The sequence below is a fragment of the Cupressus sempervirens genome, chromosome 2 (genome assembly GCF_028749045.1).
Source record: "Cupressus sempervirens isolate cs-2001-9-10 chromosome 2, ASM2874904v1, whole genome shotgun sequence".
NCBI classification, from domain to species: domain Eukaryota; kingdom Viridiplantae; phylum Streptophyta; class Pinopsida; order Cupressales; family Cupressaceae; genus Cupressus; species Cupressus sempervirens.
In genome coordinates this window covers 726,527,319-726,599,407 of record NC_143119.1, presented here as the reverse complement: position 1 = coordinate 726,599,407, position 72,089 = coordinate 726,527,319, and positions in this window count along the sequence as shown.

Here is a 72,089-nt window from a genome sequence, read left to right as displayed (position 1 = left end):
TCTGGCCAATGTCATACTATACTCTTATTTAATTGAATAAATTAAATCCTACGATGATTTAATAAATTCAAACTCATTTGCATTATGTGATTATACCCGTGAGCGTGTTTGTGCATTTAGAGCTTTGCATTTTTCATGAAAGTTGTTAAGGAATTCTATGGTTTTTAGTTTAAAGGAATTTTGGGCTTTATCTTGTTTTATTTAATTCTCGGCAGCTTGCCATAGTTGAATTCCAATTACTTGGAATAATATGTTTTTGGTTGGGTTGTTTTAGGGTTTAACTAGCTGACTTGGTTAATTACCCTAGTCCTTTATTCACTCAAAAAGTGAATATATATCCAAAATGGAATTTTATTCCTCACTTCTTACTTTTGGAAAAAGAAATTTGAGAGCAAATTTCCAAATCCTCTTATGTAGGATTGCATTTTGTTCATTGTAGGAGCTACAAGTGTCAGATCATGGCGAGATTGGTTTTATTGGATCTAGCTTGGGGAGATCTTGGATTGTCATGATTTTTGGCAACTTCTGCAGAATTTTTATTTTATTGTTTAGATTCTCATTTTGCCCTTATGGTTGTCAAGTAGGGATCTCTTGTTTTGTTGTTTCAGCATTGTTTTTGCTTCCATTTTTGGTAGTTGTATATTAGGAGGTTGAGAACTAGTGTTCCCCTCCATTTCTAATTGTTGGCTCTACCCAGTTGGGAAAGTATGAGCATTTCCCTATTTTTTGGGATGGGAATTAGGGGTTTTGCCCTGTTATGCTGGTTGCTTTTGCATACGGTGTTTGAATCCAATTTTTATGGGTTTTTTTTTTTTTTTGGTTGTTCAACCTTGAATAGGTTTTATTTTTGTTGATTTTTGTCAACGTTGGGTTTTTTAGGTTTTTTCCTTGATTTGTGTGCCACCCAATTTTCTTGGCATGGTGTTGGTCATGGATTTGGATTATGTGTAAGATTTCAATCTAACCATTGTTGCACTTTTATGTTGCATTGGGATGTGTTTCACATCTGTACACCTGAGCTCATATTCAATTAAGTGTTACTTTTCTTGTGTTCTCATCTAGCCCTTATTTTTATGATATTCATGTAGTTGGTGTTCCCACACACGAGCATGTGTGTGTGCATTTGTTGGGTTCTTTCCAGGCCTAATCTCTTCATTGTTGTCGATGAAATTATTTTCATTTAGGGTTGGGTCGAGAATATGCATTTCCTATGGGCACTCATCATGTGATGAGCATGGGTATGTAGGGTAGCATCGTGGAGGGACTTCTCTGATAACCTTAGTGACTATTTCCCAGGTTGGCTTGAAGAAGTTTCTAAATAAGGGACAGCTAAATAAATTGTTGGGTAATAAATCTAAGATAATTAAAATAGCGAGCATGTGGAGTTGGTCTAAGGACACTTAAAAATGTGAGCACCTAGAGTTTATTTGAGGACATGGTGTGTGCACCTCCCTAGGGAGTTGATGTCACATGATACTTAGCTTGGGCTCCTTGATGCCAAGTGACTTACTCTCCACTGAGTCCCTATATAGTTGACCCATAGAGTGTCTAACCAAGACCTATTATACTTGCATTGTCTCATGATCTTGGTTTCAGTCCTTCTTACTAGCTCATGTGAGTGTTAACCATTGACATTTTTTTATGTGTATTTTTGGTTGAATCATTATCATCATTAGCACAGTAGGAGTGGGCCTATGGGTTCCATGTGGTTGGGAGCAATAGCTAACTATACCATTACTGGGGACTAGTGTACAAAGACGTTCTATTTCCAATTGAGGTCAATGCTTGATGTTTCATTTGGTATATTCAGGTTTCCAGAGTATGTTTCCTAGTGATTTATGCTTTAATTGGAATGCTTGGATATCATGTTTAGATTATGTTAGTTTCATTGATGTATTATTTTATTATTATTTTTTAGCATATGGTTAGATGATGTCATTCACTACTAGTTGGAGTATCTATGCTTTGATGGACTAGCATTTTAGATCTTCTTGTTCTTATGATATTAGTTACTTTTGTAGTGGTAACACCCTCATAAGATAGCTCTGACTATCTAGTTGGTAGTTTGGGATGTTACGCTCGGACGATGGCTAGGGTCCTTGAGGTCTCTTGATATTATTATGGTTGGGAGGATCCAAGCATGAGTTTTAGTTGTGTTGGTGCTTAGATTTCTATGCTTACCTTCATATGATGTTTGGTTTATGAACAATGTATGTACATTGTGATCTTGTTTTCTGCATGTTCTTTTGCATGTTGTTATGGATTAGATTGATAGATGTTTTATCATTCTTGTTGCTAGTTGTCTTGTCTCTTATGCTCTCAAGTGATCATTCCATGATTTATGTGGATCTAATACTCCCCAGAGTGGAGGTTTCATGCTTTTATGATTTTTCCTTTAATTTTGTTCATGTTGTCAGTTATTTTCTCAAATGGGAAGGACAGTTTCTCATGTAAGAATGTACTTCCTTGTGCTAGCATGTACTTCCTTGCATAGTGGAACGAAGTCTCATGCAGCATGAGGACTTCCTCAACAGTATGTGCACTTCCTCACACACACCTATGTAGTTCCTCATGTGACGTGATGCAAATCCTCATGTGGAGCAATGCAGTTTCTGTTGGAAATATTTTTAACTAGGCTAAGTTACTAAGAGGAGAGGGGTGAATTAGTAACTTCTAAAACTTCTACAATTTCAACTCTTAATCCAACAGTCCAATTAGCATTTAATCCATCACATATAATCTCATCTAATTGTATGCATAAGAAACTAAAAACATGAAAGCATTCATAATATTGTGACACAAAGATTTGGTGACCTAGAAACCTTCCAAATTTAAAGTCAAACTGGGGTGGGGATGATACCCACAAGCTTTAGTACTGCAGTATAAAGTTGGATTGTTAAGGCTTACATTGATCACTTCTAATGATCTATCATGTTAGGAGCAATAAGGACTGCTAGGTCCACCTTGCAAAAGGATTTACAAACATACAATGAAGTATGCACTCAGTAAAGAGATTTACAAAAGACTTTTAGGTCTACCTTGTTAAAGGATTTTATTGATCCACCTATTAGGATGAAACATTAGCTGATCTCTAATCTGCAACTTGGTTTGTTGATTAGGATTCCTTTATATATTGATCACCTTGCTATGATAGATATGTCTTTGTTGCTCCTTATATTGTTGTAGCCTTTGTACATCGCACTTTTTTCTCTTCTCTAATTATATTCAATTACATTGCATTTTCATTCACACACTTGGATATGATACAATTTATTACATATATACCAATCCAATTATACAATTACAAAGTTAGTCACTATACAAGTTTACACAAATATTACAAAGTCGGTTCAAGTGTAGACACTCGGGCTCTAAAGACTGACTTGGTGAAGTTATGATACTCGACATCCATTGTCAATGCTCAGCATCTTCATGCACTTGGTAGATGTAGAAGCTCGACCCATACTGATCACTTTCAGGTAGTCTTGAACTCGGTCTACATTGATGACTCGGTAGATATTGTAAAACTCATCATATAAATTGAATCATTTGTTTACCACTACATAGCTTGGTAAACACTATCACCTCAAGCTCAGTATAAATTGAGTCACTTGGTTAACACTGAGTAGCTTAGTTAACACTGGACTCACATCACATAAACTAAAAATTTGCTAAACATTGCACAGCTTGGTTTGCACTGGTAAACTTAGTATACACTGACATGTACGATTTACACTGCTAATCTTCACTGTAACTGTAACTGCTTAGTAAACACTTGGATTTTTCCAAAGGACTCATTAGCAACTATAGAACTCAATGACAACTAAAATGCTTGGCAAACACTATTAACTATACAATAAGCTTGGTAGCTATTTACAATCTGAATAAGTGTATGTCACTAATAACAAACTTGACTAATATTTCAACAATCTCCCACTTTGGCCAAAGTGACAAAAACACTTATTAGACAAAACTAAATTCAAAAGGTTTCCTGAATACCTTTCATTCATCACCTTGTGGTACTAGCTCAGTAGAGTATATTATTTTTGAGATTTTTCAAAATTGATTTTGTAAGATATATATTTGTACATGGTAAGGTTCTTTCATACAGTATACTACACATCTTCTTGCTATATACAACATATCTTTCTCCCCCATTTTTTTTACAACTTATTACATTTTCTCCCCCATAACTTATATCTTTCTCCCCCTTTTTGACATTAATGCCAAAGATTTATTCTATTTATTTGGATAGTAACACCAAAATGAGATAAAAATTATGAGTGTACCTTTAATATGATAGCCAAAATTTTATCTCAATTGTCTTGTAGGACCTTACATGTGTGAAGTGCAATCTACACTTCTGCTAACAACTCTATCATTTGGTTTGCTATGGAGAAGTTGTTGTCATGGATGAGAGTTTTAGAATATGCAATATGCTATTGCAGTGCATCCATGTTGGGAAGAATCATGTTCTATATATCTACCAATGTAGATATTGTTAGAGTAAATAATTATTTATTAATTATTTATTATTTACTTAAGTTTACTTAGGGTTAATGCATTTAGTTAATAGTTGTAGTTGATGAGCTCTTGACAACACAGGAGTTTGTTCCTATCTAAGTCATACTTATCTACTCACCTTAATCAAGGATATCTCACCTTTTGTAGATGTATTCTTAGTTGTCAAGCTTATCTTCTAGCAATTTCCAGCTTGTTCTACAAGCTTCCTTGAGGCCTTTATATCTGGGCTCTCTTATTGTATTTCACAACTCATTTTTCAAGGCATATTGTATAGCAATACATCTTTCTTTATTTGCAATGTCTTCTCTCTCAGTCTATTTAGTTTTTCCAAGCTCCACCTCTTCCTTCTTTGGTTTCCCTTCGACAGGTTATCTGCATGCAAGTGATCTTGGTGAGCTATGAAGTTGGCTTTCATCAACTTCTACATAGTATTAGAGCCTTCCTACTACTTCCAAGCTGAAGGATTTTTGAAGCCATGATTTGGAGACACAAACCCTAGTTTGTTTATGATTTTTTCTTCAATCCGAGGGAAGAGAATTTTTTTAGAGCACTTTGGGCCTAAACAAAAGCTACCATTGAGTTCAGAAGGCCCATTATAGTTAGGATTCACATAAAATTTTCCATTTTTGACTTCTATAGCATTTAGAAAAAAAATTTAGCCCACTGGGAGGACTACACGGATGATTTTTCAAAAATATATATTTTTTGGCAGTACTGCCTAGTGGCCAGCATACCACTGCCATCGACAGCAGTATCGTAGAGCTATCATGGCACCACACACCTATGATCGTAGCTCCATGGCCACCACTGCACTACTTCAGTACACCTACCACCGAATGCACGACCTCTGCACCTCCACCCCACCTAGGTAGCACCACCTCCACCAGGGCTCCTTTTCTTGTCTACTGCCCACCTATAGTCCCACCAACACCCAAAATAGTTGACTTATTTCAAATAGCTGGCACATTTTTTGGCTACTACGTGGCATGGATGCCACATTAGCATCTGCCATGTGGCCCCTCTCATGTTAGCCTGACAACTCTACATTTTTCCACATGGTTGATACGTGGCAATACCATGTGGCCTTTTTTTGTTGCGACAGTTGTGAATCTATCAATTTTAACCCAATAGAATATTGATGTCAACATGATGTCACCCTACATCAGCACCCCTACAAGCTCTTTAGGGTCCTTTTTGACCTACTTGTGGATTTTTGGTCATATCTTGAGCATACGAAGGTATTTTTCCAATCCAAAAGAAGTGTCGAAAAGCTGGTTTCAAGACAAAGACATTAGTGTAGGTATTTTTTGGTTTTAATGTAGTTTTATGGGTCATTTTTGGAGTACAAGTTTGAAATTCTATTTTTCACTCTGACAAGCATATCTTTTGCATCCCATCTCCATTTTTTGAAAACATTATATTTTTGGAAAGTTGGTTCTGTCATCTTTTCAAAATTGTTTTCATTTCCTTCAGATTCTACCCCATGCTCTTTCTATCATGTTTTTGGCATTTTTTCTGTATGGTGGATATCTTGGGTGTTCTAGGTTTGAGGATCATTTTCATGGCATGGGATCTTTTATTTTGGGTTGTACTATCTTTTATATCATCTTTTTTCCTTTTATGATCATTATCAATATCATTTGTAAGCATCTTTATCTCAACACACTGAGATAAAGTGCCACTTTCATTTTAGGTTTAGGAACGTTGTTTTGAGATAATGGTACTTGCACTATTTTATAAAGCACCCTAGGGAGAATAGTTGTTGTCATTTTTGTGCCCTCTTCCTTTGTCAAGTGAGTGTCCCTTCCATGACATTAGCCCCATACAAAGTCAGTGACCATGTCTTTATAGGTATTTGTACCTCTTTAACTCTCTCATCATTATTGGTTCTTTTTGCAAAAAAATTTGGCCCACTTCCTCAGTTGCCTATCATCTCACCCTGTCTGCATTAAGGGGAGTTATTCTATTGTTCTAATGATTCCTTAGTTCAATGGTTCGATAGTGTGAACTATGTATTCAGTATTTGATCCTATATACTAGGCGATTGCAGTGGTTGGCTAACTATGCATTTCGATGAGATGGATCATCTACCATATAGACATGCTCAATTCATGCCTTCTTCCATGGAGGTTCTTCATATTAGTAGTTTCTTTTTTATGATAGAATTTGCAATTTTTTCATGCCTCGGTCATGCTCTTAATGATCTTCTCTTGTTCCTATTTATTGAGACATTCCTCTAGTTGAAGGCGTCTTCAGTCCTTCACTAGGTTTTCTTACCTCTTTTTGGGGGAGGGTTTTCCCATGTGGTCTTCTCTCTTTCCCCATTTTTAGAGGTTGCATTTCTTTGCATTTGTACATGGGTACCTAACATGGCCTTTTTCTTGAGACCCATTATGCATTTCATCTTAGTTTATGTGAGCTTAAGGCATTCCCCTAAGTTGCACTTAAGGGGGGTGTTAGAGTAAATAATTATTTATTAATTATTTATTCTTTTACTTAAGTCTACTTAGGGTTAATAAATTTAGTTAATAGTTTTAGTTGATGAGTTGTTGACAACATGGGAGTTTGTTCCTCTCTAAGTCATACTTATCTCCTCACCTTGATTGAGGATATCCCACCTTTTGTGGATGTATGCTTAGTTGTCAACCTTATCTTCTAGCACTTTCCAGCTTGTTCTACAAGCTTCCTTGAGGCCTTTATATTTAGGTTCTCTCATTGTATTTCATAACTCATTTTTCAAGGCATATTGTATAGCAATACATCTTTCTTTATTTGTAATATCTTCTCTCTCAGTCCATTTAGTTTCTACAAGCTCCACCTCTTCCTTCTTTGGTTTCCCTTCAATGAGTTATTTGCATGCAAGTGATCTTGGTGAGCTATGAAGTTGGCTTTCATCAACTTCTATAGATATGATCATTGCTTCTTCTCTAAGCAATTTTTCTTGCATATATGTCAAAAATCTTATCTTCTTGAAGTGTGCAGAACTCGAACTAGGGTCAAGTTGCAACTGCTAAGCACTAGCCTTAAGATCTTCATCTATTTTGGACAATTTGTCATTTATTTCCTTGTTAAAATCAAAAAAATTACATAGCTTACCAAAAAGTGATGATATATTTGTACAAGATGCTTCAATAGAATACAAAATTGTAGAAAGTTCTACTTGATAGATAGCTATTTGTTGAGCAATATGCTCCAACACTTTATTCCCAAACTTCTTTTGTGCCTTCTGCACTAGCTTATCCTACCCATCAGTATCTTCATTGAAATTTTGAGCTGCCTCCGCCAAAATATTCTTTGCATCCTCAATAATTTTAAATTCCTTATCACATTCCTCTCTTTATCTTTGTTGTTTGGCTTTCTTCTAGAGGAGTTCACAAAATGTCTACATTTGTTCTAGATTAAGCTTGGAAATGTCCCCATTTTAGAATTCAATTTCCTCATCTAGGTCTATTTCTTCCTCCATCTCTTTTCCTGTACCCAAAAATTTTGTGCTTGGTTGAGCCTTGGTCTCAACTATCCTTTCACTTATTGCATGTGTGCCTAGAATAGAAATAATTGTAGACATACTAGGACTAGCTGTAAAAATTGATACTGCACTAATTGAAGGAATACTAATAGAAATACCTGAAGAATCCAAAATTGATGTAGCAATCATAGATGTGTCCAAAACTATTATGCTCAAAACTGATATAGCCAACTTGGTAGAAGAGGGAAGAGTCTACAACTCGGTAGATGAAGTGGAGGTCACATCACTCAATAATGTGCTGAGTTGAATTGGAGGAAAGAGTGATTTGGATGTTTGAGTTGTCACTAATGGTCACAATCAATCTTGTTGGGGTTGTTTCCATGCTTGATGTTGTCACTAGTTTTCTTGGAGAGTGAGGAAGTGAGGCAATGACTATTTCAACTATCTTAATTGGATCAATTTCCTTATCATCTTGTTTTTTTTCCTCAGTAGCCTCTTGCCCTTGTTCCTCTTCATCATCAATGTTGTCAAAATGACTTGCTTCTTCAACACTTTCTTCTTCATCTTTTTCCTCTTTATCATCATTATCATCATCATCATCTTTTACATCAACAGGAAAATCACTTAGTTTATGTAAAAGATAGATATTTTTCCAAGTGTTAGTTTCATTCCTTACAAGTTGTTCAATATCTTTCATCAAAATCAGGCAAGTGTTGAATTTTAGAGTCAATTTTTCTTCATTTTTCTTTAGTGACTCTTTTACCTTTGCATCTGATATGCCTGGCATAAGTTCCCTCAGAGTTTGCCCATAGATTTCTTTGACAATTTGCATGGAAAATTCCCATCTTGGCTTTCTTTTCTCCAACAAATCATTAGGAATATGAGAAGCAAGCTGGTCTGGTGAGTATTTCTATTTACCCATTTTGTCTATCACCAGATCTTCTATTTGCTTCTACTCTTCAGCTATTCTGATTTTATACTTTAATGACTTAAAGTTTGTTATATCAGCTCTAGCTTTTAGATCTTTCAATCTATCTTGGAAAGTGAGTGGAGGTTTTCTGAATATAATGTCTCCTCTTTGTTTGTCAATTTTCTTCCTAGAGCATCTTCTTGTAAATACTGCAGTGGATGTCTTTGGTGGCTTGGTGATAATTACCTTTCACTTCTTCCTTAATTGTTCTTTTTTTCCTTAGATTTTTTCTCATCCTCTGCTTCCTCATCCTCACCTTTTCCTTCAATCAAAAAAAGGGTAGAACTTGTTTTCATTTTTGCAGTTCTTTTCTATCCTTCATTAACTGCTTGAGGGAGCTTTATTTCTAGTTCTATTCTAACTTTTTCTTCATCATATGTACTAAAATATGCAACCTTAGGATCAACTGGTTCATTAACTAGTTCCTCAATGATATATTTAGTTTCATCAATATTAACCTCAAGGTTTCACCCATGCTATTCTAGGCCTAACTACCTAAATGTATACTTTATCACTATCCACCATAAAACACACATCATCCTTATAATCTTCAACAAGTTTATTGTGAATCCAATATCTATTGTTCATTTTCTCCTTGAATTCATTAAAATAGTTTTCCATAATACTGTTATAGTTCTCACCCATCTCAACAATATACTCATTAATCAGATAAAGAACAGGCGCATCTTTTCTCCAAACAACAGTGCCTTTTGAAGGGAAGAATTTATGAACATAAAAGAATAAGCATGTTAACAGGGAACCAAAATTACATGGATTATTCTTTGATGTCCTAATGCTTTCCATATTCTTGTTGAACTATGTCAACAGTAGCTTGACAATATTAAAAGATAGATTGTTCTTCACCACCTTGTATGCAAGGTCAACTACTTCACATGATACACTATTTAACCTGCTTGAGTTATAAATCTTGGGTGTAATAATATGGATTTTGATTTAAAACTCCATTTCTATGGCACTCCTAATCTTCATTCCTATTTCATCCCATTTTGCTAGGATTTTCTTTTCAAGTTCAGCCCAACCTAGGGTTTTGGTCATTTTAGCTTTGGGTAACATTGGGAGACCTATAATTTGTTGAATCATCTTCTTTGTGATCAATACTGGTTGCTCCAACCACAATTGTCCATTATGCACCCAACTAAGGATAAACCTAATCCATTTTACTTGAAATTCATAGGGCATGTCAGGGATGTGAGTTAACCCTTTAGTTTCCAGGTGTTAGTGCTCAAGTTTCAAAACTCCATTTACACATAGCTTATCTAGGGCATCATCCATTTCCAAAGTGTCAATTTCTTTTATAACACATTTAAAATGAGTGTGAATATCATGGATCAATAGTAGTGTGACTACACTCCACTTAAATCTAGGGTTTTAGTGATTGTAGGAGTGAGCTTGAATTTTGGTGCCTTGTTCCACTCCATGAACCAACATATTTGATCCTCACTTTTCCTAGCTACTATTGGATGCTATCTTCACTTGGTAGGGTTTGAGAGAATTCAAAATCTTTCATTGAAAATTCACTCAAATCACTTGGATGCTCTGAATATTGTACTTCACAATAGCTCTCAAGAATTTCATGATAAGAATGACTTTGATTCCATTCCTTTTATCAAAAAATTTCCATAAATTCTTTAGTACGAAAGGTAGATTGATTAACATCATGTTGACAGTTTGTCATCCACTTCTTTGCATTGAACATTTGACAAAGTCTTCGTGACTCGGTAACCATATGCATCTTCATTACTCCTGACCTTGCTTGTTAGAGTCTGTGACCCAACCTCAGAATCTACTCAACTAGATTCAATATCTTGGTTTTGCATTCTGATGACTTGTGTCCATATTTCTTACATTTATGAAATTTTCCTTCAAATCTTGGTTTCTCTTTGCATTCATTAACCTTATAACCATGCTAATTGCAATTGTAGCACCTTCCATTGAATTTTTCTTTTCCATTGCTCCTTGAAGTATGACTTATCTTACCATAGTGATTGCAAGTAGATCTTTGATTCTTTTAAGCTCCTTTCTTGGATGATTCTCCTTCTTCTATATATCCAATTCCTACTTTTCCTTTTTGTCTATACTGATTTTGCTCATTCAATTGATTCATGTATCCTTGGGATTTCATAATTCTTTCATTGATTTGCCTTTCAAAGTTTAGATCATTTTGTAATCTTTCATTGATTTTCCTTTTAGGGTTTAGATCATTTCGTAATCTTTCATTGATTTTCCTTTCATAGTTTAGATCATTTTGTAATCTTTCATTTTCAAATCTTAGGCTCGTGATGTCTTCATTTGCATTGGAGAGTTGATCAATAAGGTCTGCTTGCTGAAGGGATTGGTTCTAGATTTCATTGTTCCTTCCATCTATCTCTTCTTTTATCTTGTTCTCCTACTCAATGATTTCACGTAGCCTTACTGACTGAATTTCTTCTTCTCTTAGTTTTTTTACTTCTTCTTGCAGGGAACCATTCTTTTCTACGAGTTCTTTGATTGCTTCATTGGCTTCATCTAAATTTTGTGAATGAAGATCTTCAATTCTTTCTTCAATGTAGATATGATCATTCATTTGAATTGCAAGTTTGTTTCTTCTTTTCAGGGATTGAGAGAGTTGCTCCTTTGCTTTCTTGAGTTGGGAAATAGCCATTTCCAAATCTAACTTCTCATTGTCAATAGCTTTGTCAAGTCCAAATATCTCCATGACCTTGATCTTTGTTTAAAATGTTAAAAATTTTCTTGAGAACCACAAAGCTCTGATACCAATTGTTAGAAATATTCTTAACTATGCTAAATTACTGAGAGGGAGGGGTGAATCAATAACTTCTAAAATTTCTACAATTTCAACTTTTAATCCAATAGTCCAATTAGCATTTAATCCATCACATATAATCTCATCTAATTGTATGCATAAGAAATTGGAAACATGAAAGCATTCATAATAATGTGACACAAAGATTTGGTGAACCAAAAACCTTTCAAATAGAAAGTCACACTGGGGTGGGGATGATACCCACAAGCTTTTGTCCTATAGTATAAAGTTGGCCTATAAGGCTTACATTGATCACTTCTAATGATCTGCCCTATTAGGAGCAATAAGGACTGCTAGGTCAACCTTGTGAAAGGATTTACAAATATACAATGAAGTATGCACTTGGTAAAGAGATTTACAAAAGACTGTTAGGTCTACCTTGTTAAAGGATTTGACTAATCCACTTGTTAGAAAGAAATAGTAGTTGATCTCTAATCTCCAACTTGGTTTGTTGAATGAGATTCCTTTATGTACTAATCACCTTGCTATAATAGATATGTCTTTGTTGCTCCTTATACTATTGTAGCCTTTCTAATTCACACTTTATGCTCTTCTCTAATTATATTTGATTATATCGCATTTTCATTCACACACTTGGATATGATACAATTTATTACATATATACCAATCCAATTGTACAATTACAAAGTTGGCCATTATACAAGTTTACATAAATATTACAAAGTTAGCTCAGGTGTAGACACTCAAGCTCTGAAGACCGACTCGGTGAAGTTCTAATACTCGACATCCATTGTCAATGCTTGGCATTGTCATGCACTTGGTAGCCATAGAAGCTCTGTCCATACTTATCACTTCCAAGTAGTCTTGAACTTGGTATGCACTGATGACTCGGTAGATATTATGAAATTTTTCATATAAAGGGAATCACTTGTTTACCACTACATAGCTTGGTAAAAAATATCACCTTGAGCTCGGTATAAATTGAGTCACTTGGTTAATACTGAGTAGCTCGATTAACACTGGACTCGCATCACATAAATTGCAAACTCGGTAAACACTACACAGCTCAATTTGTACTAGTAAACTTGGCATACACTGAGATGCACGGTTTACACTATTGATCTTCACTGTAACTGTAACTGCTCGATAAACACTAGGATTTTTCCAAAGGACTCAGTACAAACTATAGAACTCAATGACAACTGAAATACTTGGCAAACACTATTAACTATACAATAAGTTTAGTAGCTATTTACAATCTAAATAAGTATATGTCACTAATAACAAACTTGACTAATATGTTAATAGTTTCTTGCATGCAATGATGCAAAGTCTCATGTGAGACTAGAGACTAGTGTTTCCTCGTGCGAGAAATAGTGGGCATTTACGCTTGGCAGAGGAAAGTTTGGAAGTTAGTTTTGGACACCCTATTGGGTTTTACACCTTTCCAATTTAAAATAGATTTTCTATGAGGTTAAAATGTATCATTTAAGTAGTCAAATTATACTTAAGATATAATTTAATATATGTGATGATTCATTTGAGATAGGTTCCAGACCTCTTTGAGTTAAGATAAACATTCTAGAAAATTTTAGGGCTTCAAAAATTTAGACTTAGGAAAATTTCAAGGCTTTAAGATTTCAAACTTAGCCAAATTTCACGAGTTAGCATTTATCTTTCAACATGGTGTTTAGTAGATGAGTGGTTGTAACTTTGAGCCCTCATCTTCTGCATGATCATCGTTGGTCTCTACTTGAGATTCTTGATTATGATACATTTAGTGGATATGGACTTGTATGTCTAGCCATCCTAGGAGCTTTACTTTGATTGAAAGAGATCATCCCCTGGATATATTCTCATGATTTGTGTGGTCTTGGTTTGTGAGGTTCAGTTTAGAGCTTGGAGATCTTTGGAAGTAATTGTAAGACTTCCACTGGTGTAAGTGAACATGTGAGTCTTGCCATGTTCCATATTCATATCACCTTGTTTTGATGCTTCACTCTTGTACTTACTTACTTTATGTTTTTGTTAAGTAACTTATCTCAAGAAAAAAAAAAATTGGTGCATGTTTACCCTTGTGTTCCAAGGATCTCCAAGCAAGGCATTACACAAACAAGAAAACAAATAACAAGCAAAACTATGCACAAAATAGAAAACATACCTTTGGCTATTTACTTGGACATGATAAATACAAAGAATATCTCTTACATGTAATTTTATTTTTTTAGTTTGGGGAAGTTTCAAGCACTTTAATAGAGAAGGTTTTATCTTATTTAGAGAAAATTTGCAAAATATATAGCATAACTTTGAACAAATGGACAAAGATGAGCCAAAATATGCAATGAAATAGCGAAGGAAGTAAGAAAAGACAATCAAAGTTGAAATATTCTACTTACTTGGAGCTCAAAGAGCCAAATGTGAAAGATTAAGAAGTTGGAATGAATAACTATCTTCCAAATTTGAATTTCCCAATCAACTTTTTGATTATTTCAAAGCTTGCAAATGTGATCCTCCAATGTCAAATATATTAGGCATTTTTACATGTGGATGCAAAATACATGATTATTAAAACCTCCAAGTGTAAAACATTTTTGAGAAACTCATGTATGGGATATGTTTGGATGAAAACATGCCCTCAAGATGCACGAGTATGGGTAATTTTTGCATTAAAAGGTCAAAAAACATGGATTTCAAATGCATTACTATGCATTAAAACTCAAAAATGTTCCCTTTAGTGTTAGAATTGCTTTAGAATAACTGAGAGAGGGGGGTGAATCAGTTATTTAAGGTCTAGATGTCCTATTCAAACTTTTCACTAAGTGTAGTGGATCCATTCAACCATTCATTCATCCAAGCTTTAACTTATCCAATCAGCAAGTTATTGTAAATAAACATGCAAGCATAACACATAAAAAATCAACACATGATACAGTGATTTACGTGGAAACCCAATTTGGAAAAAAACACCAGTAACATGCTACTCAATTTTTACCCTCCTGAAGTGATGCCCTGTAAAAGGCCCACCCTATTAAAAGCTTACAACACACTATTAAATGTGACCTTGTTAGAGGATTTAACCACCCTGTTAGAAGTGGGCTTGTTTAAAGGACTTTAGAACATTCATTTGGAATGCCACCTTGTTAAAGGATTTACAAATGGTTGTTAGGCCAACCTAAGTCCATAGGATTTTTAGATCTAATACAATTGCTAGAGAGTATTAGAAAATCTTGACCTAACTACAACATACAACCTATCTTGCACATCTCAGATCACTTCTCAACTCATACCCTTGCCTGGCCTTCAATCTCTACAACTCTTGACAGCTTGCCTTCCTTTCAAGCTTTGTCACCCTAAGTCTCCATACTCAATGTACGAGTGCAATCATCTCTTCATGACCACTTGTAGAACCAGAGCCTTTGTTCTCTTCCTTCTCCTAGATGTCACCTCCTTGACACCCTTTCAACCACTTTGCAGACTTGGCTCTTTTTGTAGCAACAGTATCAGCAACTCTTTGCTTCTTGGCCTATGACTTCTTAAATATAAGTCTTGGAGTTCCCTTTCCCACTCGATTCTTCCATTTTTCAATTTCAATTTGTATGGATTAGGTAAGATTCATTGCATCTAACCCATATTTTGTTTCCTCTAGAAACTTCTTGAATAATCTTTTAAATTTTACTCAAAAATAGTTTACATAGGATTATGTGCCTCCAACTCATCATCCTTATCTTCCAACTTGTTCACAAAATTCAATGTAACCACTATGTCAGCTTAGATTTGGCAATTCTTCATCTTTTGAAATAATGCAGAAGCTCAGCACTATTGAAATACTAGTGCTCGGCACATATTGTGTTACTTGACTTCAACTATGTTTTTCTTGATACTCGTCACTTGAAGATCACTCGGCACAAATTGAAAATTTTTTGATGCTCAGCACTTGATCTTCACTCAGCACATGAAGATCACTTGGCACACACTAGGAATTTTCTATTACTCAGCTTCTATTGAGAATTTGCTAGGCTTCAACTAACTTGCTTGGCACCCACTAAGATCTTAGTTTAAGCTTTGCAGTCAACCTTATTACAACTTCTTCCTTCAATAATTCTAAGTGTGACCAACCTCTGTATCTATAAGTATGTCATCAATACATTACTTAACCATTATCTTAACTAATCCTTGCACTTCATTACAACATCGTAACTCAACCTTTTCCTTAGGTTCTCTTGTTACATCTTGTTGATCAAATCCTCTTCATCAATCAACTAAGTGATAGTACTTAGATCTTATAAGCAAATATCATCCCTTCAAATAGAAGGTTTGACATCAATGACAAAACAATGATTGAAAACATTCTTTTACAACAATCTCCCTCTTTGATCTTCAACAATAATGAGCTTTTTCAATCAAATTTCCAACAATCTCCCTCTTTAGCATTGATGACAAACCAAACTGATCAACCATCAGACTAAACTATTCAACCACAAGCTTACTTGTTTAGAACAGTAAGTCAAATGCCAAAAAGTAAATTGTAACATCACATCTTCTTCTACTATTCTGATTGCATCATTTCAGCTTCTCCCTCTTTGCTATTGTGTCCTTGTTCCTTGTTCTTTCTCCCTTTGTATTTCCCATCTTCTACTATTCTGATCAACCTCAAACATCTTCTCCCTCATACTGTTGATTAGTTGTCTACTTCTCCCCCTTTTTTTATCCTTTATCTTTAATAGTTGTTGATCAATTGCTTAGTTCTCCCTCTTTGACAATAATGCCAAAGACATATCAGCATCTTAATATGCAGATGTAGCTTTTACAAGTTTATTCAATGTCTCCCTCTATCACCTTTCTTGTGACTGATTTGAAATTTCAGCATTTCTACTACTTTAAGCATGGATCCCAAAGTAAATATCCTCTGCATCAATGTATAAAATCTTCTTCATTCAACTTATTTGATGCAGGGCATAATTACTTTTATTTTAAGTAGCCTTAGCTAGGGGTATCATCCCTAACTTACCTCTAAAATACTCAAAAGCATCTTTTGGTAGTGCTTTTCTGAAGATATCAGCAATCTGTTCCTTTGAGGTAACATGTTCCATTTTCACTTGTTTGTCTTCCACTAGTTCTCTTACATAGTGATACTTGATTGCAATATGCTTAGTTTTAGCATGCTGTAATATCCTCCCCTGATTTGAACTTTGACTTGCAAAAATTTAACTTAAGGAATATTGTCAAACACTTTGTATGCAAACTCATAAAGCTGATTTCCTCAATAAATTGCTTTCCAATGAGTAGATTTACGAACAACTAAGAAGTGACATTAAAATGCATAATACACATCATAACATTTTCACAAACACTTGGCACACATTCAGTAGTATATGAAAAATCTGGAAACTCTTTCAATCTGCTAATAAGGGGTGATTTTTAAATGTAGATGTGCACTTACATCTGCCTTAAAGGCTGCAACAACTATTCAGACTTGTATTCAACAATTATTATGCAAAATATCAAAATTTGACAGAAGAAACCTGGAATTAGTTGCCGTAGTATTTTGCAGATGTAGTCGGCCAGCCCTCCAAACTTCTAATTAGCCGAAAAAACAAGTAAACTTGATACCAACACTGTTCACGCCGTACTGTAGCAAAATACTATTCATGCCGACTGTAGCAAAATACTATTCATGCGGCACTATAGCAATAACTAACTTCAGATCTGCACCTCAAACCCTTGTAAATTTCTTTATGCAAACGCCCCAAATGAAACCCAGTGTATTTCCTGAAGTGAAAACACCCTTGATCCTCCTAACTATGTCTTCCAACAATGAAGAGAATGCTAGCAAAGAGGGATTCCGTCCTCCAAGCCCGATAATCCAATATCCAACAACATAACATTAATCTTCATCCAAGCATACAAAAAAAAAGCTCTTCCATTTCTTTTATAGTGTTCTCACAAGAGCTCAATCCTTTGTTTTCTCAATGTAGGATAAAACATAACTCCCTTTATGTACCTTATGTCTCCAATGTGTTATAAAAATAAAGGGAACTGTTTTAATTTAAATATTCCCCACAAACTATAGTCTATGCATTAATAAAGTTAAATATTTAAATTTAACTTTATAAAATGGCTTTATCAATGCATAACAAATCTTATCAATGATAAATAAGTCTTCTTGTCGATTTTAAACAATTACCATCGACATACCACTATGACTGAATGTCTGGCCATGTCCAAGATGACTTACTATAAATAGTAGTATGCCCAAAGTTGCCTCAGAACCCCTCAGAAAGACCTGCAACTGAAACTGTCTAGGCCAAATGGCCTCTAAGCCCTTTTAATGTCCTTGTTAGCCTACGGGACTATGGGCAAATAGGCTAACGACAACATCATGCTATGAATGCTAGAAAGGGGACATTACAGTGCATTACTAGATTCTTTGATATATTGATGACACTTGTATTATCACAATAAAGTATCATAGATTCAATTACTTCTTCCTTCATACCTTGTAGCAAATGTTTAATCCATACAATATTGGTGCAGTTTATAGCAACTGCCACATATTCAGCTTCAGCAGTAGACTGTGAGGTGTAGCTTTGTTTTTTGCTTGTCCATGTAATCAACCTCTTTCCTAAGAAAAGTGATCCTCCACTGGTGCTTTTTCTATCATCAATGTTGCCTCCCCAATCTACATTAGTGTAAGCTTTCAATTCAAACTTCTCATTTCTCTTGTAGTACAAACCAAAGTCATCAGTTCCTTTCAAGTATCTCAATATTCTCTTCACTTCCATTAAGTGATTTTCTCTTGAATTTGTAGAAAATCTTGCTACTATTCCAGTAGCTAATGTAATGTCTGGTCTACTATGTACAACATATTGTAGCTTGCCAATCATTGACCTATACAATTTCTAATTTACTTCAGCAGACTCATCATTTTTCAATAGCTTATGGCCTATAGCCATTGGTGTGTTGACTGGTTTTGAGTCTTCTAGCACAAATGTTTTGATTACTTCCTTGATGCATTTGGATTGGGTTACAAATATGCCATGCTATAACTAATGTACTTGTAATCCAACAAAGAATTTGATTTCTCAAAACATTGACATCTCAAATTCATGCTTCATTTGATCAACAGAATCTTTGCATAAAACATCTTTTCCTCCAAATATTATATCATCATCAAAGATTTTTGATATCAAAATGTCTTTACTTTCCTCAGCTTTGATATTCAAGTTATTGTTTTCATCTTTTCTTTCAAATCCTATCTTCATAAGATATTTGTGCAATCTCTCATACCATGCTCTAGGTGTTTGCTTCAATCCATAAAGTTCTTTGTGTAGCTTACAGACCATGTCCTTGTTCTTCTCATCAACAAATCCCTCTAGTTTTTCTATGTACACTTCCTCTTCCAGTATACCATTCAGAAAAGAAGACTTCACATCCATCTAATAGACTTTGAAACCTTTATATGCAGCATATGAAAGTAATGTTCTTACTCCTTCCATTCTTGCAACAGGGGCAAATGTCTCTCCATAAACTAGTCCTTCTTCTTGTGCATAGCCTTTGAAAACTAATCTAGCTTTATTTCTTGTTATCTCACCATTTTCATCAAGTTTATTTCTAAATACCCATTTTGTACCCTAAAGACCATATTTTGTTCTTCTCAATCTGATTTATCTCTTCTTTCATGACTTTATACCAGTCATCATCTTGTAGTGCATCTTTTACTATTTTGGGTTCAACCTTGCTTAGTAGACATGATTCATTTCTGAGCCTATTCCTTTTCATTGGTCTTGCATCCTTATCACCAATGATTTGATCTGCAGGGTGATGTCTTCTTACATGGCTAATCTAGGTTCAGTCCTTCTTTCCATGTTTGATCCTTCAACTTTAGAGTCATTTCATTCTTCTTCATCTGGCATTTCATCATTCCTTTCTTGCATACTATTTTCAGGATTAGAATGTGCATTTTTTAAATTCTATAGCTTGGATTTTGAATGTAGCTCAGCATTCACAGGCTAAGACTCGGTAGATACTAAAGTTTGTTACTAATTCCCAACTCGATTTGTAGTATTTTCTTCAACTGTCACTCTTTCATAGAAGTATACAAAGGATCTCTAATCCTCTATTTTCTTTGACTCATCAACTTGAACTTCTGCATGCTCATCAAAATTTATGTTTGCACTCTCCACAAATTTGTTAGTGTTAACATTCAAACACTTATATGCCTTAATTCTATTGGAGTATCCAAGAAATATGGCTTCATCATTTTTTGCATCAAAGTTGTCATTTCTAGTATCTTTTAGAATATAGCATTTACAACCAAATACTTTGAAATGTTTAACATTAGGTGAATGACCATACCATAATTCAAAAGGTGTTGCATTTGTACCTTTCTTGACTTGAACTCTATTTAATGTGTAGACTGCAGTACTTATAGCTTCTCTCCAGTACTTTAGTGCAACATTTTTCTCCCTCATCAAGGTTCTAGCATAGTCAATCACTGGCCTATTCCTTCTTTTAGCAATACCATTCTATGGTGGAGTTCTTGGTGGTAATGTTTTCCTTTTGATACCTTTGTCATTGTAGAATGCTTCAAACTCTCTTGATGTGAACTCACCTCCTCTGTCTGACCTTAGGCATTTTAGGTTCTTTCCTGTTTCCTTCTCAACTCTAGCCAAATATCACTTAAACATTTGGAATACATCAAATTTTTTCTTAAGGAACATAGCAGTCATCATCCTAGAATAGTCATCTACAAATAGCATTATGTATTTGTCTCCTAGGTAGCTTTGTACTTTTATTGAACCACATAAGTCTATATGGACTAACTCTAGTACTTCATTGGAAGTATATGTTTTTCTTTTGAAACTAGACTTAGTCATCTTTCCTAGTTGACATTGTTTACACATTGTGTTTTCAAGTTTCTTCAACTTGGAAAACCCTTTGACTTTCTTTTTCTTGTTGATGCTAATTAGATTATCAAAGTTAATATGACACAACCTTTTATGCCACAACCACACATCATCAAGTCTAACAAAAAGACATGTTGCATCTTCCATATCTAGGTAAAATAGGTTACTCCTAGTTTTTTCACCCTTTCCTATCAAATTTCCATCAGTGTCATAGATCTTGGCAGTTTTGTTTCCAAATTCAACTTTGCAACCTACATTGCCTAACTGTGATACACTCAGCAAGTTGTAGTTCAATCCTTCAATGTAGTATGCATTATCACATAAAATTTTCTCTGTAAGTTTGATAGAGCCTTTTCCTTTGATTTGACATAGGACATCATTACCAAATCTAACACTATTTCCATTATATTGAGTAACGGTAATGAACTTACTTTTATCTCCTATCATGTGATGTGAGCATCCACTATCTATAATCCAATTGTAATTCTTGTTCACATAGGTAACCAATGTTGTTGCTTCATCTTCATCTTTGTCTAATTCATCCTTCATGGCTACATAGACCACTTCATCATCATTCTCATCAGAGTCCTCTTCAACAATGTAGCATATTTTGCCTCTCTCTTTGCTATCATCTTCTCTTTTGTTCCTAAACTTGTTTCCTTCTTTGTAGTTCTTCTTCTATGGACATCTTGTAGCTATATGACCTACTTCATTACAATTGAAACATTTGATAGGGAGCTTACTTTTGAATTTTCCTTTACCTCTATGGAATCTCCTAGCTAGTAGTGCTTCTAACTATTCCACATCTTCCTTGTTTGTGTTGCTATCACTAGATGCATGTTTTCATTTTCTTCTTCTTTTTCTTGATGTGCCCTCATCAGTATCTTTTATTGTCATCTTGGCCTTGAAAGCAGATTCAAGGTTCTTAGGTTTGTAGTTGTCAAAATTGGATAGCTCAAATGCAGTAAGTCTTCTAACTATTCCTTCAAAGGTTAGTGTGTTCCCTTGTACACACCTTAGCTCTTGGACGGATGAAACTCTTATAGCATAGATAGGGAGCAGAGTTCTTAAATATTTGATGATAGCTATTTCTTCTTACAATTGTCCACCTAGATTTCTTATTGCACTCACCACTTCTTTCATTCTTGCAACATATTGAGCAACATTTTCACCTTCCTCCATCTTCATGTCATCAAATTTTCCTCTTAGACTTTCTCTCTTTGCTCTCTAGAAATTCTGATCTCCTCCATAGATTTTTGATAAGGTTTTCCACATCTTGAATATAGTGTCACAATATTTGATGTCCTCATATTCAGCATAGTTAAGTGTAGAGGCAATCTCTAACATTGCTTGGTTATGCTCCTTTTTGTTCAAATCATCTATAGTAAGAGGTCATGTTGGAGTTACATGTTCTATTCCAATTAAAGTTTTTGCATAGTCACCTATTGATCCAAGGTGTAATTTCATCAGACTCCGCCATGCAACAAAGTTGTCTTTGTTGAGCTTGGGAACTTCTCTCTTAGACATCTTGATCCTCCTGCTTCTAGTACCTTGAAATTAAATCAGCAAAGGGCTCTGATACCAATTGTTAGAATTGCTTTAGAATAACTGAGAGGTGGGGGTGAATCAGTTATGCAAGGTCCAGATGTCCTATTCAAAATTTCCACTAACTATACTAGATCCATTCAACCAGTAACATGCTACTCAATTTTCACCCTTCTGAAGTGATGTCTTGTGAAAGGTCTACCTTGTTAAAGGCTTACAACACACTGTTAAATGTGACCTTGTTAGAGGATTTAACCACCCTGTTAGAAGTGGGCTTGTTTAAAGGACTTTAGAACATTCACTTGGAATGCCACCCTATTAAAAGATTTACAAATGGCTATTAGGCCAACCTAAGTCCATAGGATTTTTAGATCTAATACAATTGCTAGAGAGTATTAGAAAATCTTGACCTAACTATAACATACAACTTATCTTGTAGATCTCATATCGCTTCTCAGCTCATACCCTTTCCTGGCCTTCAATCTCTACAACTCTTGACAGCTTTCCTTCCTTTCAAGCTTTGTCACCTTGATTCTCCATACTCAATGTACTAGTGCAATCATCTCTTCATGACCACTTGTAGAAGCAGAGCTTCTATGCTCTTCCTTCTCCTAGATGTCACCTCCTTGACACCCTTTCAACTACTTTGCAAACTTGGCTCTTTTTGCAGCAACAGTATCAACAGCTCTTTGCTTTGTGGTCTATGACTTCTTAAATAGAAGTCTTGGAGTTCCCTTTCCTGCTCGATTCTTCCATTTTTCAATTTCAATTCACATGGATTAGGTAGGATTCATTGCATCTAACCCATATTATGTTTCCTCTATAAACTTCTTGAATAATCCTTTAGAATTCACTCAAAAATGGTTTACATAGGATTCTATGTCTCCAAATCATCATCCTTATCTTCCAACTCATTCACAAAATTCAATGTAACCACTATGTTAGGTTAGATTTGGTGATTCTTCATCTTTTGAAATAATGCAATAGCTCGGCACTATTGAAATACTAGTGCTTGGCACATACTGTGTTACTCGGCTTCAACTGTGTTTTTCCTAATACTCGGCACTTGAAGATCACTCAGCACCAACTGAAAATTTTTTGATGCTCACCACCTAATCTTCACTCAGCACATGAAGATCACTCGGCACACACTAGAAATTTTTTGTTACTCGACTTCTACTAAGAATTTTCTCAGCTTCAACTAACTTGCTCGGCACCCACTAAAGATCTTAGTTTATGCTTTGTAGTCAACCTTGTTACAACTTCTTCCTTCAATAATTCTAAGTGTGACCAACCTCTGTATCTGTGAGTATGTTGTCAATACATTACTTAACCATTGTCTTAACTGATCCTTGCAATTCATTACAACATCATAACTCAACCTTTCCCTTAAGTGCTCTTGTTATATCTTGTTGATCAAATCCTCTTCATCAATCAACTAAGTGATAGTACTTGGATCTTATAAGAAAATATCATCCCTTCAAATAGCAGATTTGACATCAATGACAAAACAATGATTGAAAACATTCTTTTACAACAATCTCCCTTTTTGATCTTCAACAACAATGAGCTTTTTCAATCAGATCTCCAACATTTAGTTCCAAACATACTAGCTGAAAATATCATTTTCTAGGCATTTTTAGCAAAAACGTGCCCTATAATGCACATATAGATATGTGTATACATACATATATACATATATACATCTATGTATATATATATGTGTATATATATGTATATATTATACATACGTACATATATGTATGTATGTATATATATACATACATACATACATATATATATGTATATATATATATACATACATACATATATATGTATGTATGTATATATGTATGTATATATATACATATATATATATAGATGTATATATATATATATATATATGTATGTATACACATATCTATATGTATATATATGTCTGCATATATATATAGATATATACATATATATGTATGTGTATACATATATCTATACATATATGTATATTTATATTTATATATATGTATATACATATGTATATGTATATACATATTTATATGTATATAGATATATATATACATATCTATATGTATATACATATTTATATGTATATAGATATATATATACATACATATCTATACATATACATATGTATATATATATATATATATATATATATATATATATATATATATATCTTTTTTGACTTGTGAATGCAAAAACATCTTCCCTAAATGCTAAAGCATGGATCCAAATGCAATAACATAGCTCTAAAATACAAAAATGTGGATGAAAACTCAATTTTTTAGACATTTGTTGCAAAAATATACCCTAAAATGCATGTAGTTCAATCATTTTTGGCTTGTGAATGCAAAATCATGGTCTCCAATAGCATTTACATGTATTAAAATGCTCAAACACACCTTATGGAGGAGTTTACATGTTCGAAATGCATACATTTAAAGGTAAAGAAAACAAACCACACTCTCTCGATCCTTTTGTGTGTATTAAAAAACATGTAAATGGAGTCAAGAGGCAAATCGCACTCTATAAGAGAGTCTACATGTTTTAAAATAGAGGCATTCCTAGGAAAGAAGGGAAAATGCATTCTCCATGTTCTATTGCATGTTTTAAATGCACACATATAACCAACAATGCAAATCCCACTCTCTGGGCACCATTACATGTTTTGAAAACATATAATATGAATAAGAATGCAAATTGCACTCTCCGCCCTCAATTACATTATTTAAAAATATGCATTGAGCAGTTTTGGCCTTGGAAGGAAAATTCATGGACTCTCCCAAGGGCATTACATATATCATATAACATGTAATTAGCCATTTCCATGTAAATCACACTCTTGGATGGGCATGACATGTGTTAAAAACTTAGCTTTTATTTTCCTAAGTCCATAAAAGTGTCTTTCTAGTGCAAATTTCACTCTTCAAAGACAATTACATGTAAAGTGACTTACATATAAATGACATTTTTCATGCAAAGTGGACTCTTGGAAGTCCACTACATGTATTTCTAGTATAAATTACACTCTAGGAAAGAATTTACATATAAACATGTAGAATACATGTAAGTTAAGTTTGTACAACCTAAAAGACTAAGTAAACACATGTTTAATTGATTTTTGAAGAAATATCACCTAATTGGATCAAAAATAGTATTTATACTTTATAGTTTAATATATTATGACAAAATATTATTCAAAAGGCAATATTTTACTTAGATGTAGGGAATCTGAATGTGGGAAAATTGACAAAGTTTGACGATTCCTTGGGGTTGGGTTTTGCTAGTCAAGAGCAAGAAGAAGATAAGTTTTTTCTTGTTTTTTGTTCTAGAAGATGATGGGTTGAGGATATCCTTTATTCTTACCCCCTAACTAAGGACCTAGTCCAAAATAGGGACCCACTAAAGGAGGGGAATATTTTGGTGGATGTGGGTAAGGATGTGATTCCAACACATACAATATCAGAAGAAGGATGTGGTGGAGATAAGTCAACGCACATGGTCTTCACTATTTGGAAGAAAGCCAAAAGGAAATTCATCTTTTCCTTTGGTTACTTCTAAGTCCTACTGGGAAAAAGTTGAGTTTCAAATTTTCATCCTGGATTTGATTGTTGACTACTCTATTTCTATTATGGAGCTTATCCTAGTTGGGAAATTTATGGGAGCTCATCTAGAAGTTAATGTTTTTAGAAACATGGTTAAAAGGAAATGGGCTCTCCGTGGGTAAGTGGCTATTGTGCTTATGATTAACAGATTTTTTTCATTTGTCTTTACATGTAAGGAATATTTAAATATGGTTCTATGTGGTGGTCCTTAGTTGTTTGGTAATAATACTCTAAGGATCAAGAAGTGGGAACCCAATATGGATTTGTCTGATGCCTTTTTTCTTGACTACTCGGGTTTGGGTTAGATTATGTAATTAAATAACTTGCTCAATAGAAGAAATAATATGAAATATTAAATAAATACTTGATAATAATTGAGATTAATAGGCCACTTCGAGGGGGCAACCTCCAAATATCTCCAATGAGAACAGACTTCACAATATGATGTTGAAATAAGACTCACAACCTCCTATATATACCTAATTATGCTTAGGTTGAATAGACACAACCCTACATAACACCTAGGCCAACCTACCTACCCAAATAATAATATAATATCAATAACATGACTTAATTAAGGATTAATATAGCCACAAGTTGACTATTCATAACCCTATATACACCAATATAAAGGGCGTAGCATGCCCCCTCTCTTGAAAGAAGCATTTTCCTTAATGCTAACTAGGTGTGGATTCTTTTGAATGAACTCCTCATCATCCCAAGTGGCTTCTTCAACTAGTAAGTTCTTCCATTGGATGAGATACTGAGTCAGGGCTCTGTTCCTTAGCTTCTTTGTGCATGTTTGAAGAATGCACTCTAGGTCCAAAATAATTCTTTCTTCTTCATCAAGTTCTGGTAGTACTATTTGAGCAGGAATATTCTACCCAATTACCTTCTTTAAACAAGAAACATGAAAAACTAAATGTATCTTTGTTGTTGGTTGAAACTCAAGCTTGTAGGCAACACTACTAATCTTTTGCATGATTTGGTATAGTCCATAATATGAGACAACTTATTATTCTTTTTTTCTTGCTTTATTGAGATTTGTTTATAAGGCTACAATCTCAAGAAGACCCAATCCCCAACTTCAAAATTTCTTTCACTGTGATGTTGGTCTACTTGTTGTTTCATTTGATTTTGTGCCACTCCTTGAGTCTTGAAAGTACATGTTGTTGATGAACCAAGTCATCCTCCACTACTTGAACTCTTGGTGACACTTTTAATGATGATGTGATGGAAGGAGGATGATATCCATAAAGTGCCAAAAATGAAGACATTTTTTATGAGCTATGAAAAGAAGTATTGTACCACCATTATGCAAGAAGTAGCCATTCTATCCATTGAGATTGTTTTTATGAAGTGAAACAACATAGATATCCTTCCAAAAATTTATTAACAACCTCAGTTTTCCCATCTAATTGAGGATGGTATGAAGAACTATGAGCCAATCGAGTACCCAAATATGAGAATAAATCTTTCCAAAAGTGACTAGTAAAGATAGGATCATGATCAGTAACAATAATCTTAGGTGTACCATGTAGCTTTTGTATATTCTCCAAAAAAACTTTTTCCACTATACTTGCTATAAAAGAATTTGATAATGCAATGAAATGTGCATATTTAGTGATGCAATCAACTACTACCTTGATGACATTATGACCTTTAGATTTGGGAAGCCATGTGATGAAGTCCATGGATACCTCTTCCCAACATTGGCTAGGAATAGATAAAGGTTTCAAGAGACCTATTGTCTTAATTGTTTCCCCTTATTTATTTCACAAACCAAACATTTAGCCACAAATTTTTGAACATCACCTTTTAGCCCTTTCCAAAAAAATTCTTTCTTGACCCGATGATATGTCTTCAAAAATCCTAAATGACCATCAATTGGGGACTCATGTAGTTCGTTGAGAATCTTGTATTTAAGAGTGGAATTCCATACCAAAGAATATCCTCCTTTTAAAAAAACTTATCTAAACTCCTAGGGCCACTTTTTATTTGTTGGATGAGATTACTTGTTGCAACATCATTTTGCCACTCTTCTTTGGCTTCTACCACCCAATTTTCTTGTAATATTGAAAGGGCACACAATTAGGCTTCATTTTTTTCATCCTTCTTAGAAAGTGCATTGGCCACAATATTTTCCTTCCCTTTCTTGTATACAATTTCAAAGTCATATCCCAACATCTTAGTGACCCATTTTTTTTGATCTTCTAACAATAGTCTTTGTTCCAAAAAATATTTTAGGCTATGATGATTTGTCTTAACCTTGAAGTGTTGACCCATTAAATAAGGCTTTCATTTTTTAATTGCATGAAGGATTGCTAGCATTTCCTTCTCATAAATAGGTTTGAGTTGATTTTTACCTTTTAATTAACTACTCTCAAAATAAATTAGTCAACCCTCTTGGATGAGAACTACTCCTATCCCATTTCTAGAAGCATCACATTCCACAATGAATTCCTTGGTGAAGTCTGGAGTGGCAAGCACTAGAGTTGTACACATAGCCTTCTTCAATTGCTCAAATGATACATTAGCAAATTTATTCCAATGAAAAGAAACCTTCTTCAATAGAGTTGTAAGGGTTGTTTCTATACAACCATAATTCTTCACAAATCTTCTATAGTATCCTTTTAGCCCCAAAAAACCCCTCAACTTCTTAATAGTTTTCGCAATAGGCCATTCCATGATAGCCTATTGTTAGGGTCCACCTTTACACCTTCATGTGAAACTATGTGTCCCAAATACTCCAGCTCCTTAAGGCCAAAAGCACACTTGGATGGCTTAGCATAGAGTTGATGATCTTCAAGTAATTGTAATGTTTGATCTACATGCTACAAATGGTCTTCCCAAGTCTTGTTATAAATCAATATATCATCAAAAAACAATAACACTAACTTTCTCAATAACTTCTTAAAAATAAAATTCATCAAACTTTGGAATGTAGATGGTGTGTTGGTAAGATCGAATGGCATTACCAAAAATTCATAATGACCCTCATGAGTTTGAAATGATGTCTTACAAATATCTTCCTCCTTAATCTAAATTTGGTGATAACCAGATCTAAGATCTAACGTGGTGAAATACATAGCTCCATTTAATTCATCTAGAAGATCATCAATGACTAGAATAGGAAACTTATCTCTAATGGTGTACTTGTTGAGCACTCTGTAATCTAGACACATGCACCAAGTTTCATCTTTGTTATGCACCATCACAATAGGTGAGGAGTAAGCACTTTGGCTATGCCTAATAATTCTTTCCTCTAGCATTTCTTCAAAAAAAATTTCTATCTCATTTTTTTTTGTATGTGTAGGTACCTATAAGGCCTAATGTTTGGTGGTTGGCTCCCTAAAACTAGTTGTATGGCATGGTCATGATCCCTCTTAGGAGGAACTCCTTTAGGCATATCTCCAAGAATCACTAAGTGAAAATCAATCATTCCTTGTAAATCTAGATGAGTAAGAGAATTAGATTGAGAGACTTCTAATGAACATAGTTGGGCCACAAATCCATCTGCACCTCTCTTAAGAAACTTTTACATTTGATGAGAGCTTACCATCTGTGGGATTTTTCCTTCAATCCCCTTAGCTCCACTACCTTTCCTTTTGATTTAAATCACATGAATAGTTCTTGGAAGTTCATCTCAATTGTTCCCAATGTAGTAATTCATTGTACTTCCAAAATAATATTCACTGCACCCATGGATATCGCATACATTCTGGTGTCAAGTTAATAATCTCCCATGGATCATTTGATGCTATGACACTTCCCTAAACAACTAATTGTGCCCTCATCTACAATCAAAACCTAAAACTCTAGGGTTGGATATATAAAACAATTTAGAAGAGTTTCCAACTTTTTTGTTCATGAAATTATGAGTACTACTTGAGTCGATCAACATTATTACTTTTTTCTTCTTTAAGAAACCCACTACCTTGACAATTTGGGGTGCACTGAAACCTGAAACTGCATGAAAGAAATGATTGTTGAGATCATGTAGTTCCTCACCTAACTCCCTATCCTCCTATGATATGGTTATATCCTCTTCTTCCTCACTTGGACCTTCAATATAGAACAATTTCTTTTCACTACATTTATGTCCTTGACTATATCTGCTATCACAATTGAAACACAACTGTTTTCCTCTTTGCTCCTCATTTTTTTGTGGAGACTCATTTACTGAGCTGGGACAAAACATGTGTACCTCATGTTGAATGCGATTCTTAAGACCACCCAAGAATAAATCATTCAAATTATCCTCTATAATTGTATCCACTCTTAAGGATAGATTTTTAAATTTTTGAATATAATCCTTAACTGATCTTGTTTGTTGAAGCTTAGCAAGTTGGCTAAAGAAGTTTTTTGTCACACTATTGCTATATTTTGCTTGGAGTTATTTTGTAAAAAATGATCATGATACAATGAGTCCCTTTTTCCTCCTATGAGTACAAAGCCAATAGTACCAAATGAATTGATCTAGTTCTAGATATAAGGAAGACATTGTGACCTTTTCTCCATATGGAATTTGATGTACTTTAAAAAAATTCTCTGTTTGGTTTATCCATGTTAGAAGATCTTTGCCATCAAATTTGCGCATATCCACCTTTGAAAAAAAATTCCTAGATCCTATAGGATTAATTAAATTTGTGTCATTATTAATTGACTTGAAGGTTTCACCTTGATTTCTTGAGAGCTCTTTCCTTGTTTCATTCATATAGGTGCTTAACATGCTTCACATACCTGATATATCTCCCCATAGGTTACACACATCCCTCTTAACATCTTTTTTGAACTTACTAAGTTCCTCATTAGGATTACTATCCCAATCTTGATCAGAGGATTTCCACAGTGTGGTAGCAATCTTTTTTGCCTCTCGTTGAAGGCCCTCTCATGATAGAAACCAATGTTTTTGAAATAAATCACACAAATGAAATGTAAATTCTCTGATTTATTTACTTAATTTTCACTATAACTTACTAGGGCCAAGATACACTTACTCAAAAAAATCCCAAAAAAACTAGCAAATTTGCTACCTTGAGAGAGAATTTTCCTAATTTTCCAATATCTTTCTTATTTTTTCTTTTCAATTTCTCCAAGCTTTGAATTTAGGCTCCTCTACTATGTATTCAAAAACCCAATACAAGTTATACTCCAATTCAGCAGGATGTGAGATGATGCAGGAGCATCCAGTGGTGTAAGGGCAATCTTGTATCACCCAAAAATATGCTTAGTATTAGTTTCTATTTAAAGTGTTTTCATTTCTAGATGCCCATATGGGTCAAATAAAGATTCCAACTCTTAAGGCTCCACTATCAATTTTTTGGGTTAGATTTTTTGAGCACCTTGGGATACGTACTAATGTAGAAAATAGGTTATTTTGTAATTAATTCATAATGATGGATGATTATAAATGTAATTTAAAGCACTCTAGAAAAAGAATCAGGTCAAAACGCTTTATAGTTTGAAAGTGATTGCAATTTTAAGTTGCCTGGAGACCTCCTAAGAGCACTTCAAAGTCAAATTTGAGGCACTAAATTACCTCGTACAGGCCCAAAAAATGGGGGAAAAGCATAGCCAGTCTATAAGGCTATAGAGGACTTGGAGAGCTTTCCAAAACTATAAATGGTTGGTCAATCAAATTCCCAAATCAAAAGTTATGCCTCCCAGAAGTTAGACTACCATTTTTGGATTCTTCTAATTTTACCTCAACTTTTGACGAGTTTCCTAGAACCTTTTGTTTTGGAAATAGATGTCAAATGGCATATTCTAAAATGTATTCCTAACCATAAACCTAATTTGGGTTACTTAAGGACATTTCGGGCATTGTAAAGGCAATTTTTGGTGGAGTTTGGGAGAAGGTATTGTGAGAGGGGTTTTCTCCAAAATTTAATAACGTTGTAAGCCCATAGGGCATGTTGTGTAGTCTAATTTTGTTGTACTAGATGTAATAGCATATAACTTCTAATAATAATATTCCCCTTTTCCTATTGTGTTCATTTTTTTCTTGGGTTGTGTCCTCATCATGAGAGATATGAAGATCTCAATAAATTGTGTAGAAATAGTAATTACGCAATAATTTTTTCAAATTTTTTCCAACTCCTCTAAATTTTGGACTATATCTTCTTTAATATGATCTTCAAAAACCCTTTAAAAGTCTTAAATTTATGTTCTTCCCAAAATCACCCCAAAGTTGAGAAAAAATCTTGCCTCTATGGTGCCAAGATCATGCTCTAATACCACTTGTAATGAAATAACTTTCACAATAGAAGAAATACTATGAAATATTATATAAATACTTGATAATAACTAAGAGTAATAGGCCACTTTGAGGGGGCAACCTTAAAATATCTCCAATGAGAACACACTTCACAATATGATGTTGAAATAAGACTCACAACCTCCTATATATACCTAATTATGCTTAGGTTGAATATAGACAACCCTACATAACACCTAAGCTGACCTACCTACCTAAATAATAATATAATAATGAAAATATGACTTAATTACGGATTAAGATAGCCACAAATTGACTATTCATAACCCTATATACACCAATATTAAGGGCATAGTAGATTACTAGGGCTCCTACTTGAATTTTGGCATGAAGACATTTTTAAGGGGATAGTTGGTTCATTTGGTGAGCTAGTAGCTATTGATAATGGGATGGCTACAAGGTTAAAACTTCATTATGCCTAGATCTATGTGAAAGTTTCTCATTTGAAGAATCTTCCCTAGAAAGTGGAATTAAATTCAAAACTTGAAAAAAGGATGCAAGAAATCATCTTTGAGGACCTCCCTAATTCTTGTTTTGTTTGCAAAAAGCAAGGCCAGTTGGCTAAAAATTTTCTAATGAAAATTTTAAAAAAACCAAAGATGGTGAATGGGGATAAAAAGAGGGAACCAAAACCAAAAAGAGTATGGAAACCTAAAACCATTCCAGAAAAGACAGTTGAAATAAAAGTTCTTCAAGGTTTTCAAAATAAGGAGAAACTGTTGGAAGAAGAGGAGATATCCCAAAATAATGAAGTCTTTAGGACTAAGGAAAAAGATGATTGAGAAGATCCTATGAACTAGATGGTAATCTATCAAAACAAAGAGACCGAAATGGAAGGTTTTGTAGACTTACAGAAGACGGGGGAAAGAGAAATCCTTGAGGAAAGAAGTGGTCAACTTGATGAGTAGGAAGTCCCCCAGATCCTTTCAAGATCTTTAGGACAACAGATTTTGAATCTTGGTGATGTTCAGGAGCTAAAATATTTGGATTTGATTTCTATAAAGATAGAATCTAAATAGAAACTGGGTCAAAGGGAGAAAATAAAGAAGAAATCTAACCCTTACCTGATTTCCTCAAACCTAAAGAAGTAAACTGTAAATTGACTCTCTCAAATTGAAACCAAATGTTGGAACTCTAGAGAAACTTGGTAGGAAAACTACTAGGAAGACAAGAGAAAGTGAAAGTTTATAGAATATTGCTGATAGAAAATAGGCTACTATTCCAGATTTTACTCTCAAAAAGTTAATATGAAAGTGATCACCTAGAATATTTGAGGGATGAACAGTATTCACAAACTTTATATTGTTTGTAACTTGGTAAGAGAGTAGAAACCTAATATTTTAAGGCTTTAGGAAACTAAAATGCAAAAAGAAAAAGAAAAAAAGATTAAATCTTTTAATAATTATTATATTATGGCAAGTAGTTTTGAAGGTGTTTCTGGAGGAACAATGATCTTGTGGAAACAGTCTTTATTTTCTCATAAATTGATTGATGCTAATAAACATTTATTGGTGGTTAAGTTAAACAATGATGCCCAAATAACTATTGGTATATAGTTAATGTGTATGCACCCAATAATAAGAAATCTAGAGAAAAAAATTGGGAGTCTTTATCTAAGATAAAGAGTGTTGAATCTAAAGGCAAATGGCCTTTCTTGGGGGATTTTAATGTTCCTCTTTATGAGCATGAAGAAAAAGGTGGAAATGCTAGTCAACTAGAAGGGAGACTAGATCTTATGGATTTTATTAACAAGGAGGGACTTGTGGACTTAGATCTTTTTGGAATTGAGTTTACCTAGAGTAACAAAAGAGTGAGAAATGAAAGCATCCAAGCTTGGTTGGATAGAGAGTTAATATCTTTGAATTGGACTAAAGATTTTGTGTGTAAGCTAAAGGCCATCGAGAAGATAGCTTCTGACCATTTTCCTCTTTCATTTATGGTGGAGCCTGTAATACCCCAAAATTGGCACATTGCCTTGCTAAACCAATTCTAGTCTATTTGATCAATCCTAAGTCCTATTTTTCTAGGCAAGTTTGATTCTGATAATCACTACTTGACCTAAGTGTCAAATGAAAAAAACTCTAATCTATATTAATTACACTCTTTATTTGATTCCTAAGTATTGACTCAAATTAGCTACATTAAACCTATTAATTTAGTGTAATTTAACTATAAGTCTTCATACTTTAATTAAATTAAAATTAACTTTTAGCTAATGTACAAGGGAATTAAATGTATCTGATTTAATAATATTATATCCTCATTTTAATTTATTGAATTTAATTATTTAATTAATTAATATTATTCATTTATGAGGTCATATTTTATTTTTTTAAATTAAATATACTCTTCAAATTCTCTCTTCAATTCAAAAATGGAAACTCTAAGTGAATTGGAATTGGAAATGGAATTAATTCAATTAACTCTTTCTCGCACTCAAAAGAGGATCAGTTAACTCTCCATATCACTTAGAATCAAATAAATTAATTCCATCTGCACAAGAAATTTTTCAACCCAACTGAATCTCATTTCTAATCTCAATAATTTGTTCTATTTGATCTTGATTGTTGATTGATTTATGGGATTCTATTTAAGAGACCTTTAATTCCTCATTAGAGAGGTTAACAATTGATAGCATCAAACTTATGTTGAAATACCCATTTTCTCATACGTTCATAGCTTGTCACTTTTCTTGCATTACAATATCATTCTAGTTTTAAAATGCATCCATTTAGATTAAAATGCTTCTTTTATTTCTAGATTAATTACATACATTTAGCTTTAAATTTGCATATCATCTAGCTAAAATAAATCCTTTATTCTAGGTGTCTGGTTTCTAGCTTCTCATTTTGAGAGCAATAGCATAATCAATCTAGTTAGAAGGCAACAAATTGGCTTACTAAATTGTTTTAGACAAACAACCCAATGTTCATTCTGTGATGATTTCACATATAATGATCATGTTGAAGTGTGTGTGAAGACCAAGGCCCACATTTCCCACATACATTTCTAGCACCCACTGCGGGGCCAAGAAATCAAGTTGCTAGCCTCATTTGTTCCTTTTTCTACATGTTTTAGTATTATGTCACTATCATCCATACAGTACTCCAATTTCTCGAATGAAAAATCTCATTTTCATGTGAAGAAACTGAGATTTTGCTCCCTGTATTGCACTTTCTCATGTGAAAAAGTATATAATTACATGGTTTCTCATGCAATACATGTCATTTTCTTGCGCGGGCTTGTGTAGGATTTTGCACAAAATTTTGCATCAGTAAATGCAAAGTGTAGTTTTTATATTCAATTTTTATCATCATGATTTAGCTAACAGTTATTTCTAAAGCAATTTCACTTTTGGTTTCTAATTTTTAACAGCTTAACAGTGGTTTGCAGGATGCTTTTCAAAGAAACCTTATTACAAACCCTTGAAACAGTATTGACCATTTGATTGCAGGACATTTGTCAAAGATATGCATGTCAAAGAATATGTTCAAATTCACTAAAACATCATGTTTTCTTTATTACTTTCTTACACATAGTTTAATAGGGCTTGTGAACTTCATAGGGTTCTAGACAAAGGAATAGGGGAGTATGCGCTTTACTACTTGGAAGTGATACCCAAGAGTAAATCAGAAATTTAGATGCCTTTGAAAGATGGTACCTGAGGGAGGCAAAAAAGTTAGTGGTTCTCTTGTATGAGTCTTTTTTATGAAGGGATGATGACTTCCTTTTAAGAAATCAAAATCTTGAGAAAAGACAAGTCAGGATTAATAAGCTAACTTGGATATGAACATTTTCTATGTGTTTGGGTAAGGTGAAAATGTAGAGGAGTATACTCTTTCCCCTTGCAGAAAATCAAAAACTTGGACCCTTTGATCTAAAACACCAGTCTGAGTCAACTTTTAGAGAACCTGTCAGAGTGATCCAACCTTGAAGAATGACCCAAGTGAGCACACTCCTTTCACCAAAGATTCAAAATCACTATAATAAAGAATCTTTGTTGACAAAAAGACTCCAAAACCATGTTAATTTCCTCTTCTTCATTCTAATATTGCATATCAAGAAGAGGCTTTGTCTATTGCACCGATCGGTGCTAGCCACAATCTTGCTAGTCAAGTGTGCACTTTCAGATGTTGGTGTGGGCTACTAGCCTCAACCTCATTCATGAAGCCACCAGGGGTTAATATGAATGGAAGCCAAGTAAAAACCTCTTAGTTTCTACCTGATTCATCTCTGAAATGGGGCATAATCTTTGTGCAAGGAGGGGGAAGAATCTCTCTTGCAGATACTCACCATAGACATGTACCTAGACATTGGAAGGTAGTATATATGCTTGACCTCTACCACAAGGGTGCTCATTCAGAGTATATTTTATTGAGTCCTTGGAATACACCAAAATCATGAGCACCATCTAGTGGAGTGACACAATTGTGTGAGGTGAATGTATGCACATAAGTTGTGAGACAAAGGTTTTGCTTCCTCTACCATTTTCTATTATAGAGATAAAGTGTGTTCTTTTTGAGTCTTTAAACTTGTCCAAATTTGTCAAACAAACAAAAGGTCAAGAATCCCCCATCCCTCTAAGTTGCTTTGTCCTCGATTGGATTGTTTGCAACTACTACTTGCTTCCCATGTCTGAAAACAACTATCTATTTGAAAAGAAAAATGATGTGCAAAACTTGAAAACTATGTTGATATTTGTCTGAATCTTGTCAACACAATCAGTCTTCTATTCAAAATTGTCGAAACCATTGAAAATCTCTTTGAGCTTAGTCAAAAAATGTTGGTCTAGTCCTTTCCTTATGCCCATTTCTACAAATTTTTGCATGAGAAAACTACGTAATAGCACTTCCTCATATGACTATATGCAAGTCTTTGCATAACTCTTTTTGAATCTCCACGCGAGATTTTTCCAAACACTATTTACTAATGCCAAAAATATGTCTTTTTATCAAATTGTCAACTCCTCATGCAGCTATGTGCAAGTCCTCACACAAGAAAACTAGTTCAAATTTGTTGTTCTAAATTTTTGCTTGCTTCATTGTACTTTCTTACATGGTTCCCTAAGAATCCTTGCATAGGATCTTGTCCTAAAATTGTCAAATTGTTATGTTAGAGTTATCTACACTCCAAGTTTGATCTATGTCTACAACACTTGATCACTTCTCTATCTATAAATAGTGCCAAACACTAACTTCTTTCTCAGTTGACAACTTGTGATCTATATGTGAACTAGTCTCCTCACTTAGTTATCTTATATTTTCCTCTTGTGTTTTTCATAATTTGTGTCACAATAGTCATAACCCTTAGCTATTCTAGCCATTACTCAGATGACTTGTACCTTAGTATACAACACCCTTATTTTTCTTTTTGATGCTACATTCTAGTGTGGTCCTTGTCTAGGCTTTTGCTCCTTTTCATTGTCTATGACTATGGAAACAAGGAGTGGAAATGTGTTTCATCCCCATAAACTTAGACGAGGTAGAGCTAGAGGTTGTAATCATGAAAGAGGATACTTCTCAACTTATACATGGTCTATATTTAGTACATCTAGTGAGGAGTCTTCATGATCTCCTTCACTTGTTAGATCTCCTCATGTTTAGAGAATGTTTTCCATTAACTTACAGCAAACTAGGAACCCATTGTATTAAGAGGAATCCTGAAACTAGAAAAGGTCATACATCTCCAAAAAACATAGCTAAATTCTTATTCAAGAGACCTTTTCAACCATCTAAAATGGCTGATCAAGACACAAAAAATGAAGAACATAGTGGAGAACAAGATCACCAAAGGAATGAAAGACATAAAGAACCTTTTACTAATGAGAATGAGGAAGATGAAGAAATATTTCTTGAACATATCGAAAGATGTTGTAAGGATTAACACTTCCAAAAAGTCATGGAAATCTTTCTTAACAAAGAGAAAGAGAAATACTAACTCAAACTTGCTCAGGAGGGAGACAAGCTACCTCACCACTTTAATGTCAAAACAATCATTACACATGAAGAGGAAATTAAAAAATCTAAGTTGCAAAAACAACTGAAGACCATGCAAGAATAGTTAGCCCAAATTATGTGTGATAAGGACAAACCTACAAAAACATACACCTTGGACACTCTTTGTCCATTTCCTTTTGGCAAGAATATAGGCATACCTCCTTTTCTAAGAGGACGTACGATAAATACTTTGGAACTTTCAATCTCCAAGATCATTTATGGGAATTCAATGCCTTGTGTATAGAATTTATGCATAATCAAACATATCTCATGTTTCTATTCTCATGAAGTCTAGGTGTTCAGGCCATGGAATGGTTTTCATGATTGCCTACTAGTATCAAAACATTTGATGATATTGCTAACTTTTTTTTTCAATAGCACTCCCACAACATACAACAACTAGTTAACATACGAGACTTGTGTAACCTTAAACAGAAAGTTGGGGAACCTTTCCTCACATTCCTTCAAAGATGGAGACAACTTTGCACCAAATATTCATGAAAGATTCCTAAAATGGAAAAACTCGACATCTTCACTGATAATCTTTTACCTAACTTCGGGTATAAAGTTCAACTTCAAGGTCCATGCACCTTTGAAGATATGGTCACACAAGCTATCCAAGTAGAGGAATTCATGATCAAAAAGGGTGAACTAACCCTTCAAAAGGACACTAAACAAGGATCCACATCTAGTAAAGATAAGACCAAGTATGTAAACAAGAACCAAGAGGTTGTGCATAATGGAGTCATTGACAACATTACTCCTAAACTTGCTAAGGGAACTTTCAATCTTATAGACAATCTCAAAGCATCTAAGAATGTTGATGAATCTCCTTCTTACAAAAATATGTTTGGAAACAAATCAAAGAACTCATCTTGGGTTACACATCAAAAATGAGAATATACACCTCTTACTGAACCTCTGGATGTGGTCTATAAGACCCTACTACAAAACAAGCTCATTGCTCCATTGGATAACTCTCATCTTTATGATCCATAACCACAACCCTTCATGGTGGAATGAAACTACATTTTGCAAATATCACCAAAATAAAGGTCACAAAACCAAAAATTGCATCAACCTGTGTCACAAAGTTCAAGACTTAATTGATGATGTGACATTGTTGTATATGGACATAACAAGAACACAGATCACAAGGCTTTCAAAGAGCCATTCCTATCTTATGAAATAGGAGAAAATTTAAAGCAAAAATCTGATAAAAAGATCAACTACACATACTCTAATGATGATGAGATAGTCCACGTGGTTGAACCAGTAAATTTTGAGTATTGTGACATTATCACCATCAAGGGAAAATAGGACAAAACTAAACTTAAGACACCATTTGTCTTAAGGGGCCCTACATCGAATACATCTAACAATGAACCATCACAATCTTGTGCCAAAGGTGTTACGCGTTCACATGCCAAGTTAGTACTCAAAGGCCCTATGCCTTCTTCTCTTGAGTTAGAACAACACAAAGAAAAACTTCTTGTTGGTCCATCTAGCAAAGGAACAAAAGTTACAACATCGTCTATGGCTAATAGCTACAATATCCTTGATCAATTACAATGAAAAAATGCTCAACTCATGATCTTTGAATTGCTCAAAATCTCACTTTCTCATAGGCAGATTCTTAACAAAGTCCTCACTGAGGAAAATGTACCTAAAGATCTTGATCGTAATAGGTCCCAATCTATGGTAGGTCAACTGACCTCACCTTACTATATTTCCTTCTCTGAGGAGGATGACAATTCATTGAGACATTTGCATAACCAACCACTACACATTGAAGTCATGATACACTAGAAATGTGTCTGTTGTGTGCTCATTGACAATGGAGCCAATTTAAATATTGTCTTTGCTACTCTACTTAGACAATTGGGCTACTCTGAAGAGTCCATTGTCCCTCATTGCAAGATAACTATCAAAGCATATGATGAAGTCAAGTGTAAATCTTTAGGTCTTGTGGTGTTGCCTCTCCTAGTTGGTCCTATAGAAAGGGATGTCACCTATCAAGTCCTCGACACTCCATTGGCATAAAAAATCCTACTATGGAAATCGTGGATACATGAAATGCGAGTTGTGCCCTCAACTTACCATCAATGCATAAAGTTTCCATTTCATGGCTCTGAAGTCACCATACCTGCAAATACTAGTTATACTTGTAATATGTTGAAATTTGTTGAAAGCTTTGTACCTACTAATAGGGAATCTACATACCATTATAATAATAAGCTAAAACAAATCAAGTAGTCATTCAAGCTGAAAGATACTGGGATGGGTGAATATCACATAGAACTAGTTCTGTCATTGACATCTCTTCCTGAATCTCTCTATCATTATGGGAGACCATCTGAAGCGAAGAGACCTTTTGTGCTAACACCTCAAACTAAGTACAATGGTACATTTGTTAAAGCTATTGTACCTCTTGAGGAGGAAGATAAAAATAGAGCCATTGATGCATGGATATACAAAGAGGAAACTCTAGTTGACCTTGCAAAATAGTCTCACGAAATTAATCCTAAAAAGTATGGTCTAGGTCCTAAACTCATGAAATGCTTTGGCTACAAGGGGAATGATCTGATTGATCCTATCAAAGTGATAGCTAGAAGGTCTCAAGATACATCCACCTACGCTTCAAGAAGATTCCCTTCCATCTAGGGATTAACAAGTTTATACTAGTACCTAAAATTTCACCTACCCATGAGTCACAAGCTGAGCCAGCTAACCATGAGGACAATGTTGACGATGAGGATCCTTATCCAATTCTTGATGATCTTGCTAAATTCTTTGTGGAACTAGATGATTTCATACCATGTGTCAGCACCACAGATATTGATAGTGATTCTTCCAACAACACTATTAATTCTCCCCATATTCATCAAGAACAAGGAGAGTCTAGTCATGCTTTAGTCATTGAGCAACTTTGTAAAAATCTAGATGATGAAGGAGAATTTGTCCCTATCATTGTTGGGGAATTCTACAGTCTATACCCATATAGCATGGATTCTCAAGAGTATGAATTTGACTCTCTCTTAGAAGTAACTATAGACAAAGACATAGATCAAGTTCATGTACATGAAAATCAGCTTGAACTAGGTAAATCATCTAAGATTAAGTGGGATGAGTCTCATTCAACTAGTGTCACCGAGTCTTCAATTAATGATGGTAGAACTCAAAGGTATTCAAACACACTTGTGCATGTGATGCAAGAGCATCTTGGGTTCTCTTAAAATCCTACATGTGTGGAGGGATTTTGATTAATTGTTGTGGAGCTTGGTAGGTACTAGTCCTCAACATACACTGGGAGCTTAGCATGGTCTAGGAGCTCAGCATTATCTATGGAACTTGGCATGGTCTTTGGAGCTCGGCATGGTCTTTGGTTGCTCGACATGGTCTATGGAGCTCGGCCATTGCTTAAGAGCTCGGCCATTGCTTAAGAATTTGGTGCCTGTTGCAAGCTATGTAAGTAATTTTCCACAATGAGTTAGAGGATGAAAATTTTAGAGATTGAAGAGGGCCTAGATTTCTACCTATTATTTGAAGTGAAAGTTCTAACTCCATCGCAGCTAGGGGATACCACAATTTTACTCAAACATCAATTTTGGGCCCTTAATTATTGTTGTTGGCTGACATGTGGCATTTAATTTATGTATTTTTATTTAATTTATGTTCTAGGCTGACTTGTGGCTTAGATTGGTATAAGTAGGAGTTGTGGGGAAGTCTTTAGTCATTATTGATCCATTGTGGAGAAGAGAAGGAGCTTGAAGAGTAAATTTGGAGAAGAGCTAGTAGTTGTGGCTTGGAAAACAAGGAGATTGCTTGGTGGGCTTGTGAGTACAAGTTGAGATCTTCCTTGGGGGTTTCTACTAGAGTGTGGATCTAGACTAGCTAGGGTTTGGACTAGATCTTGAGAGATCTTGCAGAACTATTATTGTAATTGCTATTGTATTTGGTCTAACCAAGAAGGCCTTACAGCCTGACACATTGCATGTAATGGTTATTTTATAAATAAAGAGTTGTGATTTGGTATCAGGTGTTGTGTATTGCTAGGGGCTAGGACATCTCCTTTGGTGATACTCCTACCTTACATTGTTTCAAGTGGTATCAGAACAAAGGTTGTTCTTGAGTGTGTAGATAGATCATCGAAGCTAAGTCAATTTGCACTAGGACTTGGGTTGACAAAGGTTGATCTTGCGGCTAATTGATCTTTTGGTCGATAGATTTTTTGCTTAAGGTTTGCCAAAATTTTGGAAGATGCCTCCAAAAAGATTGGACCCTACGAAAATTGCTGATCTTACTAATGTTGTAGAAGAATGGATTTCAGAGAAGGTTAAAGTATATTTTAGATCTAAGATAGAGGATCTTAGAGTAGATTTCAGATCTTAGATAGCATCAATGAAGAGTTACATGATTGCTGAAATTGTGAGTGCTTTAGGTGGTGTACCTAGGCATGTGGGTAGTAATGGTAGTTATAAGGAAGTTGTTAAAGACTTTGAAGCAGCTGGATCTAGTATTGAGGATAGATCTGATCATGTGAAGAGACCTATTGGAATTAGGGCTTGTCAGTTTTCTTGACTTGGATCTCAGTTGAAGCTGGAGCATAAGATGGAGGTTTCTAATTTTTTAGGCACTTTGAATCCTAACGACCTGATTGATTGGATTGGTGAATTGGAATACTACTTTGAGCTTGAGGATATTGTGGATCCACTCAAAGTAAGGTTGGCACAAACTAAGTTGAAGGGACATGCTGCTCTTTGGCAGAAAGAATTACAAAGAGATAAAGAAGAGGAAGGTGAAATGAAGATAACTAGATGGAGGTTGATGGTGACTAAGTTGAAAGTTAAGTTCATTCCTATTGATTATGAAATTGAGTTGTTTAAGAAGCTGCAAAATCTAAAGCAGAAGGATATGACTATGAAATATTATACAGAGGAATTCTACAGGTTGACTATTCAGTCTGGGCATCAACAATTTTCAAAAGAGAAGGTAGCTTAGTATATTAATGGTTTGAAATTCAATATTTAGGATGAGGTTGGTATGCTAAATATTTCTTCAGTTGAGGATGTTTATCAGTATGCTTTGAGAGTAGAGGAGAAGCTAAAGAGGAAGAATCAAGGTAGTTCCGAAGGGAAGGAAAAGTAGGATAGTTCAGCACAAGCTAAACCAAAAGTAGAAGGTGAACCAAAACCTATTTAACAAAGAAGAAGGATAGGTGGAGTTGGGTTCAGAGGTAATTGTTTCTAGTGTGGTCAAGAGAAGCATAGATCTTTTGAATATCCAATTGGTAGGACAACTACTGTTGTGAATGAGGTTGAAGTCAAAAATAGTTAGCCTAAACAAGGAGAGAGTTTATTGGCTCAGCGAGTACTAGTTGGTGAGAGGACATTGGATTCTTGTCAGTGGACTATTTTGTTCAAAACTTGTTGTAAGTCTGGCGGTAAAGTCTAAAAGGTGATTGTGGATGGTGGTAGTACTAATAACATTGTTTCTAAAGAGATGGTTTAGAAACTTGATTTGAAGAGAATGAGACATCCTTATCCTTATAGGATTGGTTGGTTGCAAGGTGAGCATGCTTTGGAAGTGAGGGAGCAATGCCTTGTTGATTTCTAGATTGGGAAGTATAAGGATCAAGTGTTGTGTGATATTATGGATATGAACAGTTGTCATGTGTTGCTTGGTAGACCTTGGCAATATGATTGTAGGGCTATGCATGATTATGTTAGGAATCTGTTTACTGTTGAGAAAGGTGGTAGGAAGTTTTCCCTAATACCTTTGCAGAATGAAGAGCTTAGTAGGAAGAACTTGAGTATTGGCAGTCAAGTTGAGTTGGTAGATTTTAAGAAGGTTGGAGATCAGTATGGAAATTAGACCTATATAACACCTGTGGTGGATGTGAAGAAGAAAAAGAACAATAGGGGAAAGAGTGTGCAAGTTGAAGACTTGGAGGACATGTATGTGAAGAACCAATTTGGGATTTATGTACTGAATTCCAAAATATGTTCTTTCACTCACTAGAACATATTTTCAAACCCAGGGTGTTTGATGCAAGAGCATCTTGGGTTTTCTTGCAATCCTACATGTGTGAATGGATTTTGGTTAATTATTGTGGAGCTTGGTAGGTACTAGTGCTCAGCATACACTGGGAGCTTGGCATGGTCTAGGAGGTCGGCATAGTCTATGGGACTTGGCATGGTTTTGGAGCTTAGCATGGTCTTGGAGCTCAAAATGGTCTTTGGCTGCTTGACATAGTCTATGGAGCTCAACCTAATCTTTGGAGCTCAGCATGGTCTTGGAGCTCGGCATGGTCTATGGAGCTCAACCATTGCTTAGGAATTTGGTGCCTGTTGCAAGCCATGTAAGTAATTTTTCACAATGAGTTAAAGGATGAAAATTTTAGAGATTGAAGAGGGCCTAAATTTCTACCTATCACAAGTTCTAACTCCATTGGAGCTAAGAGATATCATGATTTTACTCATAAAACAATTTTAGACACTTAATTATTGTTGTTGGCCAACTTGTCGCATTTAATTTATGTATTTGTATTTAATTTGTGTTTTGGGCTGACTTGTGGCTTAGATTGGTATAAGTAGGGGTTATGGGGAAGTCTTTAGTCATTATTGATCCATCATGGAGAAGAGGAGGAGCTTGAAGAGAAAATTTGGAGAAGAGCTAGCAACTGCAGCTTGGAAAATAAGGAGATTGCTTGGTGGACTTGCAAGCACAAGTTGAGATCTTCCTTGGGGGTTTCTACTAGAGTATGGATCTAGACTATCTAGTGTTTGGATTGGTTCGTGAAGGATCTTGCAAAACTATTATTGTAATTGCTATTGTATTTGGTCATAATCAGGAAGGACTTACAACCTAGCACATTGTATGTAATAGTTATTTTATAAATAAAGAGTTGTGATTTGGTATCAGATCTTGTATATTGTTGGGGGCTATAACATCTCCTTTGAGGATACTCCTACCTTGTGCTATGTCAACATGAAGTCACTCTAGGTCTTGAATTGCTTGTACACACATTTGATGATTATACTATGAATTCTATTAAACCCACCACATCTCTTTCACTCACCTATCCTGAGCTTATAGACTGGAATTCCAATGCATCTAGTGAAGTCCCTACATTCTAGAATGGCTATGCTCTTGCCTACTACTTAAAAAAAATTGAACCTGTAACGTCCTCCACCAACAAACAAAGAGTCAACATGACTAAAGTTGACATCAAATATCTTAGTCACACAATCAAAAAGAAAAGAAATGGAAGGTCTGATGGTGAAAACCACATTGTGGTAGTATTGGAACCTAAAACAGTAAAGATAAAAGATGTATCCAAAGGTGAAAGCCTCTTTGAGGCACCTATAGATTAGATATTTGATGCCCTTCCTAGTCATTTTTAGGAAAGATCATCAATGTTGATAGTGTTAGATTGTGGTGACTGATCAGGAAAGCGCTGTACATACTTCATAAATAGTGGGGTTCAAGGCATCGTCCCGAAAAAAAAAATTTGGGTAGTAGCCAACATGGTAGCCAACATATTATGGCCGACATGTTATAACCCTAAAGCGGTTTAATACTTGTATAAAAAGGGCTTAGGGTTGGGTATTTTTCATATGTTGTGATACAAAATTGGTTCTTGCGGCGGTATTGAGTTGTAAGGGATTACGGATTGTAATTAGGTTGTAATCACTGGATTGTAATAAGATCGGACTTGCTGTTTGGTGGATGTAGCCCAGGGATTGGGTGAACCACGTTAAATCTTGGTGCCTTGTGTTCATTTCTGTGTGTTCTATTATTTTCTATTATTGGTTATATTTGCATGTAGTTTTTATTTATGTCTGTGGTTTATCCTAACAAGTGGTATCAGAGTAGGTTGTCTTTCAGTTATCCTCTGCAGGAAAGTCTCACAGTTAAGTGGGAGTCTCACAGTTGAGTGGGAGTGATGGCAGATGAGGGTAAGTTGAGGGTTGACATGTTTAATGGGAAGAACTTCCAGTTATGGAAGATGCAAATGGAAGACTATTTATATCAGAAGGATTTATGGAAGCCGTTGGAAGGAAAAGCCAAGAATCAGGGAACTATGTCAGAGGCTGAATGGGATCTTTTGGATAGAAAGGCTCTTGGAAGCATGCGGTTATGCTTGGCACCATCGGTGGCATTTAATATTACAAAAGCAAAGATGACAGAAGATTTGATGAAAACCCTAGCGACACTGTATGAAAAGCCCTCCGCTTCAAATAAGGTATTTCTCATGAAGCGTTTATTTAATATGAAAATGGCAGAAGGTGGATCTGTTGCAGATCATTTAAATGAGTTTAATACTATTACTAGTCAATTATCTTCTGTGGGTATCAATTTTGATGAAGAAATTAGGGCTCTCTTGATTTTGTGTTCTTTGCCTGAAAGTTGGAATGGCTTGGTAATGGCGGTGAGTAATTTTGTTCCTGGATCTAGTACCCTAAAATATGATGATGTGATCGGTGTTATTTTAAGTGAGGAAACTTGTAGAAAATCCTCAGGTGGATCTACATCAGGAAGTGCTTTAAATGCACAAAGCAGGGGCAGAATGACTGAAAGAGGAAGTAACTCTGGAAATTGTGGGAAATCAAAAGGAAAGTCAAAGGGGAGGAGGTCTTAATCAAGAGGACCAAATGATTGCTGGTACTGTGGGAAACCAGGGCACAAAAAGAAAGATTGTTGGAATCGAAAGAAAAATGAAGGAGATAAATCAGATGGAGACAAGGAGGCAAATGTGGTAAGTAACAAATCCGAAGAGGATGCTTTGCTTCTGTCTTTAGAGAGTGTTGATGATTCATGGGTTTTAGATTCTGGTGCTTCATTTCATGCTACACTTCATAGAGGTTATTTCATTGATTATGTCCAAGGGGATTTTGGGCTTGTTTATTTGGGGGATAATGAACCCTGTCAGATTGTTGGAAAGGGAAAAATTAAGATTAAGTTGCAAAATGGGAATCATTGGCTACTACATGAGGTAAGACATGTTCCAAAACTAAGTAGAAATTTAATTTCGGCAGGGAAACTCGATGATGAGGGTTGTGTAGTTACTTTTAATGATAAAAATTGGAAGGTTTCAAAAGGTTCCCTTGTAGTAGCAAAAGGTGTGAAAGTAGGCACCTTATATCTTTGTACAGGTCATATTGTTCCTTCTACTTTGATTGTTTCAGAGAAAAATGAATATTCAGGAACAATTATTGCAATTGAGCAGGGAGAACAAATAGTTGATGTAGATTTTGATACAGCATTGTGGCACAATAGACTTGGACACATGAGTGAGAAAGGTATGAAAGTACTTTATTCAAGGAAAGTTTTACCAGGTCTAAAATGTGTGAATATGGATTTCTGTGAAAGTTGTGTGTATGGAAAAAAAAAAAAAAAAAGAGTGAGTTTTGTAAAGACAGGGAAGGAAAACAAAAAGGAGAAATTAGAGCTTGTGCATACAGATGTATGGGGACCAGCCCAGGTATCTTCCCTTGGTGGCTCTCATTATTATGTTACATTTATTGATGACGCAACTAGAAAAGTATGGGTTTATTTCCTTAGACAGAAATCTGATGTATTTCAAACTTTTAAGAAATGGAAATGCTTGGTTGAAAATGAGACTGGTAAGAAATTAAAATGTCTCAAATCTGATAATGGTGGTGAGTATTGCAGTCATGAATTTGAAGATTATTGCTCCACTAATGGTATTTGTAGACAAAAAATTGTTCCAAGGACTCCACAGGAAAATGGAGTGGCTGAACGCACGAACAGGACTATAATGGAGCACGCAAGGAGCATGCAGTTGCATGCTGGGTTGCCCTTACACATGTGGGCAGAGGCTGTCAATACTGTAGTATATTTGATTAATAGAGGTCCCTCTACTCCTTTGGGCTATGGTATTCCAGAGGAAGCATGGACTGTTAAGAAGGTGAGTTATTCTTTTCTCAAGACCTTTGGTTGTGAAGCTTTTGCTCATATAGACTATGAAAATAGAACCAAGCTAGAAGCTAAATCAAAGAAATGTGTCTTTGTTGGATATGGCATTAATGAATTTGGTTATAGGCTTTGGGATTTTGAAAATCTTAAAATTATTAGAAGTCAGGATGTCATATTCAATGAGAAAGTGTTGTACAAAGATCTGTTGCAGCAACATGAGAAGAAAGAAGATGATTATGTAGTGCTGGATGATACTCTAAAAGCTGATGTTCCAGTCATTCCTCATGATGTGCAACAACTGCAACAAAAAATACCACACACACCAGTGAATGTTAGATGGTCAACAAGGCAAATTAGACCTCCACAAAGGTTTTCTCCCTCTTTGTATTCTATTTTACTTACTGATGCTGGTGAACCTGAAAGTTATGATGAAGATGTGCAGGTGGATACTAAGATTCAATGGGAGTCTGCAATGAAAGATGAAATGGACTCTTTGCTGAAAAATAAGACATCGGATTTGTGCAAGTTGCCTGCAGGTAAAAAGGCTTTACAGAATAAATGGGTTTACAGGTTGAAAGAAGAGGAAGGAGGTAAGAAAAGATTTAAGGCCAGGTTAGTTGTAAAAGGATTTGCATAGAAAAAGGGAATTGATTTTGATGAGATATTTTCTCCTGTTGTTAAAATAACTTCTATTCGTATTGTTTTAAGTCTTGTGGCTACGAAAGATTTGCATTTAGAGAAAATGGATGTTAAAAAAGCCTTTCTTCATGGTGATTTGGATGAAGAAATATATATGGCTCAGCCACAGGGTTTTGAGGTCAAAGGTAAGGAGAACTTAGTGTGCAAATTGAAGAAAAGTTTATATGGCTTGAAGCAAGCACCTCGGCAGTGGTATCTGAAATTTGACAATTTTATGCATGAGCATGGATATAATAGGTGTCATTCAGATTACTGTGTTTATTTTAAGAGGTTGCATGATGATAGCTACATTATTTTATGTTTATATGTTGATGATATGCTTGTAGCTGGGTCTAACATGGATCATATTAAGGGGCTGAAATGCCAATTAGCACATGCATTTGCTATGAAGGATTTGGGGGTAGCAAAACAAATCCTTGGTATGAAGATTTACAGAGATAGGAAGAACAGAACATTGATGCTATCTCAAGCTGATTATGTTGAGAAGGTGTTGCAACGTTTCTCTATGGAGAATGCTAAAGCTGTCAACACACCTTTACCTGGTCATTTGAAATTGACTAAGGAGATGTGTCCCAAGACACAGGAAGAGGAGGATAAGATGTCCAAGGTACCCTATGCTTCAGCTGTAGGAAGTTTGATGTATGCTATGGTATGCACTAGGCTAGATATTGCACATGCAGTGGGAGTCGTTAGTAGGTATATGAGTCATCCAGGATTTGAGCATTGGAATGTTGTCAAGTGGATTCTCAGATATTTGAGAGGAACATCCAATAAGTGTTTACACTTTGGGGGCTCTACTACTGATTTACAGGGCTATGTTGACTCAGATTTGGCTGGGGATATTGATACCAGGTGGAGTACTACAGGTTATGTCTTTACTATTGGTGGGGCATTCGTGAGCTGGGTTTCTAGGTTATAGAAGATTAATGCTCTATCCACTATAGAGGCAGAGTATGTTGCTACTACAGAGGCAGCCAAAGAGATGATATGGCTTCAGTTCTTCTTGGAAGAATTGGGACATCCTCAGAAGGATAATTATTTGTTCACAGATAGTCAGAGTGCCATTCATCTTGCTAAGAATTCAGCTCTGCATTCTAAGACCAAACACATACAGTTGTGGTACCATTTCATTCGGTCAGTTTTGGAGGATGGATAGTTAAAGCTAGAGAAGATACATACCAATGACAATCTAGCAGATATGTTGACAAAGGTTGTAACAAGGGAGAAGTTGAACTCCTCTCCAGCTTTGGTTGGTCTTTTAGACTGAACATGAATAAAAGAATAGTAGAGTCCAGGATGGTTTGATCTAGTGGGAGCCCCATGTGGTAGTGGTATTGCTACAGGATCAGTCTCCAAGTGGGAGATTGTTGTTTAGTGTGGAGCCTGATTAGTCCCCAAGTGGGAGATTGTTAGATTGTGGTGACTGATCAAGAAAGTACTATACATACTTCATAAATAGTGGGGTTTGGGGTATTGCCCTGAAAAAAAAAAATTGGGCAGTAGCCGACATATTATGACTGACATATGGCCGACATGTTATAACCTTAAAGCAATTTAATACTTGTATAAAAAGGGCTTAGGGTTGGGTATTTTTCATATGTTGTGATACGAAATTGGTTCTTGCGGCGGTATTGAGCTGTAAGGGATTACGGATTGTAATCAGGTTGTAATCACTGGATTGTAATAAGATTGGACTTGCTGTTTGGTGGACGTAGCCCAGGGATTGGGTGAACCACGTTAAATCTTGGTGCCTTGTGTTCATTTCTGTGTGTTCTATTATTTTCTGTTATTGGTTATATTTGCATGTAGTTTTTATTTTTGACTGTGGTTTATCCTAACAGATAGAACAACCATAGCCAATCAACTTGGGAATAGAGGAACAGCCTCACATGATACATCTTGTACAATTATTATCTCTAGAAGAAAAAGAGGAATTCATTACCTCCTTCCAAGAGAAAAAGATAATTTTTTCATGGATATATTCAGACATGCCAAGTTTAGATCTTGATCTCATAATCCATCATTTATCTATTGCACCAGGAGTTAGACCAGTCAAACAAAAACTTAGAAAAATGCATCCTCATGTTGCATTACTTGTCAAAGTTGAACTAGAAAAGCTTCTAAAAGCTTGTTTCATCTGTGCTATTGATTATGTTCAATGGATATCAAACATTATTCTAGTATCCAAGCATGAAAAATTTATTAGAGTTTTTATAGATTTTCAAGATCTAAACTTAGCATGTCCAATGGATACTTTTCCACTCCCCAACATTGATATGATAGTGGATATGACAGCAAGATATGAAATTTACTCAGTCATGGATGGATTTTTTGCTTATAATCATATTAAAATTGCACTAGAAGATCAAGAAAAGACTACTTTCACTTGTGCAAGGGGAACCTTCTATTTGAATGTGATGTCATTTGGTCTAACAAATGTTGGTGCCACATATCAAAGGGTAGTTACTACAATTTTTCATGATATGATACATAAGACCATGGAGGACTATGTCAATGATACCTTGGCTAAGAGTGCAAAATGCAACACTCACCTTCAAGACTTGGAACCCATCCTAGATTGTATGGAGAAATTTGATCTGAGACTTAATCCCAAGAAATGTGCATTTGGTGCAACATTTGGGAAATTTCTCAGTTACATTGTCTCTGCAGAAGGAATCGAGGTTGATCTAGAGTAAGTTCAATCAATTGTGGACATGCCTCCACCCCGTAATAGTAGTTAGATGAGGAGCTTACAAGGAATACTTCAATCCATTCGTAGATTCATCTCATAGTTGGTGGATAGGCCACAACCTTTTACCAAGACTCTACATAAAGGTATGAAATATAACTGGAGCCAAGATTGCGATCAAATTCTAACATAGATAAAGCAATACCTTGCTAATCCACAGATTGCAATGCCTCCTATCTATAGGAAGCCTCTTATTTTGTACATCTCAACAATAGATTCATCTCTTAGTATCTTTCTAGCTCAAGAGCAAAATGATAACAAGGAAAGAGCTATTACTATCTGAGTTGCACACTGATTTCTTATGAAATGAATTATAGTATTATTGAGAAGGCTTGCTTGGTAGTCATTTTTGCTTCCCAAAAGCTAAGACACTACATGCTCACTTATACTATGCAACTGGTTACTAAAATTGATCCACTAAAGTACTTACTCAGCAAAGTAGCTCTAATAGGAAGGCTAGCTAAGTGGATCATTATTCTAAGTGAGTTCGACATTCAATATGTTGAGAGAAAGGCTATCAAAGGACAATCAATCATTGATCAATTAGCATAACCACCAATATAGAGTCTTCTTCCACTAAACATTGACTTCCCTGATGAATCAATTCTAATGCTAACGTACCAAACTTGGGTGATGTTCTTTGATGGCTCCTTCACACAATAGAGATTTAGTGTCAGGCTCTTAATTATAACACCACAGAGGTATTCACTACCTAAGGTGTACAAGATTTTTTTTCCTTGTACAAACAACATTGTAGAATATGAAGCCCTCATTAATGGTATGAAGAGACTAAATGAATTAAACATCTTTGGTGACTCACAACTCATAATCAACTAGGTCAATGATGTGTACCAGATGAAGGATGAGAAGTTGATGCCTTATAAATGCAAGGTGGATGACCTAAAGAAATACTTTGCTCATATCACTTTTCAAAAAATTCCTCGGGCAGACAACAAAGCAGTTCATGTGATGGCTACTGTTGCTTCCATGTTATAGATGCCAAAGAATGATCTTCAACACAAGTTCCTGGTAGAAACATTACTACCTATAATTCCCTTGAATCTCAGATGATCTATTCTATTGTAGGAGACAATTCATCCCACTATCACCATATATACTCTTATCTGTGTGACCAAACCATCCTAGACAATCTAACCCAGAATGAAAAGCATCACCTTATCTGCAATGCTTCAAAGTATGTTATTGTTGTTGATGACTAGTTTAGGAGAGGTCTTGATGGAACACTCCTTAGGTGTCTAGAACCCAATGAGTCCAAACACGCATTAATCGATGTACACAAGGGCATTTTTAGATGTCAATCTAACGGCTTGACACTAGCTTGTAAAATTATTAGAGTTGGTTACTATTCGCCAAATATGGAGTAAGAGGCAATCAAATATGCCAAGTCATGCAAAAAATGCTAGCTCCATCAAAATCTAATTCATGCTCCAGCTAGGGAGCTAATTCCATCTATCATGTTGTGGCCATTCCAACAATGGGCCTTTGATCTTGTCGATTAGATTCACATGTCTTCTTCAAATGGCAACAAGTTCATCATTATAGCTATAGACTACTTCACTAAGTGGGTAGAGGTAGTTCCTCTCTCTATAAAAAATGGTAAAATTATAGCCCTATCCATTATGAATTACATCATATGTAGGTATGGTATACCTTCCTCCATCATTACTAACAATGGAGGACAGTTTAAAAACAAGGAACTTAAGGAGTTTTGCAAAAAATTTAGAATCATGCAACATTGGTCTTCTATTTATTAGCCCCAAGGTAATGGTCAACTAGAGGCATCCAACAAGGTAGTCCTTAAGATCTTGCATCACACAGTGAAAAAATCTAGAAGGGACTGGCACCTTTAGATTAATCTGGCTTTATGGGCTTACAGAACAAGTATCAAAACCCCAACACGTACAATGTCCTTTGCTTTGGTATATGGAGCAGATGTTGTGCTTCCAATTAAGGTTGAGATTCCTACTTTATAATCTCTATGAAGGGCCTCATTACTGATGATGACTATAGAATATCTCAGCTTCAAGAGCTAGAATTGTTATATGAACATCGACAAGTGGTGTGTGATCATCTTCAAGCTTATTAGCAGTGTATGTCTAGAAGCTACAATAAGAAAGTTAAGCCACATGACTTCCAACTAGGTGATCTCATTCTGAGAGGAAACCCTAAGAATTAGCAACAACGGGTATAGAAAGGGAAGTTCAAACCCAACTGGCTTGGTCCATACATAGTTACTATAGTGTTTGAATTCGGTGTTTACCAACTTTCTACAGCCAAGGGAGAGGCACTCAAGGAGCCCGTCAACACTCTCCATCTAAAGTGGTTCTACAACTGATTTGATTCCAAAAGCTCTCTATATATACTTAAAAGTCCTAAAAAATTCATCTTGGTGAAAACCTAGCAATAGGCACCTTAGTAATACCAAAAAAATTCAAAAATTATATAATTATAAAAAAATTGAAAAAGAGAAAAAAATTATCATTGATGAAAACCTGGTAAACGGGCATCATGGTAGCCAAAAAAAGAATCTCTACCAAGAAGGTGAAAACCTAGTAAATAGTTGCCTCTTGTTTCAAATGTTATATCTTGCAGTGCATCTTATAGCTCCTATCTAGTTGCTTTCCTACTTTAGTTTGCTACTTTCACTCATGCATGCATGGATTGAATCTTGTCATAACTCAGGGGCAATACCCTACAATGTCATAGGAATCTCTCACGATAGTCACCAGTTGTTCTAACTATGTTTGCCTAATTTCGCTACTATCACTTTTGAGATTCATCTCATGAAAGATCTCTCACAATAGTCACCAGTTATTCTTACTATGTCTGCCTATGATCACTAGTGTTATTTTTGAGGTTTCTCTCATGATAGTCACTAGTTGTTCTAACTATGTCTGCCTATTGTTGCTAGTATCACTTTTGAGATACCTCTCATGGAAGATCTCTCACGATAGTCACTAGTTGTTCTAATGGCATCTACCTACTATCTCTAGTGTCACTTTTGAGATTCCTCTCAGGAAAGATCTCTCACAATAGTCACTAGTTGTTCTAACTGCATTTGCTTATTGTCACTAGTGTCACTTTTGAGATTTCTCTCATAGAAGATCTCTCACAATAGTCACTTGTTGTTTTATTTATGTCTACCTACCATCCCTAGTATCACTTTTGAGATTCCTCTCACAGAAGATCTCTCATGACAATAATTAGTTTTTCTAACTACATCTACCTACTATCGCTAGTGTCACTTTTGAGATTCCTTTCATGGAAGATGTCTTATGATAGTCACCAGTTGTTCTAACTACATTTTTCTACTATTTCTAGTGTCACTTTGAGATTCCTTTCACAGAAGATCTCTCACGATAGTCACCTATTGTTCTAACTACATTTGCTTATTGTCACTAGTGTCACTTTTGAGATTCCTCTTATAGAAAATCTCTTACATCAATGACTAGTTTTTCTAACTCCATCTGCCTATTGTCACTCATTCACTTTTGAGATTCCTCTCATGAAAGATCTCTCTTGCATCAGTCACCAGTTATACTAACTATGTCTATCTACTTTCACTCAATTTTCTACTAAGATTCTTTTTACTAAAGATTCCTCTTTGACTTTAGTCACCAGTTGTTCTAACTATGTCTGTCTACTGTCGTCACCCTACTAAAGAGATTTCTTTCATATATGTTCTAAACATTGATACTTGACATCAATCCTATGACACAAAATAATAACCTCAACATGATGAATTTGTTTGAGATATATTGATCTTTTCTTTGTTTTTTTTTCTTTTACTTTTCTAGGTCTCTTTGACCAACTCGATGATGTCACTTTCAACTAGAGAAGCAAGGACTAGAGGCATGATATTTTCTTTGCTTTTTGTTTGATGGTTTAGTCCCAATGATCTAAAGTATCCATATAAAAAGGGTGTCCACTATAAGAGCCTCTATCTCATATTGGATGGTTGTGTGTACCTTGACTCATTTTATATGGACTCTTCATTGCATTTGGTTCTTCTCCTTGCTTTTTGGAGTGAACTATTTATGCTACAGTAAATATTGATACTCGTCCTACTAAGTGAACATACGAGTCACTGTGAGTACACTTAGCACAATTTTGTCTTAGGCTACAAATGCAAGGGTCATTGTGGATAGAATACTTACTGATTACTTAGCATAAGAAGGATCTCTTGTGTGTCTAGTATGTCTGCATGCAAGAAACATTCTAGCCATCCTAGTGTTTATGCTCTAATGTTTATGCTAGCTTGCTACATTAAAAGGGACAAATGCTCTGGTCATTTTAACTTCTTGTGCCTTGAATGCTTACGTTTCATCCTAACAAAACTAGAATATATGTCATATTCATATTCCCATCATTGCAATGTCAGTGGGAATTGTACGACATTTGGGATTTAGCTAAATGTTCAATCATGATAATTTTTGAAGCTTGGTAACCAGACTTAGGGTTGCATCTAGCATAGGGTTGCATTGCATAGGCACATGGTTTGATCACTAATTTACTTGCATCCTTTGTGATGAGGGATTGTTGGTTTCTTCCAAGTATCACATTTCTTCACAACTGCACAAGCATTCAATTCTATGGTTCATCCTCTTGATCTTCATGGGATACCTATCACTATCAACAAAATGGAACACTGCATAAGATGTTAGTTCATTCATTTATATTTCATACATTCTATCATGATTCATCTCATCTATACTACATTCATACATCATATCAAATTTGCATTCATAATCATAGCATAAACATCTCATGTACAACAAGCTATCAAGAGAGAAAGATGACATGCATAAAAGTACTCGAATCAAAATCTCATATATATATGGAGTCAAGTGTACATCAATGCAAAACTAAATGCTACTCAAGCATTTTCGATCTCAATATGATACAAAATGGTACTATTACACCAATCGATACATAGCCATAGCAAAAAAAATGGAAGGAGATAAGCTAACTCTACCTCTCTCCCTCCTCTCTGGCTAGCGGAGGAGGAGGAGGAGGAATATTTGGTCTCACTAGAGGTCATGCACCTCTTGAGTCTCTAGCATACTAAGAAAATTGGGGCATCTGCTCTACCTCCTTTGGCACTATTGCAACATATGTCACATAATAGTATGTTGCGCTCATTGACTATAGCCAAATCTCATCCTACTATTGCTCTAATCTATGAACTTCTAGCTCCAGCTACTCTTGCAATCCATAGATCTCTACATCCTACTCTGATATATGTGTGTCTTGCACTACAAGCTGTATATATAGCTCTACCAACTATCATTGTGTTTTCCTCACTTGATCTCCAAATCTCCTAAGGGCATCTTGGGTCTATGCAAGGATATCTCTGCCATGTGGCTCAGCAGCAAGATGATCTTGCATCTGCTCATCGCCCACACCCTAGTCTGCCTACTCAACTAGCCACTCGGCCTCTGTACATGGCCTTTAGGTATCCCCTTCGATGGCTCCTAGGAATCTCATCTCACCATGAAGACGTCTATGTCCTATCCCACTGCCACCAGCATCTAGATCTAATCCCATCTACCAAGGAGGAATCAAAATTTATCAGGTTCTCTACATAGCTCTCTCATGTTGTGGTTTTTGTAGTGGTGGTTATGGTGCCTGCACTAGTTGTATGGGTATGGCCATCCCTACTGGGTCTATGAATCAAGGAAGGGATGACCCATAAAATATGCCTCATATGTTGGCATTATCCCCCTATCTGCTATAGTTGGTAAGTAATCCCATTATGTCGCCACTATGGTTCATACATCAATCATTGAATGACCAGCGTCTAACCTCACTAACCACCCATAATCTAATTCTAAATTGAGGCATGCATATGAATAGTAATCTTGCAAGATGTCTTATGACCGACCATACTGTCGCCAAACTTGTGTCAGTGGGAATCTCTCTATGACCTGCACAGAGGGATTGATCAGTGGTCGAGAGGCAAACATGTATCCCAACTCTATGGATGCATCATCTCAGGCCTCTCCACAGTCTCCATATTGTGGCTACTAGGTCATCTAGTCGACCTCTCCATTGGTCAATCTTCCCTAGAGCTATCTGGGTCAACTGACCTCGATATCTACATATGTATGGCTCTACAGGATGTCTCTCATTTGCAAAAATAGGTCTCATAATAGGAAAATGCTCCCATGCCCATACCTAAAGAACATAAACCCTAGCAACCATGCTCTTCCTCTCTTGGTATATGATCTTGTGCATCTCATGGAAAATATGGGCAAGCATACATTAACCCCATCCATATTGCTCGAGTGCCTCCAGCATCAACTGCAACATTCATCCCTATTCACACTCTAAATCATGTTGATCTTTGTCTGGCATTAGAAAGCAACTGATAAATATGTCCAATTCTAATGGCAACCTATGTGTGGGTTCGTAAGCATGTACCAGCTCATCCCATGTGATGGCTCTACCCATGATAAGATTCTCCTAGAAAATGGCCCTCAGTACTTCTATACCCATCTATGGCATTGTATCATATACTACTTGTGGCCCATGGAATTGGATCCATAGTATCTTGTAAATGTCCCCTAAAGTGATCGTCATCTCTCCCTGGGGTAGATGGAAGGTGTTCATCTATGAATGGACACTAGTACATTTGGCCTCTATTTTCAAAAAAAAAATTCAACAAGAGGCCAAATTTCCTTGTGAACTTTTTTTTTTGTTTATCCTCTTGTGTTCATCAAAATAGTGATGAACATTGGATGTTGAAATAGTGACAAAAGCCAAATTGGCTTGTGGACTTCTTCTTTTTTGTTTATGCTCCCAAAAAAATTGAAATAGAGATGAACATGGGATGCCAAAATAGTGATGAACACAAGATTGTATTAGAAAAAAAATGAAAGTTGAAACACAGTTTTCATTGTTTCGTTGTGCTGAAGCACTTTTGGGCAAGAGGAAGCAGGTTCGCATATAGATCTTTTTGCTAATCAAACCAGAATATGGTCTATTTTGTCATTGCATTTTCAATTTAATTCTCAAACTTTCTAAAGACTTTGATGTTCAAGAACATGATGTTTATGATGATTTTAGACAAATGTGTGCGTAATTAATTTCTAGGATCGAAATGAATATGCTATGAAAAGATATGTCATTTAATTACAAAATAGTGTGAGAATAATCATTTCTCTTCCTTAGCTAGGTTGGGTAGTTCTCCAGCAGCAATGTGACATAGGATAAACTAATTTAGATGACATGTTTTGAATAAGTTTTGATGTATGCTTTTGTCTTGGAGGCACTAATATTTTGCAGATATAAAAGTGGAGTCAACTCAACCAAGCAGGAGTCAAAGCAGTTGCTTGCATTATTAGCCCAGCACCAAGCGGAGGAAATTTAGGGGTCATGAGCTCCTTGATTACTATTCTTTTTGGTATCAGAATTAATGAACCAGTTGTAAAAATCAATACCATTATTTGCTTTGATAGTTGATGAGTCTAAAATGTAGGAATTTTGTTCCTAGTTCATGTATTTAAATAACTAGAAGTCTGTGATGCAGGAGCATCCAGAGGTATAAGGGCAATCCTGTGTCACCAAAAAAATGTACTTAGACTTAGTTTCTATTTCATGTGTTTTCATTTTTGGATACCCATTTGGGTCAAATAAAGGTTCCAACTCTCACAGTTCCACTATCAGTGCTCGTGTAAATCCTAAAAAAATAGGAGAATGTAATTGAGCCATCATTTTGGTGAACTAGGAGGTGTAAATTGGCTAGATGAGTGTAATTGTAATTTAGAGCATTCTAGAAAAAGAATCAGGTCAAAAAGCCCCACGATTTGAAAGTTATTGCAATTTTTTAGGTTTTGGAGACCTCCTAAGAATGCTTTGAAGTCAGGTTAGGGGCATTAAATGACCTTCAAAAGGGCCCAAAAATGGGGGATGAGGGAAGCTGGTCCATAGGGCTATAGAGAACTTCAAGAACTTTCCGAAAATGTAAACGGTTCATCAATCGGAGCTACGGTTCAAAAGTTATGCCTCTCGAAAGTTCGGTTACCATTTCTGGATTCTTTTAGATTTGCACCGACTTCTAACGCAGCTTTGAAAACCTTCTATTTGGTCAGTGGATGCCTACTAGCACTTTCTAGAATGTACTCCTAGTCCTTAACCCTCCAGGGTCTATTTAAGGAGATTTCTGGCATTGTAAAAGGCAGTTCGGAGTGGAGTTTGAGAGGAGGTATTGAAAGGAGAAATTATCTCCACATTTATGCTATTGTAAGCCCTTAGGGCATGTTTTGAAGTTTATTTTCTCTATACTAAATGTACTAGCTTATTTTTTCAATTAATACAATTTCTCTTTTTTGTGGTTTCCACTCTATTATTGGGTTGTGTCTCCATCAAGTGGTATCAGAGCCAATTTTCCTGAGTGTGTAGACAGAGCGCTGACTGTGAGGCAGTTTGCACCAAGACTGTGTGGTTGTGGGTTCGAGTTAGAAGATTCCTCCATGAAGAGAGTGTGGTGAAAGGGCTAGAGCTATTAATCTCGAGGAGGTTAGAGCCCTCCAAAGGTAGGTACAGGTATTGCAAGAGGCACTCCGTAGAGGAGCAAATGTTGCCGCAGGTGATGACAGTAAGGATGACAATGAAGAAGAAGTAATGGGACTAAAAGGGGAATTTGATAGGGAAATTCTGAATCATGCAGAGGAAAGGCTTTTTAGGGCCATTACTAAGTTTGGGAAAAGACCCACAATTGAAGTGGGTGTATTTTTCAGGAAATCTAAAACCAGATGAATTGATCGATTGGATCAATGAACTGGAAGAATACTTTGAGTATGAGGATATTAGGGACCCAGATAGGGTTAACTTTGCAAAGGCCAAACTAAAAGGCCATGCCAAAATTTGATGGCAAGAGGTTCAATTGGAAAGAAACAGAAGAGGAAAGGAGAAGATCATAAGATGGGATCGCATGGTGGACAAATTGAAGAAGCAGTTCATTCTTGTGGACTACGAGCTTGATTTGTTTAAGAAGATGCATGGGTTAAAGCAAGCAGGAAGATCAGTCCAAGAATACACGGAGGAATTTTACTGACTCTTGATTAGAGCGGGACATGCAAAAGCAAATAAGGAGAAGGTTGCTCATTATATCAGTGGGTTGTGACCTAGCATCTAGGAGGAATTAAGTCTGGTAAGAATGACCAGCGTTGAAGAGGCATACCAGTTTTCCCTACGAGTTGAAGAGAAGCTGAATAAAAGGTTTGAAAGAAGACAAAGAGGGCCCGGTCAAGGAGGAAGGGGAAGCGGTAGATCATCTGGAGGCCACAATGAAACTCAAAAGAAAAATGAAGATGTGGGTACTAGAAGGAACCAGATGAATGAGGGTTTCAACCGCTCCCATGATCAAGACTTTGGAAATTAGAGAGGAAGAGGTAGAGGACGTGGACAAGGAAGAGGAGGCTTTCATGGTACCTATTTCCATTGCAATGAATAAGGTCATCATGCCTTTGAATTCCCTCAATGACAAGGAAGGATAGATAGGAGAGCTGAGGGCCAAGCTAGGCTTGCTCATGTGGATGAAGATGCACAATCATCACATTTAGAGGATGTAGAAAGAGGAGAGACCTTGGTAAATGTAAGAGTCCTACTAAGTGGTGAGATTGAACTAGGACAATGGAGGAGTTTGTTTCATACCAGATGCAAGTGTGAGGATAAATGTTGTGACGTGATCATTGATGGTGGTAGCACTGATAACTTGGTATCAGAAGAGATGGTCTCTAAGCTGAAGCTCAAGAGGGAGAAACATCCCCAGCCCTATCGGATTGCTTGGGTAAAAGATGATCATAAGGTCCTGGTAAGTGAATAATGTTTAGTGAAATTCAAAATTGGGAGTTACCATGATGAAGTTCTTTGTGATGTTATTTTGATGGATGTTTGCCATCTATTGTTGGGTAGACCATGGAAGTTTGATAGACATGCAGTACATGATGGGCATGCAAACACATACTCTCTGACAAAGGATGGAGTTCACCACAAATTGAAGCCCATGAAAAAGGAAGGTGAAAAGGTATGTAGCAGTGCTAGGATTTGTCTTGTTGATGAAAGGAAGTTTTTAGATGGCATGAAACACCAGCATATGTGCTATGCTTTGATTCCTAGGAAAGATAAAGAAGGTAGTAGTGAAATACCACTTGAAGTTTCAAATTTACTAGGGGAGTTTGGAGATATTATCTCTGATAATGTTCCAGATGGATTGCCACCAATGAGGCAAATCAGTCATCAGATAGATCTGATTCTAGGAGCTAGTTTTCCTAACAATGCTGCTCATAGGATGACTCCTACTGAAACAGAGGAGCTAAATAGACAGGTTCAGGAGCTGTTGAGGAAGGGCTTGATTTGAGAGATCCTGAGTCCATGCACAGTACCTATAGTATTCGCACCAAAGAAGGATGGAGAGTGGAGGATGTGTACAGATTCTTGAGCTATAAATAGGATAACCATCAAGTACCGGTTTCCTTTGCCAAGGATGGATGATCTTATGGACTGCTTGAGTGGAGCTCAGTACTTCACAAAGATAGATCTCAAGAGTGCCTATCATTAGATACAGATTCAAGAAGGAGATGAGTGGAAAACAACCTTCAAGACCGAGGAGGGTCTTTATGAGTGGTTAGTCATGCCCTTTGGGTTGACGAACGCCCCAAGCACCTTCATGCGGCTCATGAATGAGGTACTTAAGAAGTTCTTGGGAAAATTTGTTATTGTTTATTTGGATGATGTTTTAATCTTCAGAAAGACTTTGGAAGACCATTTACTGCATACTCGTAGTGTGCTTGAAAGGCTAACAGAAGAGAAACTATTAATTAATCTGAAGAAGTGTAACTTTGTAAAAAGCGAGTTAGTCTATTTGGGGTTTGTTATATCACCCAAAGGTCTCAAAATGGATCTAGAGAAGGTAAAAGCCATCTTGGAATGGCCTACTCCAAGGTTTGCTACTGAGGTAAGATCATTTCATGGTCTGGTTAGTTTTTATAAGAAGTTTATTAAGAATTTCAGTGGCATATGTGCACCCCTAACTGATACAATAAGAGGGGATAGAAAAGAGTTCAAATGGATTGCAGCAGCTGCGAGAAGTTTTGAATTGCTGAAGAAGAAGGTGACAAAACAGCCTGTGTTGGCACTTCCAGATTTTAAAAAGGTTTTCTAGGTGGATTATGATGCCAGTGGCAACGCTATTGGGGCTGTATTAAGCCAAGAAGGTAAGCCTATTGCATATTTTAGTGAAAAATTGAATGATGCAAAGAAGTATTTTGTTTATGATCAAGAGTTCTATGCAATAGTTCAAGCCTTAAAGAAATGGAGGCATTATTTATTGCTAAAGGAATTTGTTTTGTATACTGATCATCAGGCATTACAGTACCTAAATAGCCAAGGTAAATTGAATCAGAGGCATATGAAGTGGGTAGAGTTCTTACAGAGCTATGCATTTGTGTTGAAGCATAGAAGTGGAAAATCTAACAGGGTTGCAGATGCACTAAGTAGGAGACGGTTGTTACTTACAATATTGTAGGTTGAAGTAGTTGGGTTTGATGAACTCAACAATTTGTACCCCAAGGATCTTGATTTTGCTGAAGCATGGAAAGCTTGTAAAGAGCCTTTTTCTGTAGATAGAACCAAGTGGTTAGACTATTTGATTTAGGATGGCATTTTGTTCAAGGGTAGTCAATTGTGCATTCCAAGGAGTTCCATGAGGGAAAATCTGATTAAGGAGAAACACAGTGGAGGGATGGCAGGACATTTTGGTCGAGATAAGACCATTTCCATTCTTAGAGAACATTATTTTTGGCCTCAAATTTCATAGGATGTGAAGAAGTTTGTACAGAGTTTCTAGTTTTGTCAAGTTGCCAGGGGTTTTAGTCACAATATTGGCCTATATCAGCCATTGCATGTTCCATCAAGGCCATGGGAGGACATAAGTATGGATTTTGTTCTTGGATTGCCAAGGACACAAAGGGGTAATGACTCAATATTCGTGGTGGTTGATAGGTTCTCCAAAATGGCACATTTCATTCCATGCCACAAAACTCATGATGTTGTCCATATTGCAGACTTGTTTTTCAAAGAGGTGGTAAGACTACATGGTCTTCCAAGGAGTATAGTTTCTGACAGAGATACTAAATTTGTGGGGTATTTCTAGAGGACATTGTGGAAGAAGTTGAGAACAGACCTAAAATTCAGTTCCACGCATCACCCACAAACTGATGGTCAAATAGAAGTCTGGGCAATTTGCTGAGATGTTTAGTTGGGGATAAGCCCAAGGGATGGGATTTGATTCTACCACAAGCAGAGTTTTCTTACAATAACTCTATAAATAGGAGTACTAAAAAATTACCATTCCAAATTGTATATGGGAATAGCCCAAGGACTGCACTAGAATTGAGGAAGATAGAACAAGGGGAGAGGACAAGTGCTGAAGCTGAGGAATTTGCTAAATATATCAAGCATCTACATGAGGAGGTTCAGGCACACATTACCAAGATGAATCAAGAGTATAAAGCTAGGGCTGATCAAAGGAGAAGACATAAAGAATTCCAAGTAGGGGATCTAGTCATGGTGCACTTACGAAAAGAATGATTTCCAGACGGTACTTACAACAAGCTGAAAATGAAGAAATTTGGCCCCTGCAAAGTTTTGAAGAAACATGACTCAGGAAATGCATATGAGGTGGAGCTGCCAGATGGTATTTACATTTCTCCCATTTTCAACATTGCAGATTTAATAGAGTATCATGATGATGGTGCAGATGAAAAGCTGGTGTTAGAGCCATGTCCAATTCCTACTTCTAAGAAGGAGGAGATAGAAGACATTCTAGATCATCATATGGGTAGGAGTACCAGAAACAGGCAGTATGAAGAGTATTTGGTGAAGTGGAAAGGACAGCCAATTGAGGACTCAACTTGGATTTTAGCAGCTAAGGTTTCCCATTTGGGATTTCCTCTACCATTCATAAAGTGACAGGGTCACTTTTCAATCTACCCTAGGTGTCTAATGCAGGAGCATCCAGAGGTATAAGGGCAATCTTGTGTCACCCAAAAAAATGTACTTAGACTTAGTTTCTATTTCATGTATTTTCATTTTTGGATACCCATTTGGGTCAAATAAAGGTTCCAACTCTCACAGTTCCACTATCAGTGCTCGTGTAAATCCTGAAAAAATAGGAGAATGTAATTGAGCCATCATTTTGGTGAACTAGGAGGTGTAAATTTTCCAGATGAATGTAATTGTAATTTAGAGCATTCCAGAAAAAGAATCAGGTCAAAAAGCCCCATGGTTTGAAAGTTATTGCAGTTTTTCAGGTTTTGGAGACCTCCTAAGAATGCTTCGAATTCAAGTTAGGGGCATTAAATGACCTTGAAAAGGGCAAAAAAATGGGGGATGAGTGAAGCTTTTCCATAGGGCTATAGAGCGCTTCAAGAGCTTTTTGAAAATGTAAAGGGTTCGTCAATCAGAGCTACGGTTCAAAAGTTATGCCTCCCGAAAGTTCGGTTACCGTTTCTGGATTCTTCTAGATTTGCACTGACTTCTAACGCAGCTTCGAAAACCTTCTATTTGGTCAATGGATGCCTACTAGCACTTTCTAGAATGTACTCCTAGTCCTTAACCCTCCGGGGTCTATTTAAGGAGATTTCTGGCATTATAAAAGGTAGTTTGGAGTGGAGTTTGAGAGGAGGTATTGAAAGGAGAAATTATCTCCACATTTATGCTATTGTAAGCCCTTAGGGCATGTTTTGAAGTTTATTTTCTCTGTACTGAATGTACTAGCTTGTTTTTTTAGTTAATACAATTTCCCTTTTCTGTGGTTTCCACTCTGTTCTTGGGTTGTGTCTCCATCAGTCTGTGTTCCAAGGAGTGAAGTTTTTAGTTATTTTTCAATAGAAGAAGTTGTTGAGTACTTAATACAATCTTTTTGTTCATTAGTATGTACGTTGTATCACTGTTATGAATAAAAGGAATGTTTTAAGTTTTCATCTCTGAGTTATTCTACTTCACTTCTCTGTGGGGGCCCACACAAGAAGTGAACTAACTAGTTAGCATAGGATTTACATTCAGTTAATAGAACTAAGGTAGACTTTGTTTTTCCTACAGCATAGGTAGTTGAAGTATTCGCAATTGTATTTTCATGCTTTGTTAAAATAGATTTGATTCTTAGTTTTAGCTTAGATTACTTGTATTTTAAGCATTTGAATTCCCTTAGAGTAGTTGTTTTAAGTTGAGATAAGTTTGAAGCATATATTTTGTAAACACCATTTCAAGTCTACATCCCTGGTTGATAAATTAAATGATTCTAAATGAGTTGGGTAAGAACCACTTGAGATGTCCAATCTTGGGTTAAGCAGTCCATTTCTATAGGATTTTGACCCCTTTCTTTGTCCAAGCATTTTTGGCATTGTTGCCAGGGATGGTGTTAATTCAAACTAGTCTTTCTAATTGTATTTATTATAGAATAGAGTTTAGTAGTAAAGAAGCATGTTATGCATAGAAGAAGAGACCACTTAGGGAGATTCTCTTGTCATGATAATCAGGAAGAGCCATTCAATGATCCTCAATATAAGATAGATGAACCCCAAAGACAGAATGACAAAGAAAAACTCTTTGACAAGCCATTTGCTAACATTGATGTTGAATCAGAAGAATCACTCCACTTAAATGAACTTTTTGATGAGCTTGAATATCAAGATAATCCACTACCCATTGTTATCTGTCAAGCACCACCTCTTCCTCCAAGAATGGTTGTGCCTACCTTTCCTTTTCTTATTCCACCTCAACAAGGGAACCAAATTTTGAAGAACATACCTATTGCTGCACTTCCAAAATTTTATGGCCTTATTACGGAAGACCCTAAAACCTTTCTCTTTGAGTTTAACATCTTCTATAGGAGTTATGACTACACAACGGATACCCATAAGTTTAAATTATTTCCCTCTACTTTGAAGGATGCTGCTTTTCAATGGTTCATGGGGTTGGGTGCAAATGTTGTAGCAAATTGGACTGAAATGAGTAATTTGTTTCTTCACTAATATAAAGAATATTATTAACATTTTTAAAATGTCACAAAAGGAGGGTGAAACTTTGGAAGACTATGTTTTCAGATTCTTGTTTAATGTGTTGTGAAATACACAGCATAACCTAAATGAAGAATCCAAAAAGAATCTTTTTTCTGAGAGGTGTGCAAGAAGAAAGCATGGAAGCCTTGGACCTAATGGTTGTAGGAGATGTTACACAAAAAAATTGGAATGAAATCAAGGAGATATGTCAAAACTATTTAAGAACTACTATGAAGAAAGGTAGAGGACTGAGGAACCTACCACATAAGACCAATGGTGGGTTAGGAGTGTCAAAGATGGAGTTATCTAATCTGTTGTCTGACTTCAAGAAAGTTATCATTAATGATGTTGCTACTTAATTGGATACCATGCAAGCCCAAAGGAAAAAGGATGAAGCTGATGCCATGCTGATTGAATTTTGCTCTTGTTGTAGTGAAAGAAAGAAGAACTACACATGCAAGATCATTGCAGCAGTAAATTCACAACAAATGCCCACTGAGTTTAAAGCAATTGATCAGGATACAAGATAAGTCATTTATGCTTTTCAAAGGTGACCATGGGTTTAGAGAGAAGGTATGCCTCAAGACCTTCTCAATAATTTTGGTTATAATAGTAATCAATGGCAAGGCAATATTCCTTCAAATTCTATCCCTCAAGGATAGAATTTGAATAATAATTGGCTTAACCAACAACCTTAGTATAATCAAGTATACCATCAACCACATCAGTATCCCCAAAAAAATACTCAATGGCCTCAACAAAACAACCAGTATCCTCAGTGGCGCCTGAATCAGCAACCTTTGTATCAAGGGAATTGGTAGCAACCACCTCAGTGGGGGCCTAGCCAATCACCTCAGTAGTAAACCTTGATGCCTCCACCTCTACAGCAATCCCTAATGCCTCCACCTCTACCTCCTATAGCTAATGCTAGCCCATAGAAGAAACCACAACTTCCTACTCAACCTGCACCAAATCCCAACAATAAGTAGCAGGCTTATTCTTTGTAGATCAATGATATTCATCTCAAGTTTGGAACCAAGTTGTCTGCACCTAAAGGACCTATTATAACTGAGGTCACTGATACTAAAAATGGTCCAGTAAGTCAACTAGTTGATGTCCCAATTTCCCCATCTATTCAAGCACCCACTCCTCCATTTCCACAAAAGTTAGTTCCTGTAGTTCCATCCAAATCAAACGCTATAGCAACTGATCTCCTAGACCAACTTAAACAAACAACTATACAAATTCCTTTATTGGATGCACTTAAGGAGATTCTCCTTTACAATAAAACTTTAAAGGAAGCATGTATCAAGTAGTCCTCTAGAAAGAAAAAGGATCCTCCTACTATCCATGTGTTGGGACAACTTTTTGATTTAATGTTGAGAAAAGCCTTAATGCCAAAATATTATGATCTAGGAAGTCCTATTGTTATCATACATATAAATGGCATCCAAATTCAGAATTTTTTGATTGATTTAGGAGCATCAATTAATGTCATGACTAGAAAAATCTTGTTAAGACTTAGCATTATTGGATTGAGGGATACTCCTACAATACATTAGTTAGCAGACAATTCAACTATCAAACATGATGGTATGATAGAAGAGATCATTGTAACCTTGGATTCCCTAGATTTTCCTCTAGACTTTGTTGTGTTGTCACCAAGAGGCACCCTTGAGGATATCCATTAATCTTAGGAAGACCTTGGTTGGCCATTGCAGTTGCATGCATTGCATGTCACTCAAGAAAAATCACAATATCAGATGGTACCAACACTAAGAAGTTAACCTTGTACTCTTGTGCACAACCTCAACTAGATCTTGACCAAGTTTCTTGGCCAGACCTTGGTGATGATCCCCAGAAGTTAATTTTTTTCAATAGCTCATGATGCTAGAAAGAAACCCATTTTTTGTGTCCCAGGAAGAAGATGATATATTAGCAACAATCCTTAATAATCAATATGATGTTGAGGAGTCTACCTCTAAAAATCATACCAGCTCCTTGCAAACTATATTTCCTAGATGTGATGCACCTCAATCTCCTACAGCACCTAATTACCTTCACAAAATATTACCCCATGAAATTTAATCTCCATCAATAGTAGAGGTCTTAATGATGGATAAAGTGAAAAAAGTAGAGATTGCTCCAGGAAAAGAATTGAATATTAATAATGAATTTACTGCATCTCAGATGACAAGTATCATTAAATTGTTGCAAAATAATCAACAAGCCTTTGCACATGGGATTATACTGACATGAAGGGTTTAGATCATAGTCTTTGTACACATAGGATATTCATCAACTTGGAGTGTAAGCCAATAAGACAACCTCAAAGGAGGGTAAACCTAACATTAAAAGATATAGTCAAAGAAGAGTTACAAAAACTTCTTAATGCTAGATTTTTATTTATCCTATTTCTGATAGCCAGTGGATGTCACCTCTAGTTATTGTTCCAAAAAAAAGGGGGGAAATGGAGAGCATGTGTGCACTACAGAGAGTTTAATAAAGTCGCTAAAAAGGATCACTTCCCTCTTCCATTCATTGATCAAGTACTGGATAACTTAGTAAAAAAAAGATATTTCTCATTCTAGATGGTTTCAGTGGCTATAACCAAATCTAGATCTCTCCAAAAGATCAAGATAAGACAATGTTCACCTATCCATGGGAAACATTTTCTTACTCTGTCTTACCATTTGGTTTATGCAATGCACCTGCAACTTTTTAGTTAGCAGTACTTAGCATATTTTCTGACATAGTTGCAGATTGTGTTGAAATCTATATGGATGATTTCACCACTTATGGTGACACATTTGAGCAAGCCCATGCTAACTTGGAAAAGATATTAAAAAGGTGTCAAGAATACAACCTTTTCTCTTAATAGTGAGAAGTGTTATTTCATGATGGAAGAAGAAGTTGTTCTTGGGCACTACCTTTCCTCTTTTGGAATTCAAGTGGATCCTACAAAGATTGTTGTAATTACTAATCTACCAATGCCAACCAAGCAAACAGATGTCAGAAGCTTTCATGAACATGTCGGATACTACATGAGGTTTATCAAAGATTTAAGTAAGCTTGTTGCTCCTTTGTATAACTTACTAAAGAAGCAAGCTGAATTTGAGTGGACACAAGAATGTGAAGTAGTATTCCAATAATTGAAGGATGTTTTGACAACAACACCTATTCTTAGAGGACCTAATTGGAAGCTACCCTTCAACATTCATACCAATGCATCTGACACTGCTTTAGGAGCAATTCTTGGACAAAAAGAAGGTACTATTGAACATGTCATTTACTATGTTAGTAACAATTTGCAAGGTGTTGAGCTGAACTATATTGTCACTAAAAAAGAATTTCTTGAAATTGTGTATGCACTTAATAAATTTCAGCATTATATTACAACCTATGAGATTTTTGTCTATATTGACCACTCTACTATAAAATACTTGATAAATAAACCTGTTATTTTTCGTAGATTAGCACATTGGCTACTGCTCATGCAGGAGTTTAATATGAAGATAATAGATAAAATAGGCTAAGCCAATGTAGTAGTAGATTTTCTGTCACAATTTCAAGTACTTGATGATCCTCTAGCCGTAGATGATAGTTTTCTTGGTGAACATTTATTTTCAATAGAAAGTTATAACCCATGGTTCACAGATATAGCAAATTATCTTGCTACAGGAAGAACACCACCACACTTTTTAACTAAGTAGCATCATCTCCTAGTGGAAAAGAGTTTCAATTTCTCATGGATAGCTAGATTGTTGCTCTACACTAGACCAGATCAAGTAACCTGTCGGTGTATAAGGGAAGATAAAACTTATGACATCCTATGGGCATGTCATGATGAACCATGTGGTGGTCATTTTGTAGCAAAAAGAATATTCTATAAGATTTTAACAACTAGATACTACTAGCTTACTCTTCACAAATATGCAGCAAAGTAGACAAGACGATGTGATCAATGCCAATGCAAGGGACAACCCACTAAAACTGACAAAATGCCCTACAGCCACAAGTGGTAGTCACACCTTTTGACAAGTGGGGTATCAATTTTATTGGTTCAATAGAGCCCTCTTCTCATCAAAAATCATATATCTTAGTATGTACTGATTATGTAACTAAATGGGTTGAAGTACAAGCTATGGCACATGCAAGAGATCACATAGTAGCAAATTTTCCATATGAATGCATATTCACCAGATTTAGAGTACCTAGAGAAATTGTCATGGATCAAGGAGCTCAATTCATGAAATGTTCTCTTTCTAATTTTATATGATATTTAAATCCTCTAATCAGATTTTAAAATCAAACAACCAATATTTCAAAAGATCAACAAATTTCTCAATAAAACCCAAATCGGGTATGCTCGAAATAGTGCCAAAAACTTCATAGCTTCACATATTATTAATAAATCTAAAAGTAAACATTTAAAAAAAAAAATTCCATCATAATGGCCCACAAAATTACATTTCTATATCTATATAGATTTTACACAACAACTCCTAAACGGAGGATAAAAACAATGCTCATCGGGCTCTCAAAAACAACACAAAATAGCTTAGAAACACCACAAAACACTAATAATCTATCACATCAGTATAACCATGACCCAATACATGTATTCAGATCTATTTTAACATATAAATGTCTACAATACAGCAGCAAACCAAACTGATATGAAATACTCAACTGAAAACATCAAACTCTTACAAGAAACACACTCAAAAACTCATAAATTTGCACTGTTCAGCACAAGGGCAAACTCTGCATGAGCTTGCACATGGAATGGACTCAAAATCCCATCCTTAGCCTTCCTAGAAACCTTAAAACTCCTACCCTTGGGTCTCCTTCTTCATAGGTTTGGCAACCTATGAAGAACAACAAAGCAATGAACAAAAATCAAGTTCTAGAATGAGCCCGAAATGCCTCCAAACCCCTTTAAAAGAGGGCATAACCCTAACTCAAAATCAAGAGGGGTCAATAATACATATTTTAATGATAATTTTTATTTATTAATCCATTGGTTTCCAAATATTAACCCCTTTTCTCAAAACTTCACTTTTTGAGCCTGCCAGCCTTAGAAAAAGTTATTATTTTTAATTATTTGAAAAGGGTACATGACAAGTCCTCCCTCCCAAATATTTATTGTCCCCAAGCAATGAAGGTTAGGATGCTCAAGAATATGTGCTCCTTTCCAAGTTGCATCCTCCAATGGTAATCATTTTCATTTGAACAAATGCTCTATGATGCTCCTATTTCTCAATCTTTTCTCTCTTGTATCCAAAACCTCTTCTGATATCAAAACTAATTTTCCTTCATCATCAAGAGGTGTTAATTCTATAGATACTATGATTTTTTGGCCTAGAACCTTTTTTAGCAAAGAGACATGGAAAACATTATGTATTTTGTTGTTTAGTGGGAGCTCCAATTCATAAATTACTTCTTCTACCTTCCTAATGATCTTATAAGGCCCATAGAACTTTGGCTTGAGCTTCTCTACCCCACTCCTCTT